Source organism: Cololabis saira, chromosome 6 (assembly GCF_033807715.1).
Source record: "Cololabis saira isolate AMF1-May2022 chromosome 6, fColSai1.1, whole genome shotgun sequence".
Classification (NCBI taxonomy): domain Eukaryota; kingdom Metazoa; phylum Chordata; class Actinopteri; order Beloniformes; family Belonidae; genus Cololabis; species Cololabis saira.
This window is the reverse complement of record NC_084592.1, coordinates 38,364,680-38,434,361: the sequence shown is the minus strand read 5'-3', so window position 1 is coordinate 38,434,361 and position 69,682 is coordinate 38,364,680. Positions and strand designations below refer to the sequence as shown.

Here is a 69,682-nt window from a genome sequence, read left to right as displayed (position 1 = left end):
ACCAAGAAAAAACGACTTAAAGCTCAGATAAAGCCCATTTAGAGTGGCTAAAACAGGGCCAAGAGAAATAAAAAACAAAAAAGAGTAGGCAATTCCGGTCCTCAAGTGCCCCTGTCCTGCATGTCTTAGATGCTACCCTGCTTCAGCACACCGTGATAAAAGTACCTGTGTCATCAACAGAATTGTGCAGCCCTGGATGACAAGCTGATGACGATGATTAATTAGAATCAGGTGTTAAAGCAGGGAAACATCTAAAACATGCAGGACAGTGGCACTCGAGGACCAGGGTTGCCTACCCCATACCAGTAGAGCTGGGGGGCAAAAGATGTACTAGAGCGAGAGAGAAAAAACAAAAAACAAATGTATATCAAGTCTCCTCATCTAGATTATATTCCAACCATAATACCAGCATGTTGCCGACTGTATAACAGTAGTGAACGAAAGATGAACTAAACTGAGAAATACCCGTGTATAAGTGTGCTTAAATTTAAGATGAATAAAATTGTCTTAATGTTACAGAATACTCACTGTCCGTTGCGCATGTCGTTCTTTAGGATATTGATTTGTGTCATCTGACATTTTGAGGCGGTGTTGTGCCAAATTATTTTACCTGGTGTTCTGCCAATTTCTGCTACCTGCCGAGAAATGCTACTTTGTGGTTCTGCGCATGCGCACAGTCGATCTTCAAAGTTTGATTTCCACGCTGTAAAATTGATAATATGGGATGTTGAGTATTTGATAGTTCAAAATACATTACCCATGACATGAATTGCATTACACTTTGTGAACATTATACGATAAAGAGGAAGAAAAAAACACTTCTATCGCTTTATTTTATGTTCATTCTCCTTTATTTAGCCAGGCAGGACACAGATAGGGTCGCCACCTTTCAGAAATAGAAATAAGGGACACCCTGATTTCAGCAGCGCAGGAGCCAAAAAAAAAAGCCCCAAAACTTCAAAACTGAATAAAAATGTGTTTATTTTATATGAAAAAACTAAATGCTTTGATTTAAAGTTTAAAGTGCTTTAATAGCATTGAACTAGCATGACTGTACAGACAGACAACCATACTAGCAGCTGAAATATCCTCCTATGCTATGTATGTCCACATCAGCCCAGATGTATAATATAGCCTACAGGTGAAGAATATGGTGTAAAAGTTAATTGATTTCAATAATTCAACTAGAATATGGTGTAAAAGTTAATTAATTTCAATAATTCAACTAGAATATGGTGTAAAAGTTAACTTATTTCAATAATTCAACTAGAATATGGTGTAAAAGTTAATTTATTTCAATAATTCAACTAGAATATGGTGTAAAAGTTAATTTATTTCAATAATTCAACTACAATATGGTGTAAAAGTTAACTTATTTCAATAATTCAACTAGAATATGGTGTAAAAGTTAATTTATTTCAATAATTCAACTAGAATATGGTGTAAAAGTTAATGAAAATACGGTACAAATCGTGTCCCGTATTAGTTCAATATGAGACGCAACATTTTTTTCTCAAATAAAGGAAAATTCCGTATTTTACGGGACGGGTGGCAACCCTAGACACAGAACACATTCTTATTTACAATGACGGCCTGGCAAGCGACAAGGACCACTTGGGGGGGAAAGGGAAGTGGTTTAGGGAGTAAAACACAGTAAAAGTGTAGCTCTATAAAGGTAGAAAACCATTAGGTAGCATTTTTTGGCAAAGCAGCAAAAAATGGCAGAAGAGGCAGAACCTAACCGTGCATTCACACTGAAAGCGTCACGGGCATCATAGGCAGCCAGTGTTTTGCCAATTTCTGTTACCTGCAGAAAATGCTACTTTCGATTTTCAGTCGATTTTTTTTCCCCAAGCAAGAAGCCATGGCCAAAGCGGGAGAAAGACAATACAAAAGCGCAAAAGAAATGGAGGTGAAACTTGTGATAGCGGTGTCTGCTTTCCCGGAGTTGTATGATGTCTCTATTTTTATGTATAGAGACCTAAAGAAAAAGATGAGGCATGGAGAAAAGTGTCCGAGACGGTTGGCATATCTGGTAAGTGACAGGCTGACGTAAAAAAATAAATAAATAAGTGTAGATAAATGTCGGTCTACAAATCAAATAAATCTCTGTGTAGTTATGCCTGACACATCATTTCATATATATGCAGATGGACAGGTATTGATTTTTCTGTGTGTTGTGTATAGTGGACGACTGAAGAGATGGAAAAATTTGAGGGACACGTATAAGGGAGAGGAAGAAAGAAAAGGAAAGGTGTAGGAGCGGATCTCCACCAGCCATGAAGATACAGTAGAATCATGAGCTTCCTCGACCCCTTCCTGGAGGAGAGAGCTACCAGTGGCAACATGAGTGGTAGCCAGATTGAGGGAGAATGGGCTGCCACCACCAGCCAGGTGACAGAGCCAGGGAATGCATCAGAGCCAGATGGAGAGGTGGGAAATGAGACATTCTACCTCCTCCTGGAGTCTGCACCTCCAGAGCCTGCACCTTCAGAGCCTTCACCTCCAGAGCCTTCACCTCCAGAGCCCGCACCTACAGAGCCCGCACCTCCAGAGCCCGCACCTCCGGAGCCTGCACCTCCAGAGTCTGCACCTACAGAGCCCGCACCTCCGGAGCCCGCACCTCCTGTAGCCTGCACCTCCAGAGCCTTCACCTCCAGAGCCTTCACCTCCAGAGCCTGCACCTCCAGAGCCTTCACCTCCAGAGCCTTCACCTCCTGTAGCCTGCACCTCCAGAGCCTTCACCTCCTGTAGCCTGCACCTCCAGAGCCTTCACCTCCAGAGCCTTCACCTCCTGTAGCCTGCACCTCCAGAGCCTTCACCTCCAGAGCCTTCACCTCCAGAGCCTTCACCTCCAGAGCCTGCACCTCCAGAGCCTTCACCTCCAGAGCCTGCACCTCCAGAGTCTTCACCTCCAGAGCCTTCACCTCCAGAGCCTTCACCTCCAGAGCCCACACCTCCAGAGTCTGCACTTTCAGAGCCCGCACCTCCAGAGTCTTCACCTCCAGAGCCTTCACCTCCAGAGCCCGCACCTCCAGAGCCTGCACCTTCAGAGCCTGCACCTCCAGAGCCTGCACTTCCAGAGCCTGCACCTCCAGAGCCTGCAACCCCATCACCCACAGCATCTGCCTCCAGGGGCAGGTCCAGGGCCCAGAAAAGGCCACACGATGGCCTTTCTCCTTTTGAGAGCCAGCTAGTGGGAGCTGTGGAGAAGGTGGTGAGCAAGCCAGCACCCCCAACCCCGATAAGCTCTTCTTTGAAGGCATCCTTCATGATTTTGAGGCCTTAACAGCGGACAGAAAAAATAAAATAAAATTTGAACTGCACCGCATGATTTATGAGGCAACCTGTCAACAGGCGAAAGAGCAGCAGGGCTGATGTTTTGGTTATAAAAATTGTTCTCCCATGTTTTTGTTTTTTTTAAAGCAAGTTCATAAATGTTAAAATGTTTAAATAAATAGTTCTATGTTCAACACTGAATGCTTCCTTTTTTCATGTATGTGGTAACAGCAAATATAACTTATTTTAGTCAATACAGCAACTGAGTAATGGAAGAGTGAGTAAATTAAATGAGACAATATAAGCATGTAGAAGACAAAATGTTCCCTACATAGCTGTGGTAATAATCTTGTATTCATGTTAATAATAACAACACTAAACTATATTATGGTGTGAACAATATTTCTGAACCAGATAATGAGGAACAAAAACAATTGCCAACACAAAAAGGAAAATATGCTGCTTAATTTAATGTGGTTGGTTCTCAAAAGAACCTTTGGTGGAAGATCATTTCCTCGGTTTTCACGCTACTGCACCCTCAGCTGAAAAGTAGGAAAGGTAGATCTCCCTCACACGGATGGCCTCCCGCGCAGTATTGTTGCTCCCTGCTCTTCTCAAGCCCTGCAGCACTGAGACCTCCCCCTCTGACACTGGTTCCCTCCTGGTCCTGCTGTTTCTCCTGATTAAATTATGATTATTACTTAACACATGCCTCCACATTGGCAGGGCTCACATTAATGACCCGCCGGTACATGCGCCACTAAGAGGACAGAATACCAAAGGTATTCTCCATAATCATCCTTGCTCGAGACAGCCTGTAGTTGAAAATCCTTTTCCAAGGACAGAGGGTGGCTCCTGGAAAAGGCCTCATAAGGTCCCTGTGGAGGGGAAAAGCTTAAACACATGGGGTTGTGGTCCCAAGTGTTCAGCTTCTGAAAGCAGGGCGTATTCAGGGATTTGAAGCGTTCCATCGATCAGTGCCTGACCAAAGGTGGAGTTTGCCAGGGTCCTGCCATCGGGGGCAGGGGAAGGGGAATAGGAGGAAAAAAAAAAAAAAAAAATATATATATATATATATATATATATATATATATATATATATATATATATATATAAAAATACAAATAAAAATGCTTAAATCAAAAAGGGAGGGGGGTTTTCCTTTCACTGCCGTCCTACCTGCCTCTTGCTGGGGCTCCCGGTCGGGCAACTGGAGTCTGGTGGGGGGACAACCTGCTCGCTTCCCTGATGCCCCTGTCCGACCTCACCCCTCATTGCAATACATAGATTACCAATTCTAATTCTAATAATTATTCTTGGCATTATCATGATATATTGTTTCATAGTGTATTATTATATTAAGTTATGAAATCTCATGGGATGTTAAACTATAGTATTATTATATTGTTATATATTATAGTATGGTGATATCATTTTGTTATATGTTATAATATTATAAAAATTATGTTATATTAGGATATTATATTATTATATGCTATTATAGTATTACATATATTTATATTATATCGTGCTATATTACATCACTCTATATGATAATTATTCATTTGTTTATTTATTTTCAAATTAATATTCTTAATCTATTTATCTACTTTCATTATATTATTCACACACACACACACACACCTAGATACATATCATTGTAACTCGGCATTGGGGGGATTTCAGTTCAGTTCCCTGTCAGTCTGGAGGATCTGGCTGGGGGGAGTGAGGAGAGAGAATTTAGCTTCCTGACCGCTTGGTGTGTGAAGCTATTTCTGAGTCTGGCTGTGCGGCAACAGAGGCTGCTGTACCTTCTACCTGAGGGTAGGAGGCTAGACAGACTGTGTGTGGGGTGGCTGGTGTCGCTCGCAATCGAGATAGCTTTCCGGGTGAGGCGGGTGGTGTAGGTGTCTTTAAAGGAAGGGAGTGGGGCACCTATGATCTTACCAGCTGTGTTCACTATGCGTTGCAAAGCTTTCCTGCTGTATTCAGTGCAGCTACCGCCCCACACAGTACGTGCATGTACGTCAAACCGTATTGTGGGGCTTGAGGGACGAAGGGGGGGTGCCCTTTTTGGCATCTAGCGTCACCACATTAACGCTTTTGACTGATAAAAGTAATGCGCATCGTCGCAGGATTGAGACGCACATTTTGATGTATAACCTGGGTGCATGTTACGGTTCAGGCGAAGAAGCGGCCGAAGGAATGGCATAAATTGCGCCAAAATTACACGATTAATTTAAAATGGCCGACTTCCTGTTCGGTTTCGGCCATGGCGCCAAGAGACTTCTCTTTAAGTTGCGACATGATACAGGTGTGTACCGATTTTCGTGCATGTACGTCAAACCGTATTGTGGGGCTTGAGGCACGAAGTTTTCTAGGGGGTGCTGTTGAGCCATTAGGCCACGCCCATTAATGCAAACCATTAAAAATAAAAATATAAAATACTTTTCGCCAGGCCTGGCTTGCGTGCAAAATTTTGTGACTTTTGGTGCCCTTTTAGGGGGCAAAAAGGCCTTCATTTTGTCGGAAAAATAAAAACGAGGAAAAAAAAACAAAATTCCTACAGATATAATAGGGCCGTCGCACTGTAAGTGCTCGGGCCCTAATAAATAAAGATTGTGAGTGAGTCAGAAGAACAGAAGGGTCGAGTTTAGGAGGTTCAGAGCAGTTTTCTGCTGCAGGTTGCTGGTTCAAGTCCATGTTTTAGTTTCCTTGGGTAAAACTTGAACCATACTGTTACAGTTCTTATACTGTAAAATAATTTAAGTGGTCAGCAAGACCAGAAGAAGTTCCCTCTCCAAGTCAGATGTTTACACCCACTATAGTCTGGTGTACTTCTGTGCAGCAGCTACGTATATGTTGTGTCTAGGGGTGAAATGATTAAGGCAAGGCAAGGCAAGGCAAATGTATTTATATAGCACAATTCAACACAAGGTAATTCTAAGTGCTTTACATTGACATTGATTAACAAAAATTGATATAAAAAATGTCAGCAAAAAAGAAAATTTCAACAGCATAAAGCTTGAGCTGAATTCAAGATTCAAGATGCTTTATTTATCCCAAGGGAAATTGCTGTGCTGCAGTTGCAGTACAAGGTGGGTAAAATGGATGACATTAGATCCAGTCTTTTATCTCAACAGATTTTAACTCTTAACACACTTGGATCAGTGCTTTTATCTGAGGAAACACTGGAGAGTTTTGCCTTGGTTGATGCGGGGACACTTTGTAGAGTTTTCTCCAAGGTAAAGACCACAACCTGCCTTTTAGACCCCATTCCCACACCTTTTTTTAAAACACCATGGATTCTTTGAGGAACAGCTCCTGTATTTGATCAACTGCTCTCTTCAGACGGGTGTCTTCCCCACCGCCTTTAAAACGGCGGTGGTGAAGCCCCTTCTGAAGAAGAGTGGGTTGGACCCCAATGTTTTAAATAACTACCGGCCTGTATCCAACTTACCATTTTTAAGTAAAATTTTAGAAAAACTTGTTTTTAATCAAGTGAATGAATTTTTAAACTCAACACACATTTTAGAGGCTCATCAGTCCGGTTTTAGGATGAACCACAGTACAGAGACAGCACTTTTAAAGATTTTAAATGACATCAGGTGCAATTTAGATAACCAAAAACTCACAGTTTTGGTTCTGCTGGATCTAACCGCCGACTGAAGCACCTGGTCGGCCTCTCTGGTACTGTTTTTAACTGGTTCACGTCCTACCTCACCGATCGAAGTTTCTTCGTAAGTATGGATACATGTTCCTCCCTGCATTATTTGTATGAGAAGTGCTATATAAATAAAGTTTGATTTGATTTGATTTGAAATACAGGAAAATAATAAATAAATAAAAATAAGTACACAACAAATAAGTAATAAGGAGACAAAGTGGAAGAGTAGTAAAGTGATAAGTTGCATAAATTAAATTAAATTAAATTAGCAGTACAACTAGTAAAGTGATGAAGTGATGATTGGTTGAGTGAAGACTGGGGGGGGCGTAGTAGACAGTGAAGAGCTAGAAGATCTGCAGAAAGCAAGACTATTGTCCAGCATGACCACCTGCTTAGAAAGCCGGCTCTTGTTTGAGAGTATATCACATCTTGTAAAAAGCAGGTATTTTCATTCACTCTTAACTAGTTGCTGATGTTTTGTAACATTTTGAATATCTTGTTGAATTATCTGAGCAATATTCAATATTTTTTGTCATATAAGATATATATTTAGAGGTCTGCTAAAAAGGTATTTTGCTGTTGAAAATCAGATCCTTTATTTCAGTTTTAGGACTATGCACGTTTAAGTTTATCCACTTGGTTTTGATGTCTGGAAAAAGATAATTTGTTCTTTTGGGAGAAACATGAACAAGGAGTTTATTTAAATGCATTTTAAAAATAAACCTTATGACAGACTTTTGTAGACCTTGATGTTATGATCCATTAATCTGAATCAGGTGAGACGATGCAAGGAAACATCTACAATACGCAGGACAGCGGCCCCCGAGGACCAGAGTCCAACATCCCTCCCTGCATTAGGTCACCTGTGAAGGACCAGTGATATCTGCCAACTACTCCTGGTCCATTATAATAGTGGTACACTGGCAAACCAGCTGTTCCAAAATACATTCACCTGTATGGACTACAGTACTTACTATAGGGGAAAGAATAGTCACCCAGTTTTCACGTGTGGGTGGAGTAAGGAGCAGTTCACTCAAGATGCACCATTATGTAGTCGACTCACTGGTCAGCCATTCCTTGAGGTCAAGCGGATACTCTGCAGATACTAGTGGCCCATTCTCAGGTAAGTGTTACAAGACTGGTTTATCCTTTGCTGTAGGGGCTTTAAAAAGGCAGCTAATTGGGGTCTACACAAGAGTACAAAACCCAAAACACTCAACTGACTGTCAAGTTAGTCATTAGGTGCACTTACTAGATGTGGAAATGATCTTTAGGCTGCATACAGATGCAGCTGGACCAAAACAACCTTTATGCAGCGGAGGCAGGTATTGAGCTGTGAGAAGAAAACTTCTTTAGATTGGATTAGATTCAACTTTATTGTCATTACACATGTACAAGTACGGAGTAACGAAATGCAGTTTGGCATCCAACCAGAAGTGCAACAGAAAGTATTATAGTAAATACAGTATATATAGATTATAAAGTGCTATACAAGAGGGTGGTTTAAGGCCTGACCTGGTACTATTGGTAACAACATAGCCAGGCTGAAGTGGTACAACTGACCCAGTACTGACAGCTCCTGTCTGAATTGGCATAGCAGACCCAGCACCAACGTTTACTGGTGCAGAGACCAGTCTAGGAGCACTGTAGAGTAATGGTGCCGAGTGACCTGGAGATGCTCCCTGGTAATAATAATAATAATAATAATAATAATAATAATAATAATAATAATAATAATAATAATAATAATAATAATAATAATAATACGATACACAATATATATCTCGATATTTTGCCTTAGCTTTGAATTAACACTTTCATGCATACAATCACACCAGTATGATGATTCTATATGTCTACATTAAAACATTCTTGTTCATACTGCATTAATACTAATTTTAAACTTTCATGCAAAAAGGGGGAAATCACAAGTCAAATTTACCAAAACTGTATTTATTAAACAGTTACTAAGCAGTGAGTCGCACAAACATAAAAATTGTCATATCAAAACAGAAAGTGCACATTGCATCTCTCTGACTCCCCGTCTGAAGAACATCTGTTAAGAACATCTTCTGGTCCCGGTTTTACCTGGGATGACGCGTCGGTTCCTGAGGTGGACACATCAGCTTCTGTTCCCGAGGCGGTCCTGGACGTGCCTGTTTCGGTAACTGGGGTGGTCCAATCAATCTCTCCTCCTTGCCTGTGCATTTAAGGAGCGGCTGCACAGGGGGTTCGTAGGAGGAGAGGGACGACACAGAGTTGCCGGAGTTGGAGACGACGGCTGTTGTGCTGGTGCATGTGTGTGTCTGGTGACAAATAAAGTCAACCATTTCTCCGATAAACCTTGTGTCCTCATTCCTGTCGGCTGACCCCGGTAGCACGAGTTGGCTACAGTGATGCTTTTTATCTTCCTGTATGTCATTCTTACAGAAGACAAACTTCAGTCTGCAAGCTGTTTCATTTGGGTATGTTTGATGAATAGTACTCCCATGAAATGGGTTCATAATGACCCAAATCTGGTAGGCCAGAAGAAATGACCTGAACCAGGTTTCATCCCAAACACCCTGACCAGGTCTGCATCCCCCATAAACTCAGGTGGCGTGTTTCTCTCCTGGGTATGGGTTTCTAGAGTCCCCCAGACCTGAAAGCCAGGCCCTAGTCTCTTGGGTGCGGCTGGGCTTAGCCTGCACGAATGACGTAGGTGTGGTCCCACCACCTGGAGAGAAGTTTCACAGTTCAGCAAGGACTTGGACACTGAGAGCTGAGATGGTTCGGACATCTCCGTGAGATGCCACCTTGAGGAGCTGGTTCAGGTATTTTGAGTCAGGTGGAGGAATGCTGGAGTGACCACATCTCTGCTGCTCTGGGAATGCTGGCCTAGGAATGCCTTAGTATTCCCACGATCCCAGATCTCATTCATCTTCAAGTTTTATACTTGAACTTCTAATTTTCTTCAGTCTCATTTTTTTTTTAAATTGTATCTAATTGTTAGAGGATTAACATAAACCAATCATAAGAATTTCTTATAGTATTGGCCCCAAAACAGAGATATTCCACAAGTATGTGCTGACTTGAAGTTTATTTCACAAATACATTTTAAATTGCATCACAATTACATCACAGAGGAAAATAACATCATGACTGACAGATCTGTGCACCAGCCGTCATCTGATTCCAATAATGATCCCCATTTCTGCTGAAAATAAGGCTTTTACCAGTATTTACGTCTATGCGCCACCTCATACAATTTCATTGTATAAACAGAACCCAAATGAAGTTTTTTTTGACTGGGATACCGACCGGGATTATGTTGGAGTTATTTTACAAGGGAAAATCCCACCAGGAGTGGTGCTGGACTGGCCCACTCCTAAAGTCCAGGGATCAGAACCGGTAATGGAAAGGAAAAGAAACTGTGTTGGAGCAACTCTTGGTGAGATACAGCATCAGTACAGATTTACAGAATAATTTCAGTTCTGAGAATCTTTTATCTTTAGAGTTTGAGAGGAAATTACTTTGTATAATTTAGAAACTCAATCATGTCTTAAAGTTACAGTATGTAACAACAAGATCTTACAGTGGGTCCTTCTAGGAAGTCATTGTTGAAGGATAACAGGGTTTTAGTTAGTGAGATGATTGGAGGAACACATTTAAGAGGATCAAACTCGTCAGGTACTGAAGGAACAAGCAGCAGAATCAAACTCATAAAAGAAGCAAAAACATTAAGAGATGAAGCAAGTTGGAGAAAGTAAAAGCCTCAGAACAAGAACAAACCCTGGAGGTCTTTGAAGTGGCGTCAAAGTTGTCTGACAGGTGGACTTTTACTGCTGGATAGCAGGTAGACGTCCCCCACGGTGGATGGCAGATCAACAGACTTGGTGAAGGCTGCCGCGTCCGGTTTGACCACTAGGTGTCAGTAGCTGTTACACGTCGTCAGGTTGAACAAACTGTTGAATAACTCAATAATCCTGATGCTTTATGAAGTATTAAAGCAACACTGCGTAACGTTTTCACCATTAAATAGTCTAAAACTCCTGTAGATGCTTCGTGGACGTGGATGCCCCGTCCCACTAACAGTCCAGCGAGTTGCACTACGTTACTTTTTGCGGTCTGGCCCGGTTATAGCAACGCATCACACACCAACACCTCTATTAAACTGGCTGGCTTAATATTCTCAAGGCGTCCATCGGGCACCATGTCGGAGGATGCGACGTGACATGTTGGTTCCTGTCAACCTGTGCAGGGCCCGGTTCCTAACTGGTATCTACTAACTGGCGGTGCTGGACCACACGGGGCCTGCCGCTGGTTCTCCAGGATCAAATGAACCCAACTCATCTACAGTGTTGCTTTAATATGAACACAGGGGACCAAACCCTGAGGCTGATTGGAGCTTCTAAAGTACAATCAGGTAGAGCAGCCACAGTAAAAAACACAAAGTCCCAAACCAGGTGAGCCAGTCCACACCAATGATGTCATAAACTTCAGTCACCAGCCACCTATCCTCGTCGCCGCTGCCGCCCACTTCCTGCTGCGCCTTGCGAAGGGCGGTTTGCTGGGTGGTGTTTAGTCCGCCGGCCGACTCCACCGCCTCGGTGAAGAACGGGAAGCCTTTTTCTCGGTCGCAGGTTGGCGCCACCTCTCCATCTTTAAACCTGGAGCGACGATGATGACAGCAGGTCAGACAGCACGCGGGCTCGCCGCGAGCCAGGGCAGCTGCGGCCCTCTGGTCACCTGACCACATGGTGGCCGTTACTGATGTGGATGACGTGAAAAATTCACACCGCACACAAGCAAAGCCCTCTGATTATTGAAGTGGAAGCGACAAAGCAAAGATTGAAAGTGATAAATATGTCACTTCATGTGTGAGCTACACTCAGACGTCTGTGCCGTTTCTATATTTAATGGCGTGAAATTTGAATATAATCACATGAAATTAAAGCTTCTCTAACAGCCCGTAACTCAATATGTTTGACAACGAGCACTGATTTACCTTCAAAAACAAGGAAACTTAAAGGAGCTTGAGGCTCCTTTTAAGAAATTAGACTCTCTAGCGCCACCCTTCACCACGACGGCCGTCGGGGGTACTGCAGCCAACAGCGAAGCCGGCACGGGAGAACGGGGAGAAGGCGCATGCAGCGTCATGTGACGTCACATCCGCAGGACAGCGCGGGAAATTCGGGTCCACAATTGCAGCACATTTTGCAGCACACAGCCTGTTCAAGGCAACGGAGAGATACACTAGAGGGCTCATTCTTTTTGGTTTGGAACGCTTCATCTGACATTACTAAAAACTTAAAACGTATACGAATTTTTTTCATAAATCCTGCCTCATGCTCCTTTAATAATCTGCTTCATGCTTTAATCACAGTTGTGTTGGAACTTGATATTTACCATTTAAAAGGTTCAATAAACCCCTTTTTTTACAGCTCTTTATCCTGACCAATCCAAAATGACGCATTTTGGCAACTGGGAAAGACGTGTGATTACTTTGTTACCCGAGTACCGCTTCAATTGAAGAAACTGTCATTTCTTCAATTGAAAGTCAACTCCTTTCATTGTGTGTTTTAATCTGAGGCCTTGAGAGAAAAGTGGAAGTTTCATGCCAGCTGCCTCCTTAGAGGTCTGGAAAACCTCAGGTGCGCTGATCCACCAGCGCAGCAGGTAACCTTCTCAACCACAGGGTTTGGTGCTGGTCAGATCAAGCGGTGCAGCTGTGGGCCTCGAGTCAAACACCTAGTCTAACTTTAACCATAATGGGGGATTAGAGTTCCCTGCGGAACACGTTAAATGTGATAGTGTGATGAAGAAAAGATTCCCAGTCAGGGATCGATGAGGCAGCTTCCCGCGTGCGAGCGAGCGGATCTGCCGACAGCAGGTTTTATGCTCCATTTATGATCCATGTTTATGTTCTCACATGGGGGAGTCGCTGCTCGTCTCCTCTTTCACAATTAAGAGGTTACGAAGGACGGTGAGCTATAATTAGCCAGGGTCCAACACGTGCTATGTCAAGCACATCAACCGAAATTAGCATTTATGACTCTATAACAACCCGAACTGGGTTTAGGGTCAAGTTAACGGAGGAGACGTTTGGAAAAACTGTCGGAATTTTAAATGCAATCAAAATGCTCAGCCTTCTTGTATGGTTCATCAAAAACCTCCCCTCCAGAGCACATGGACCGCACCGTGATTGCTATCATCAGGAGCGCAGTTATCCCGATACTGCAGTCCTCCAGGACCTTCCCTCCGCTGGCTCCCAGCCACTCCAGCCGGTTGGTGGAGAAGCTTGGGACCCAGCAGACGCCCAGTTAGCGCAGGTTAGCTTAGCTTCATCCTCACATTTTCAAGTCAAGACAAAACAAAGACGTAGCTGAAGAGATGACCGCTAACAACTGGCTATGCTAGCTGTCAAACAAAAGACTACCCCCATAATTATGCAAGAATTTGTGTTTTTATACTTTCACCTGATGTGGAACAGTTTCCATAGGTGTGAAATCTCTGGAGCCCCAAACTGCTGACTAAATATGTTTATTTCTGCTGTAAAGTTGGACATTTAAACCTGGAGGTCAGTGGAGATCAGCTCACTTATGGAGCAGACTCCTGGTGGTCAGAAGAGAAACTGCAACCAACTACACACGTCCTGGTTTGGGTCAGACTGGCAAGGCAGCAGGTTCATGAAACTACAGGTGTGGGGCCTGATTTACACTTTAATCCAAGGACACTTGTCTGATTATTTATTTTTGGAATCTAAAAAGAATTTCAACCAATTAAAAAAAAGGTTTTGAGGGGCAGTCTTTGAGGTGACCTGAAGTGTCAGCGGTCATTACAGGCGCAGCGTGAATCGTGTGAGAGCAGATGTGATAAGTGACTTATGCCGCTTTTGCACTAGTATCACCTTAGCTCGGTTCTACCCGTTTTGCGCTTTTGCACTAGGGCTGAGACGGGTAAAGCCGCTCCAAGCCGATACCTTTTTCTGTAACCATTTGAGTGAGGTTCTATAAGCGGGCTGAGCAGGGACTATTTCTGAGGTCACCACCCTCCTCGCCACCGATTGGTCGGGGGGCGGGGCCGTCATCAAACTACAGGCCACCGATTGGTCGGGGGCGGGGCCGTCAAACGTTTGAATCAGGAAGCGGGAGTCAGCGCGAGGGGACCAGCCCCCGGGTCTGGCACTCAGAAGGCGCGCCGATTTTTTCCAGTGGCCAACCGCGGTACTGCAACCAAAAATCCCATGCGGCCCAGAAAGCTTTTTTCCCATAGACCGCAATAGTAAAAGAGAAGCCTCTAAAACTGTTCACAGGACACCTCCAGCTGTAATCCCCGGCCATTACTAATCTTTGTATTCTATATTTTTAAGTCATGGACTTTATATCCGTCAAAAATGTTTTATAACGGCCAGAAAAGTAAAAGAAAAGTCTCTTTCTGGGCGTGACGTCACGGCTGACGTCACAGCCGTGTCCGTGCATTCCACGGATGTTTTATATTAATATATATTATATAATTATATTATATTAATACATTAATAATATATGTAATGCTATACATGTAATAATATACATTAATTAAGATATTATATTAATACATATTATATTAATACTCGCGTCATTGCCCCGGGGCATGATGGGAGGCCCCAGAGCATCATGGGAGGTGACTCAACTGCGCATGCTCTATGGGCCGCTGTATGCGGAAGTAAACCCGGAAGTCAGAGATTTTTTCGGCTTATGCGCTGGCTGAGCAGAATGCATTGAAATGAATGGGCGGCCATTTTTAGTCTCCAATCCAGTTTCTATAATACATCCATGGAGGGGACTCGCGGCTCGCGGCGATTTTATTATACAGCACAAACGTCTGTTTGGTGATCCAACTCTGAGGTGCAGATGTTCATAAACCTGGTGGCTGTCGAGAAAAAATTAAAAAAGCGATGTAGACGGGCTGTTTTTTTCTCAGCCGCTCCCGGCTCCAACTGATTTCCGAGCCGCGCCGAGCCGAGTCGGGCCAAGTAAGTCCTAGTGCAAAAGCGGCTTTAAGGTGAGTTACGCCGTTAGTGATCTCACAAGACTTGTGCATTACCATGGAGCTGGTTGTATGCTACCCACCAGGTGAGCGTGGGCTCTTGGGGTCCCATCACCTCCACCTCTAGCGTCACCGGAGAGCCCTCCATGACTGTAGCTCGAGACAGGGGTCTGGTGAAGCAGGGGGGGGCATGTCTAGAGGCCTTGCCCTGAGGAAGAGACTCTGCCAGGGTAAATGGAGGAGGGATGGGGGGCCCCTGGATCTGAGGCGTAAGCCTGATTTCCTCACGGATGGTCACGGGCAGACAGATGTCAGGATCTTGCTGTGGAGTTAGTAGATGAGGTGGAGAGGGAGAAGGTGGGACATGCGGGTTAGCCTGCTCAGCCAAAACCTTGGTCTGACCGTCGGGTTGAGGGGGAGTGGCGGGCTGGGCGGGGCGGCTGGGACTCATGCTGGAGCCGTGCACACTCTGCTGGTCACAGATGGAGGTCAGGGACCCGTGGAGGGAGGAGGCGGCGGCATGGCTCTCCTCCCTGGTGAAGCTGACATGGTTTGACTGTGGAGGGCCGTGGCCCTCAGCAGGCTCTCCGGTGTCCTGATTGAAGGAGCTGTCGGGCTGCGGTCCGTCCGCCATGCAGGACCGGCGGCACACGGTCTGCTGGGTGACGGTAGTGGCCGTGGTAAAGCTGCTACCTCCGGATCCGTCTGAATCCGTTTTGGGTTCCTCTTGATCCAGAACCTTCCCACAACCAGTCGAAGACTGTAAAAGAGGGATGTGTTGAGAGTCTGTGGGGGTTTGGGAGACAGTTGTGTAAGGTTTGGGAGGATCAGTGTCCTGTGGATAGGTGTTGAGATTGGAAGTCTGAGAAAACCCTTTGGCCCCGGGTACTGGATCCACTTGGGGGTGAGTTTGTTGCACGGAAAGATGACTGACCGAAGAGGACGACAGTAAGTAAATGTTCTGTTGCGTAGTTGGACTGGTGCTGATCCTGGTACGGCCGTCCTCGTCTTGTGTGGTTTGTCTCGTATGTTTAACGGGGTCGGCGACCTGATGGAGGTCCCTCTCTACACCAAGCAGAGATGGAGCCAAGCAGGCGTCACTTTGACGACTGTGACAATCAGGGTTTGGAGCAGTCGAGAGTCGAGGACAACCGGTCTGACTCGGTTCTGCAACTCGTGGAGTGGTGACGTGTTGGCTGGTTTGTGAAGGCGTCCTCTCATGGACACTCTTGCGGGTGAAAGAGTTCGGGACCGTGTTGGACCCACGAGGCAGGCTGTGTTCAGTGCTTTCCAGTGAGAGACCGGCACTCTCAGGGCTCGTCTCCCTCGTCTTCAGGATGGTGCACAGACTGCTGGTGAAGAGTCTCGGAGCAGGAAGTGTCACGACACTCTGGACAAAGGACTCTAATCTGAACCTGTGAGATGCAGCGGTAGATTAATGAGCTACAAGCTAAGAGACCAGAGCGGATTTGTATTTTACATCACCTGATTCATACCAACCTGGTGCTGCTGAGAAGACTAATGGACGGGCTTGGACAACTGTGCGTCCGACTGGAAGCCCTCTGTTGTTGGATGGCACCTGCTGCAGCTTGCTCTGGTTGAGCGTTGCCGTACTGGCTCATGTGGACGCTGTGGGAACTAAAGCAGACGCTCTCCTCGACATCTGATTGGAACATGGCCGACTCGGGCGTATCTGCCAGCGGTGGCAGCGAAATGTCGTCGGGTGACGCGCAGTCGTATTCGTCGTTGGACAGGGAATCCTCTGGCATTGCTTCTTGTTGTTGGAGATCCACTGATGCATCCTGGGAAAACACACAGAGTATTAAGTATCTCTTATGCCTACTTGGCATCTCCAAACCACATTTAGAGATGTTTTAAAACGGTCAAATCAAATCAAATCAAACTTTATTTATATAGCACTTCTCATACAAATAATGCAACACAAAGTGCTTAACATAAAACAAATAAACATAAAACTTATTAATGCCCTGCAGGATAAAAAGCAGGATAAAATACACTAAAAAAGTATAACATAACATAAAATCCTAAAAGTATGTCTAGAAAGCAAGACATTAAAAACTAAAAGAATAAGACAGTAAAATGTATAAAATAGACCATAAATAACGACTAAAATATTTAGATAAAACATGAGATTAAACAAAAATAAAATATGATAAAAAAGGATAAACTAAATATAAAACAGAGCAGTAAGATCCAATAAAAATAAGGGTGAGCATAAGAAATTTAAAAGAGTTAAATGAGTCAGTTAAAAGCCGGTACTGAGTCAGAGCTTCATTTGGGACATGAAGTATTTTCCTGTAAACGTGACCCTGTTGGGGAAATCACCTGTAGTGGCATCATGTTGGATCCACAGGAAGTGGAAGCCGCCTTCTCTCCCATTTCTTCCATCTCCTTATTCTTAAACTCTTGCTGGATGTTAGATAACGCTGGACCAATCACAGGTGGAAGGGGTGTGGCCTGAGGCTGGGCGGTGACAGGCTTTGATTGGCCGTGGAGGATCTGGACCGGTTGGTTCTCCTCTGAAGGTGAGCTAGAGCTGGTGACCATCTCATCCTGTGAAGAACTGAGATTATGAAGAAAACCGTCTTTATTAGCACTTTACTGGCGTTAATCCTTCCATGACTCTGATAAATCCTCAGACAGGAGACATGCTTCGTCCGGTGATGTCGGTACCGACCTGCAGTCTGAGAGGAGCGTCTGTCTGTCTCTGTTCTCACTGGGACTTTTCTGTAGTGGAGACTTCCCATTGATCACAGTCAGTTCAGGGGTGTGGCCTGTCTCTTTCAGCTCACACTGGAAGTACACGTTCATTTTATATTTCAGAAAGTAATTAAAAGGATTATAAATATTCTCCAGAAGCTCTTTGAGTTGTTTTCTGTTATTGTTTTATATTTTGCATTTGTTCGTAGCAGCAAGAGTTTATGTTTCACCATATCGGCGATCTCCAGTGTGCTGCAGTTATCCCTCTGCTCGCTCTCTTCAATGTTCCTCCCTTCTTTCCTCTCCTTCTCTTGTGTCTCATTATCTTTCCTCTGCCCGCTCTCCTCCACCTCGTTCTCCCGCTGCTTCAGACTCTCCAGCTAAACACACCAAAGTGATGTTAAAGTGCAAAACTTGATCTTGGTGTCACATGTCAGCATATATTTTTAGTAGCTCATTGTGCCCATAGGAATGAAAGGTCACATGACTCGAGTGAAGCAAGCAGAAGCAAGGCATTTATCACCTTCAGCTTGGCCTCCAGCTCCATCAGGCCATCGCTGAGTTCCCTGATGGACCGCACCATCTGCGAGTGTTTGCCGACCATCTTCTCGATGTAGCGGCGTCCCTCCTCCGCCCCTAAAAGACAAACATTTCACTGGATTTGCTCAGATTACTTGGAAGAATTACTTGGTAGAAGAAGGACAAGGTTTCCTCCAGGAGAAAAAAACAGGAAAGGAGGCGACAGTAACAGACAATATTCATCTTTTTTCTTATTTAGCACCTTAACACTGTAATAAAGCGTTTTGTAAACCTGATAAGGTTGATGAGCCATGAGCTGTCTTTTCAGAATAAAAGCCCCCCCCCCCGGTGACTCGGCTGTGTATTCACCTACCGTGTATCCTGATGGCCAGCTCTGTGATCTGACTGATCCGCTCCTCCTGCTGAGGAACCGTCGGCCACACGAACTTCTCAAACTGACGGTAGAGAACGCTCACAGCTTCCGTGCTGCGACACTGAGACGAAAACTTCCCGACACGAGCAATGGTCGCGCCCGCCTCCTCACACCAGAACTGATACTGTCAAAGAAGGAACATTTCTGTTTTTCACAGACATTAGGAGTGCCGGCACCATGAGGAGTCTTGGGTGATCTGAACGTGGGCGGTACCTCGTCCATGGCCTGCTGCAGTCTGCAGGTCATGTCCAGTGTTTTTCGGTGCTCGGACATGCTGCGCTCAAACTCTCCCATCTGTCTCTGCAGTTCGTTGGCAGCGTCCTCCACCTGTCGGGCCACGCCTCCGTCCTTTACCTCAGAGCCCAGACGAGACGTCACACCGTGCAGGCGCTTTCTGAGCACCTGCAGGACCGGAGAGATGCAGAGTTATATCTCATGGATGGAAACTATATTCAGAACTGTTGTTTTTTACAGCGGCAGAGTGCAAACAATGCTAGCTGATCCCTACAACCTCTCATCAGTTCAGAAGGTCCACTCTTGTCCTGTGCAGAGCAGACAGGACTCATTGTCGGGGTTGAACAGGCGGTTGACGTACCTGCAGTTGGCAGGTGCATCTATAAATGACTGGATTGGATCTACCAACCAGTGTCATGTATCTCTACCTGGCAGCCAGTTAGTGTCATCCCTTATCCACAGACCTGTAGATTTGCAGGTTCAACCACTTTCTTGTAGTCCTGTAACCAAAGTTGGACACTCGAGAACAGACCTGTAAATTAACCTAATGCTCAAACTGATGCAAAGATTTTTAGCCAAGTTATTGTTTCATTAATGTTTTGCTTATTGTCTTGCTTGGACGCTCTCTTGTTTTAGAGATCTTCCCTTATGACTTTCTTGAGTGTCTTCGTCTCCTTTGCCAGGTCCACTGCAACTCTAGGAGCTAGTTCAGGATCAAGGGCGTAGGTTTGGTCTCAACATTGGTAGGGACGATATAACAGCATAACCTGCATGTACACTTTTTGCTGGGGACGGGACATTAATAAGACCAAACAGATTGGGTGAACGGGGGTCAGGGCTACATTTGTCACGAATATGAACCTAATTAATTAATAGGCTAAATGACCAATGCAAAATAAATCTGAATTGATTTATACTAACTTTCATGTGTATTGGTTTACCTGATACACGGTTCGATTCAAACCTTTGTTTTCAAAAACTACTAAAGAAACATTTTGAAAACCAGAATATTCCAGGATATTATTAGAAATTTAAAAGGCAATATTTGAACATAACTTAAATTATATTAACATACACAATAAATACATGCTCAAGTCATCAGCCAATCAAACGTGTGTTTGAGGGAAAAAAAATGGACCGGCAAATTCAGCAAGTGAAAAGGGGTAAATGTAAGTCTGAACATAATGAAAATAATTCACTTAATAATGGTAGGGTCAATTCTATCCTTACATTTGGGAAGACAATCTAAATTACCTATATATCTGAACTCATTATATAATGCAAATAAGGTTGCTTAAAAGTTGGTGGGGACAATTTGAGCCTCCTGAAAAGTTGGTAGTGTTATGTCCCTACTGTCCCTATGCAAACCTACGCCCTTGTTCAGGATACGCAGTTGTCTCAGGAGACGACTGGGAGCCCTAAGTTACTTTGGGGGGTTTTTGCTAATAAACGGGACGGGGGGGGACCAAGAGAGTTAGACAGTGCACCCTGAAATTCATTAAATATCCCTTTAAAATTAAATTGAAGTTTTAAGAAAAGGAAAAAAAAACAAAAGGTACCTTAGATTTTAAGGTATAAAAGCCCGGCCCAAAATGCAGACGCACCTTAATGTCTGTTAAGCTACGATACCTAAGCTTCGATGTACGCCGTCATTTCTGCTGCTCAAAAGCTCCGCTGAGACGTCTTCCCTTGGCGAGAGCTTGATGGAGTTCCTAATATTTACACATTTTGATGCGTGCTAATTTTAAAAAAGAAACTCCAAAGACTGAAACCCTTTCTCTAGTCGATGGGCTATCCAGGAACAAACTTCAGGTGGATTTTGTTGGTCTTCTCCCGGTCTGCCCTGCATACCTGCAGCTTTTCCTCGTACAGCTCCACCTGCTGCAGCTGGTTCCTGACAGCTTTCATGTTCCTGGTTCTGTCATTTCTCTTCAGGTAGTTAAACTTCGTGTTACTGAAGCGCTTCTTCAGTTCCTTAAAGGAGTCACAGATCTGAAACAACAGAAAATCAGAGTTTCATGTGGACAAAAGTCCAGTTAATCATGTAGTTGATGGTTTGATATATTCTTTTTGATTAAAAAAAACAAACAAACAAACTGATGTTCAGGTTTAATATTTATAAGTTGAATAACAGGTATCCAAAAATTGACCCCTGAGGGACTCCACTTAGCGGTGGAGTCATAATATTTGGTCCTAAAACCTCAGATATTTACTATCCAACTCTGGATGGTGGTCAGTGGTCCAGTACTTTAGCTAGGATTTCACCCTAAATTCACATGTGAATCAGGCCTCTACAGCCATGTTCCCTCCTATGTGTAATGTAACCAAAACTATGAACATTTCCTAAAGTGACACTGAAAATAGTTTCTTTCATTTGATCTGAAATTCTTTCATCCAAAATGCTCCACCATGAGTACTGATGCAGACACTGTTATTTCCTCTCCACTTTGACTTTCTGTATAACCTGGAACAGGATTAATAATCCCTCCCCTCACATAGCTCCGTCCTACCTTAAATATGTAATTGTTCCCAGATGTTCCCAGATGCCAGATTGGACTCTAAAAATTCTGTAAAACTGCATGCGGTTAAACCTCCTTCAACTAAATTAAGACGAGACAGACATTTTTTTGGTAACAGAAAAGGAAGATAAGAGTTTAGACACATTTATTGAGATTACTTCCATTGAAACTATGATTTCTGAAACATCCTGGAGGATTTCTACTGATGAAGAAACTAAGGATGCTGAGCACGATCATCGTGTGGCATGTGAGCTTCCTGGGAGGTGGATGGATGAGCTTGTAGTATTTAACATTGCAACAACATCATTTCACTGTGGGGTCCCTGCTATTTTACAAATCTCTCACTAATATGGGGCCACAAAACAAATGATCATGTTGCAGACTACAAACCCATCGAAGCACTAAGATCTGTAGGAGACACTCAACTGGAAAAACCTCAAGAAAGAAACCAGTGCCATCATCTGGTGGCCCTAAAGCTGTGTCTCGTCCTCCGGTCGCAGGCAGTAAAAGAGGTTTCTCAATCCCATCAGTCACGTTGATAAGGTTTAATAGTGTCGGCGCATCGATATATCTTGGTCAGAACTGCTCTGACCGGGTTCTGCGCGGCTTGTTGATGTAACTGCACGCAGGCGAGCTTGGATGGGATTATTTTTAGCGCAGCGGGACATTTCTGTCTCCGATGAGAGGATCAGTGGTGTCGGATGTCCGATCTGTCAGCTGAGGACAGCTGAGAGAGACGCTGGTCCACACTGGGACCAGACTGGGGCAGAGTCCTCCATCAGCTGAACAGCTGAACACACTGGAGCCCGAGCGGGTCGTGCTGAGGAGGAGGAGGTGTTAGCCGGGGAAAACCCAGGCTGAGTAAGAGGAAGGGGCTAGAAAAATAAAGGTCACATGGACAGTTTAGCAGCTTGTATTGCAATGAAAATACTATGAAGCGACTGACCCAGACGCCCGATTAGACCAGAACCAGATCAGTACCAGAACTGGGCTTGATTGCACTGCATTTAATCTACCTCACATAACTGTGTGTATGGGGGGGGGGGGGGGCTCCACAGGTTTCAACTGACTACTGATGCATGATGGGAAATGCCTACCAGCTGACTCGGCCTGTATTTTTGATGTGCCCATCTACCTCTCCCGTCTTTCCTCCAGCAGCTGCTGCTCAGTGACACAACACACCGGACCAGTAACACCAGAAGAACCAGCAGTAGGACCAGTTCCTGAGTGGAACACTGAGAAGGACCAAATAACGATCGGGGGCTAACTTTGCTCTTTCTTACGAAATTCAATTCAGTGGAAAGTTGAAGTGTGATCCAGTGTGATGATTGATATACTGTTTTAATACCGCTTCATGTCACAGATTCATCAGGAAAATAAAGGTCTGTATTTGTGGTAAAAAAAAATTGTGAACATTAAACAAATTTTACCTTCACACAACATCCATTCAAGTAATAACTCATCTATAAACTTCTTAAAAATAATAAATATGGGCTTCAGGCCGGTAGTTTATGTTTGTGAGTCTCAGGAACTCCCTCTACTGGTCCTCTGCTGAACAACAGCCAGAACCCTGATCCAGAGTACGCTGATGGTGAGAACATGAGGATCTTTCATGTGTTCAAGATGTGATTCCTAAAATACCTGTGAAAAGTTTAAACTGCAAGTTTTTTACAGGTTTTCTCACAGAATTTCAAAAAAAACTCCAATCTCATTTTTATCTTTCCGCCTCATATTTCTGACTGTACACCTGTCAATGTGAACGGAGCGAAGATGGACTGCTTTGTGCCGAGGTCTCACCTGCCTGATGTCATCCTGCAGTAGGCGGGCGAGCTGCTCTCTGCGCAGTCTCTCCTCATGTCGAGCTGCTTCTTTCAGCCAGGATGCACAGAGAGAGTCCAGAGTCTGAAGACGAGCTTCCAGCTCCCCCAGCCGGAAACCTGCCCAACTCTGAGAGGAATGAAGACGGGTTCATCTTACAACTGAGGACCTGTCCTAATTTATGTTCTGTAAAAGTATGTGAACATCCATACGCTGTGAGCAACTGCAGCGCAGATGTTTGTCTTCAGTGCTGAGGTGGTTTTAAGCAGGTTCTGGATCTGTTGCTGTGCTTCTCTGTGGTGGTCCACTTTGGTCTCATTGGACCCACAAAAACCAGTGGGACCAGTAGGAGGACTGGTGGGTTCCGACTGAAGCAGCTTCTCCAGCTGGATACAGAAAATAACAATTAGACAGTGTAAATATCATGACTACAGAAAATATGCCAACCAATTGGTTACTCGTGGAGTCCCACAAGGCTCATGGTTGGCCCCACTGCTTTTACTGTTAGGCTTTTTTTTAATGAATGAGAAACTTGAGGCTTTTAAAACTTTACTGCTGGTTTTGAATGCACATTATTTAGCTATATATTATCAATTTTAATCAGCTTTTTAACAAAGTTTCACCAAATTATCATTTTTCCATTACAGTGGGATTAGCAACATCATGCAAGAACTAGCAAGAAAACAAAATCAAAAAGCTTACTCGCGAGGTGGCACATGAGTAAATAAATAAAACATTAACAACTTAATGGAAACTAAGATGATTCCTGTAAAACTGTGACATTCAGCATCAGTGGCGCATGGTAAAACACGTGCCAGCAACATTCAGTCTTTGCTATGCAGATTTTTATAAATGAAGCCAGCAGCTGCTGAAGTACTTTGACTTTCCAGTCAGTTTACACCTCAGTGTTCATCAGCTGAGTGAAACTCCTAGAGCAGAGCTTGGTAGCTTAAATATTAGACTTCTTTGTTAAATGTATAAGCTTGAGAATAGTTCATAAGACTGTGACAAAAAGGCAGCTCCGTTGCCTCCTTCTAGCACTTAAAATCTGCAAAAAGTGAAAAAACCAACCAGTTAGAGTCTCTAAGAGTTGTCAATCGTGTGGAATCAGAGCCGAAGCACAGCAGAGAGGGAGGGGGAGGAGTCTCCAAGTTGCTCTCAAATTCTCAGGTAAGTCCACAGTCTTGTCAACATTAAGATCAGCTTTGCCTTGAGTGTTTTATACAGGATGTGTGATGCTGAAAATTGTCTCCTGCTCGTCTCACCTGCTTGGCTTTGAGGTGGAAGCTGCCGGTCAGGTCCAGGATGGACTGACTCTGCTCAATCTTGTCCCTCACCATCTTCTGGAGCCTCAGCAGCTCGGACAGATCCTCCTCCATCGCTGCTCCTCCCTCCAGCTGGTCCTGGACTCCTCTCAGACCCTCCCAGGACTTCACCATGTACTCCACCTCAGCGTTTAGCTGCTACAGAAAAGAGAGCAACAACAGAGCAATACGATATTAACGACGAACGTGAAACTGCAACAGCTTGTTCAGAAGTTTGAGTAATCTGCACAGTTTATTCTGGCATCCCACAGAGAGGTAGTTGTCCCAGCTTTCCGATAAGAAACAAAAGCAGTAACAAAGGTGCAAATCCACATGGTCTCAAGTGTCTTTAATTCCTGTTGGTTTTAGCAAGAACTGCAGTCTTCCAGTCCCAGCCGAGACATGAGTCCCATCGCCACTGGATCTGACCAAGCAGGACTGCAGTTTGGCTCTTGAATCCTTAAAGTCAGTTGTCTGAATGTACTTAAGGTTCAAACTGCTTTATCCCCAGCATCTTTCCACTAATACTGATCTGGAAGCAGTCCGAAGGCCCCAGGAAACCATGTCTCACCCAGAATTTCAGTCCCTGCAGGACACTTTTTCTACAGGGACCCCACTGTTTTACATCTACAATCCCCCTTTTCCTCTCACTTCAAGTGATCCATAACCAAGGGGAACTAAAGATAAATCCTCTTTTTGTGGATCATCATCATCATCATCATCCTCAACCATCCCGTCCTCTCAGCGGTTCAGTTACCAGACTTACACTGAAACAAGGGCCGGCCTGCCTGAAGTGCTCCTGCAGCTTGGAGGTCTGCAGGTCTGAACCCAGATCCATCAGAGTGGAGGACTCAAGTAGCTCAGAGACAGAGTTCAGGTCCTGCAGGGTCTGAAAAGACGCAGCCATCATAAACACAGAATGATCTCGTGACCGGACTCTTAGCCTGTGTGTTTCGCACCTTGATCAACCTGTCCTGGTGTTTCCTGCGGAGAATCACGTCCTGCTGCTGCTGGACCTGGGTTTGGTCCCGGGTTCGCAGCTCCTCTGCTTCTTGCCTGGTTTTGTTGAGTCGCTGCATCGTCTGCTGCACCGTCGTCAGGATCGACTCCAGGTCCAGTCCCGACTCAGATACCTGGCACAAGGAAAGGACATCATGCAGACATTTAAGAATTTAGACTACTCAGACGCACGTTAACACAACGCCAAATGGGAAAGACATAAGTAATGATCCTGTAGAGCAAATTATTGCCGCACATCAATCTGGAAAAGGTTATAAAAGCATTTAGGAACAATTTGGAGTTCCACATTCTGGGATAAGAGATTATTCAAGACGATTGTCGATCTTCCCAGGAATCAATGTCCCAGCAAAGAAAGCAAAAACCCACACACTGAAGGCAAGGCAAGTTTATTTGTATAGCACAATTCAACACAAGGTAATTCAAAGTGCTTTACATCAACATTAAAAGCAGCAGGACACAATTAAACAGTAAACAACAAATAAAATGAAATAAAATGATAAGAAAAGAGGTAAAAATAAAACGCACAAGTTGTTAAAAAGTAAGGGCAGTAGAGTACAGCAGGTAAGTATTTAATTTAGGAGTACGCTTCAGTAAACAGTAATGTTTTTAGTCCTGATTTAAAGGAGCTGACAGTTGGAGCAGACCTCAGGTCTACAGGAAGTTTGTTCCACCGGTGAGGAGCAGAATAACTGAACGCTGCCTCACCTTGCTTGGTTCTGGTTCTTGGGACACACAACAAACCAGATCCAGAAGACCTAAGGGGTCTGGGAGCTTCATAGGAACTAACAGATCAACCATATATTTTGGTCCAAGACCATTCAGGTCTTTGTAGACCAGCAGTAAGATTTTAAACTCTATCCTTTGACTCACTGGAAGCCAGTGTAGTGATTTCATGACCGGTGTAATGTGGTCCAGTTTCCTGGTGTTTGTAAGGACTCTGGCGGCTCGTTCTGGATCAGCTGCAGCTGCCTGATAGATTTCTTGTTAAGGCCTGTAAAGATGTCATTGCAATAATCCAACCTACTGAAAATGAATGCATGAATGAGTTTTTCTATGTCTTGTTTAGACAGAATCCTCTTAATTCTAGCAATGTTATTAGGTGGTAATATGCAGATTTAGTGATAAACTTTAGATGGCTGTTGAAGTCAGGTCTGACTCAATAATTACACCGAGATTTCCGGCTTGATTTGTATCTGTCAATGACATGGAGCCAAGGTGAACGCTGATCTTTTCCCTTTTTCTCCCCTTAGGGCCAATTCTCATTTTTTCCAATAAGAAGAATAAAGCAAAAAGACTCCTCAAACAGCTGAGAAGCTGACACAGACAAACAATTGCTGCTGAAAGTGGATCTACAAGAAATCGGATCACGATGGTACTGCTCCGTCAGAACGGACTTGTTGTTCACCTGAAGTTGTACCTGAGGGACCTGCTAAGAGCAGATTTTAGCTCTTAGTGGGACCTGGATTTACTAACTTGTGCATGACTACACCATGTTATTACGTCAAACTTTGGTTACCGTGGTAACAGTGTGGATGCAGCTGTTTCCGAGTTCTTCAATAGCGAGGAGCTTCTGCAGCATCTCCTCCCAGCAGGTCTCCTCTCTAGTTCGACCAGCTTCTTTCCCTGTTTCTGCTCCCACTTCTGGTCCACACCTGTACACCTCCATCAGGCCCTCCATCTGCAGAGCAGGAGAATCACCAACATCAGCACAGAAGTTAGAATGACACTGCTTGGTTTGTCAACACAGCTGATCTAGACACTCTATGGGGACAACAGTGGTATTGCTACATAGACCGCCTTTAATGTTAATCTTAAAGCTTTGAAATAAGAAAATATGTGTGTTGCATAAGTGAGCCAGCTTTGTGAAATGACCATCAAGGCCCAGTCCCAATACTACCACTACCCCTACTTTTCAGCCCTACCCCTAAATTTTGCGCGTTCCCGTGAGGGTAGTGGTGTCCCAATTCCTCTTTTCATCTAGGGGTAGTGGCTTAAATGAGGGCTAGTGAGTATCAATCTAGCCCAGGGGTCGGCAACCCGCGGCTCTAGAGCCGCATGCGGCTCTTTAGCGCCACCCTAGTGGCTCCTGGAGCTTTTTCAAAAATGTTTGACCTTTTTTTCCTTTTTTTCCCCTTTTTCTTCTTTTTTTTCTCTTTTTTCTCTTTTTTTCCTTTTTTTCTTGTTTTTTTTTTCTTTTTTCTTCTTTCTTTCCTTTTTTTTCTTCCTTTTTCCTTTCCTTTTTGATCTCGACATTTCTGCTTTTTTCTCGACATTTCGACTTTTTTCTCAACATTTCGACTTTTTTCTCGAGATTGTACTTCAACATTAATCTCAACATTTTGACTTTTTTCTCTAAATTTTGACTTTTTTCTCCACATTTTGACTTTTTTTTTCGACATTTCTCCTTTCACCATTTGTCTTCATTCTAAGGCTTATACAAGACCTTTCATTTTTTGCGGCTCCAGACTTATTTGTTTTTTGTGTTTTTGGTCCAATATGGCTCTTTCAACATTTTGGGTTGCCGACCCCTGATCTAGCCCTTCACAGCGAGGGTTTTCAGATGCTCACTAGCTGACCCAGGGCCAGAAAAAATTCCCAGAATGCTTTTCGTCGTCATTTGCGGACTGAATCCAAAAAAAAAACATGGCAGACATTTCTCATTTTTTAGTGAATAAAATCAATATTTTGAGTTAGTTTCTGCATAAAAATGCGTTTTGATTACATTTCTAGCGAGAAATATATATTTTACTTTCATAATATTCACTCAGTGAATGTACATAATCACTCGCTTGCCCGTTGTTACGAAGTCTTTTTCAAACCTCGCCAGAATAAAGGCTGATTTATGGTTCCGTGTTACACCAATGCAGAGGCTACGGCGTAGGTTACGCAGCGACGCGCGCCGTACGCCGTACCCTACGCCGGCAGGCAGTTTTGATCCCAAAATTTTCAGAGCAAATTTCTTAACAGGCGTTATTTTGATAAACTGAGCCCAAGTTGGGGATCTTAACGGTTACTTTTATGCCTGAAAAAATATTAAAACTTAATAAAGTGGCATATTAACAGCGTTACAGCTGAAATTAAAACAGCTTTTAGCTCTCGGCTTCCTGATATGGTGTGACGTATGTGCAAACGTAACTACGCAGTCGCTTACGTACCCGAACGTAAACCACGCAGTGACGTAGCACGCAAAATTTAGGGGTGGTGCTGAAAAGTAGGGGTAGTGGGTGTATTGGGACAGGGCCCTGGGAAGATTTCAAGTGCCCTAAAATCTGTGGCTTCTTTTTTAGGGGTAGTGGTAGAAAGTAGGGGGTGTATTGGGATTGGCCCCAAGTCTGGTTCCCCTGGTTCTAACCTCCCCTGCAGTTCTGAGGAAAGGGACGTAGCGCTGCAGCAGCTGCAGGTTGGAGTCCATCTTCCTGCTCAGACTCTGCAGCTCCTTCATCGCCGCATCGACTCGGTCAGCGAGGTCTGGAAGTGGATGTAGCATAGCGTTGGCGGTCCTGGCCTGTGTGCCTGCGCTGCCTCTCTTCAGCTGCTCCGTCAAAGCCTTCAGAGGGGACAGACGCCTGCTGGGTCCAGGCTGGGGGCTGGTCCTGCTGGGTCCAGAGGCAGCCTGGGGGCTGCTGCTGCTGCTGGTCGGACGCTGCAGAGCTCTGAGCTGATCCAGGATCTGCCTCAGGTTCTCTACATCGTCACCTGTAAGCTGCATTTACATAACATTTCAATTACACACACAAAAAACGGCGTGGACAGTAAAACTTCTGACCTGCGAGTGTAACTGTGCTGCTCGCATGTGCACGTCTGTTTGTGAATGTGTGTACATACCTGAGCCTGTGCTTGCAGCTGCAGGTGTGTGTTCAGAGTGTGTTCGGCCTCGGAGAGCTGTCGTCCTGCCTCACAGCTGTTTGATAACGCACCTCTGCTCCGCTGCAGCCAGCTGCAAACCTGCAACGCACATGCAAACATTCCCATCACTTACACTGAGCTGGGAACAGGTTTTAGAGGGTTTTATGGGCACCATCATTTTTTCTCTGTTAAAGTTAGGGTAAAAAATTCTACACAGCTTCTAAACCTAACACTTCTACAATCGGTAAATATCTTCTCTCCATCTGGTAGATACTCATATGCTAAGTACTCTATAAAAGAACAATTCTTTACGTGTTTTGTTGACTTTTTGTTCGAATACCTTTATAAACTGCTTACCCTGGCTTTACGAGTCACTTTAAATCATAGTACTTTCGCTGGCTTTGCCCTTCATCCATCTTTGAATCACTCTTATTTAATGAAAACATGTGAAAAAATTAAGCAGCTTCGAAGAATCATCACCTTTTTCTCGAGGCATTCAAATGTCAATAGCAGCTGCTGCCTCTCATTGGTCAGAAGGATGTTTTGGGTGGGGTCTTCCGCATGTGGGGTGTCGTCTCCCAGTGTGCCTTGCAGAACTGTAACTTGCCCACTACCAAGAAACAAAAACACCGTTAATTTAAAAAAGATCTGTTGCCTCCTCAGTGTCAGATGACGTGAGCTGGTTTTTATGCTGCCAGATCTTCCTGCAGCTGTTGACACATCCAGCTGTTTGGGCTCATCTCAGACGTAGTGAAAACCCTGATTTAAATAGTGGATCACTCTATCTGCAGGGATGCCCCAGGGTTTAGTACGGAGCGACCTCCACTTTGCATTAAACACCACTCTTTGGGTTGAGCATCCTCTCAAATTACAACATCCATCACATATTTTGCATGAAATCACTTTTCCTTTGAATGTGTTATATTTTGCCCTTTGGTTTAGGGCTGTTCGATTTTGCCCAAAAATAAAATCTCGATTTTTTTTCTCTCAAAATCCGATTTTCGGTTACGATTATTTTGTGAATAGACAAAAGGCAAAGAAACGATTTCAAATATGCTGTTTTTTTATTGAACATTTGCCCCATTGGGCTTTAAGTGCAAACTTTGCTCTTATTAAACCAAAAATGAATGAATAAAGTGCAAAACTCTGTAAAATAAGTTGAAAAAAAGTTTTATCTCTGAAAAAAAAAATCAGCAAATCAGCACTTGCAAACATACAGTAAGTTATATTTCCAATTAAATAAAACAAGACATTTTCTAACTAAACTAAACTGGGTCTTTGCATGCTAAATAATAATGCAACCCATGAAGGAGGTAGAGGTGTGTAATGTCACTCATTACATTTGCTGTTCACATTTGCAAGTTTTTTGCAAGGAACACGAGCCGGTCTACCGCATCTGGCTTGAGGGATGCCTGGTGGCATGTTCCAACGCCCCCTCCTACACTAAAGAGCCTCTCCCATGGTGCACTTGTCGCAGGTATTGAGAGGTATTTCCATCAATCATTAATATGGTATCAATCATAAATATGTGTGCAGACAAGGTATAAAAAAAAAATTAAAAAAAAGTGAAAAATCGATTTTACGATTTTCACGTTTTAACATCGTTCTAATTACATAATCGCGATTACGATTTAAAATCGAGTAATCGAACAGCCCTACTTTGGTTAGATGGGAATGATCTTTCTAAGTTTAGAGCAGCACAACTGTTGGTTGTTTGTGCTCGTGAGTGTGTACAGTTTGCTGGTAGTGAGTCTGTCGGAGACATTCAGCTCTACAGATGATCGTTGGTCCAGTTTAATGGTTCACATCATTGAGAAAACTGAATTCATCAATTCTCACAACTTTACTGCTGAAGTAAAATCAAGTGAACGTTTGTGGAACGGGTGAGCTGAGAAAGTTTGGGGGTGAAGAAGAGCCTTCTTACCTGGAGGCAGCAGCAGCAGATGGGTGGCATTCGTCATCCTTTTTGCTGCTCATGTCGTCAGCCTGAGAGACGCCGCAGTGTTTCAAGAACAGAACCGTGAAGCTGTTATTTATCTTCGACAACAGTGATGTAAAGAAATGTAAAGAAAAAAAGTTGAAATGTCGAGCAAAATATTAAAAATGTCGAGCAAAAAATTCAAAATGTCGAGAAAAAAAGTCGAAATGTTGAGAAAAAAAGTGGAAATGTAGAGAAAAAAAGTTGAAATGTTGAGAAAAAAGATGAAATTGAGAAAAAAAGTCGAAACTTTTTTATAGGCGTTTTTAATACACACATAATAACCATCTTTTTCCTTTTTTTTTTTGCAGTGAAACACATTTTCTATGAAATCCTGTGTCAAAAACGTCAATAAAAAAGTGATATTTTGTATCCAATATTGGCTAAAATATTACAATATGATTCATAAAGGCTTTTTTAGTATTGTTGTATCTATTTCCTTAGATATACAATGTTTTAATCTTGACAATTATGCATACAAATTGTACACGTTGACCAAAACTGACCATATGCCTGAATTGAGAACTTGAATATTCTAGCGCCTCTAGTGGTCACCAGCTAAAAAATTCAAGATGACAACACCCCTAAAATTCCTTCTATAGATTTGTTCTAACAAAAAAAATAGGTTGTCAAACTTTACCCAGACATGTGAGCAAAAGTCTTAACGGAGGCTCTTTTATAAAGTTGCCCCTTGACTATAAAGTAGAGGTTCAACAAGGACCATGACTCGGACCTCTGTAGCTTTCAGCTCCACCGAAAACATTGTTGGATCCTGAACTCGTTTATCTTATGGACCCCCCCACCCCCCTCAGGTCAAACATCTGGCTTATCTTCATCACACATTCTGGATTAATTTAACAGAACACGGGTCCGTCTGTTGGAAGACTGAACGTGAACCAGGTCTTACCTCTGAGCTGGATCCTGACTGCTGGCTTCCTGTCTCCTCCGTTCTGGATTGAGGCTTCGTATCAATTCTGGATGTGGGTTTCAGAACTGATCTGAATCCAGACTGAAAGTCTGTAGTATCCACTGGTCTTGATCCCACTTGCTGTTTCCCAGATCCAGGTCTCAAATCCTCGCTCTCCTCTGATCTAGATGCTGACTTTGTATCTGATCCAGATCCTGGCAGAGCTCCTGAACTGCATCTGATCATTGGGTCTGATCTGAAACCAGCATCTAATCTGGGATCTGCCTGCAGGTTTAGACTGGAACTAGGCTGGACACTTCTGGTCTCTGTTGAGGTGGACTCAGACTGCAGGTCTGTGGTCTTCTCTGATATGGATCTAGGAAGTTCTTCTGATTCACATTCCAGGTAAAGATCTTTGGTCTGTCCTGATCCAAGTCTGGTCTCTCCTGACGCAGACCAAAGCTTCAGATCAGATCCAGATCCCAGACCAAATGTCCTGTCCTCCTCTGAAGGGGATTCTATCACCAGGTTTGACCCGGATCCATGTTGGAGGTCCATGGACCCAAATGACTTAAATCCAGACTGCTGGATTTCGGTCTCATCAGATCTGGATTCAGGCTCCAGATTTTTGGATTGATCTGGTCTAGATTTGAGGTTCAGGTTCAACCCAGAGCCTGGTTGCACATCTGGTTTTAATCTAGACTGGAGCTTGACTGCATCTTCTGATCTGGACCCAGTTTCCAGGTCCGGATCTCCAGTCACCTCTGATTGTGACAGACATTTCTGATCTGTCCTGAATTCAGTCTGCAGGTCTGAATGGGGTCCAGACTCAGCTGTTGTGCAACCTTCAGACTTGCCTACAGACCTCATGGCTCCACTTTGGTGTGATCTGGATCCTGAGTGAATGTTTTGGTCCAGAGGACTCCAGTCCTGTCAAACAGAGAGGTGACGGATTAAAGTGAAGAAGTTTCTGCTTCACGTAAATGTTTTTTTCTTTCTGCACTAATTCCAAGTTTGGAAACATGTTCAACAGACTTTAAAGCCATGTTCAGCTTCAAGACGAGATGGAGTTGGTTTTAGGTTTCTCCCAGTGTGGTGCTGGACCCCAAGCCCGACCAACTAGACCAGGGGTCGGCAACCCAAAATGTTGAAAGAGCCATATTGGACCAAAAACACAAAAAACAAATATGTCTGGAGCCGCAAAAAATGAAAAGTCTTGTATAAGCCTTAGAATGAAGGCAACACATGCTGCATGTTTCTATATTAGTGGGGGAAGATTTTTTTTTTTTATTATGCACTTCGAGAAAAAAGTCGAAATGTCGAGAAAAAAGTACAAATGTTGAGAAAAAAGTCAAAATTTCGAGAAAAAAGTCAAAATTTCGAGAAAAAATTCTAAATGTTGAGAAAAAAATCGAAATGTTGAGAAAAAAGTAGAAATGTCAAGATTAATGTTGAAGTACAATCTTGAGAAACAAGTCGAAATGTTGAGAAAAAAGTCAAAAATTTCAAGAAAAAAGTCGAAATATTGAGAAAAAAAGTCGAAATGTCAAGGAAATAGTCAAAATTTCATGAAAAATTCTAAATGTTGAAAAAAACATCGAAATGTTGAGAAAAAAGTCGAAATGTCAAGATTAAAAAGGAAAGGAAAAAGGAAGAAAAAGAGGAAAAAAGAAAAAAAGGAAAAAAAGAAGAAAAAAAAGAAAAAAGGAAAAAAGAGAAAAAAGAAGAAAGGAAAAAAAAAAAGGTCAAACATTTTTGAAAAAGCTCCAGGAGCCACTAGGGAGGCGCTAAAGAGCCGCGGGTTGCCGACCCCTGAACTAGACAGAGCAGGGCTTCTCCTGGAAACTCTTTCAATCAAACGGTACTTGTTCAGTCTTCTAATCCTGCTGTCGTGGACTTTAACATTAAACAAGCTCCCTGAGGCCTGGAGGCTCGAAGATGGAGCTCCTAGAACTTTTTTTTTAATTCGTCTGACACTGAAGTAAAGTTACTGTGACGTCCGCTCCTTGAATGATTTACAGCTGTCTTTTTTAACTTCAAACTCCAGATTATATGTAATGGGGTCCACAACCATTTTGAGGTGAAGCAACCATTGTTTATTTAAGACTACTGCTTATGTCTTTCCACCTTAGCATAGTGTTATTGCACACCTGGATGCTCCAGGCAAACATCTGCACATGCTTGTCAAGCTGAAGTTTAAATGCTGATGAACCGACTTTAAAAGCGGTTGATTTTCTTTCTTATGAACTTTGTCAGAAAAGACAAGCTGAAACCGTTAATCTTATAAAATATAATCTTTTAAGATTAAAACTGAACTTGTTTCTTACATCCCAGTTGGTTCTGTTGGACTCTGTCTCTGTTTTCCGGACTTTGATGCGGTTCTCCATCTGCTGGAGCTGCGATCTGACAGTCTGATCCGCCCTCTGCCTCCGATCCTGCAGCCGCTCCACCATCTCCTCCAGCCTCACCGCCGGCCCCCTGCTGCACTGGGAACCCTGGGAAGAAGGCGGAACAACACAGGAGTGACAGCCGGGGTTTCTATGGACCTGCTATGACTCGGTCTGACCATAGACATATATAAAGGCTAGATGACTCGTCCGCGCTGCTGCCAATGGAGAGCGACGTCGTCACACGGCGGCCATCTTGCCACAGGAGAGCTCGCTCACTTTAACATTGTGTTTAATGGTGCCTGTACTGCTTAAACAACCTTAACTTGCTCAATTCTCAACGGATTTTCAAACAGTTTGGTTTTTTATGAACGTCAGAGATGTAGTTATGACACTGCATACTTGTGAATAATTTTAAACATTGAAAAACGTACTTTTATATGAAAATAACCAGAAACAGATAGCTATGACATATTTATATTAAATCAATATTTCTATAGTATTCTTAGTAACATTTATATTTACATTATAACATATATGCATATATTATTACCATATAACATGTATATATATGTATATATATATATATATATTATATTATAACATGTATTTATATGACATTATAACATGTTTATATATTATTACTGTACATTATGATGTATTTATATCATGACATTATAACATCTGTGTATATGTATATATATATATATATATATATATATATATATATATGTTATATGGTCATGATATATATATATGTATATATATGTTATAATGTAAATATAAATGTTACTAAGAATACTATAGAAATATTGATTTAATATAAATACCATGTCATAGCTATCTGTTTCTGGTTATTTTCATATAAAAGTACGTTTTTCAATGTTTATAGTTATTCACAAGTATGCATACATCTCTGACGTTCATAACAAACCAAAAATCTGTTGAGAATTGAGCAAGTTATGGTTGTTTTGCAGTACAGGCACCATTAAACACAATGTTAAAGTGAGCGAGCTCTCCTGTGGCAAGATGGCCGCCGTGTGACGACGTCGCAGCAGCGCGGACGAGTCATCTAGCCTTTATATATGTCTATGGGTCTGACCACATTTACCTCCTCCCACGCCTCCTCGGCCTGCAGTTCTCCTCCTGTCCTCTGGAGGGCCTCGGCCCTCTGCAGCTGGCCCAGCTTCTGCAGCAGAGACCTGCTGCTGGTCAACACCTGCAGGGATTTCCTCAGAAGATCTGAAAGTAAACCAGGTCAGAACCTCTTCTTCACAGTAGGGGATCGGTTTTATTAAGTTCAACCTCCAAATGTTCTGCAACGACGTTCTAGGAAGTAAAACATTAATAAAGTCCTGATGCCGTGAACTCCACTAACAGATGGAAACAAGGCCCCAACGCCGGTTTAATCCCTGACATCAAATCACCAAGAAGAAAACATGATGAAGTAAAAAGGAATGAAATGGACATAAAAGAAGTTGAAGAAAAATAGAAGAACGTGAGGAGAAGGAGGGAAGAAAAGATTAAGAAAAAGGAAGATGGGAAGGCGGAAGGAGAGACAAAAAAGCAGAAAAGGAGAAAAATAAGACGGAAGCTAAAGCAGGAGAGGAAGAAGAAGAGGTGAAAGACGTAGTAGAAGAAGAAGAACAGGAGGTGGAGAAAGAAAAAGATGAAGGAGGATGACAAGAAAGAACAAGCAGAAGAGGAAGAAGAAAAGACAGGAGTAAATAGTGAAGAGGAAGAATTAAAACATGTAGCAGAAGAAGACAAGAGAAGAAGAGGAAAAAATTATGAAAAAAAGAAGAGGATGAGAAGGAGGAGAAGGAAAAGAAGAACAGGTAGACAAAGATTAGGAGGAGAAGGAGGAGAAGAAAAAGAAAGCAGGAAAGAGAAGCTTAAGAAGGAAGGAAAAGAAAAGGAGAAGGAAGGAGAAGTGGAAGGCGGAGAAAGAGCAGAAAAGAAGTAGAATGAGAGAATGACAGAAAGGAGGTAAGCTGAAGAAAAAGGAGGGGGAGGGGCTCTAAAAGTAGGAGGAGTTTAAACCGGTCAGCAAACCTGCAGGTTCTGACATTTGTTCTTAGTTTCTATGTTTCTGAATCAATAGATCCTGCTGCAGGATATTTGGAGAGTTAGTTAAGAGAACATTAAAATCTATATCTGTCACTGGAGACTGCAGCTGCGTTGGAGTATAAATATCCCAGCTGACGCCCAAAGTAACACAAACACTGATCACCTCTCCTCATGGAGCCATACGAGAGCTGGACTTCAGTCAGTCTGTCTTCCTCTAGGTTCATCTGCAGATCCTCAAATCTGTTGATACTGGCCGCAAACTGGAGACACAGAGAGGAGACGTCTCGTTATTGAGGAGGCCTGAAAGGGGCCTGACTCTGAGCCCAGTGGGACGCCAGATTAAACCTGGAGAGACCATCATGAACAACTTGTAACATGTTTTGTTTATGCTGCTGATCTTCCATTAAAGAAAAAAAAAACACAAGGGTCACTGAAATAACCCAAAACTGACCAAAGTAAATAATAATTTTCTGAAAATTGATGAATGAATCAGACTTTAATAGAAGGTAGTGATGCACCGAAATGAACATTTGTGGCCGAAACCGAAACCGAAAATAATAATAAACACTTGGCCGAATACCGAACAATACCGAACAAGGTCCTTCGCAGTTTTTCATTTATTTTGCCAATTTTTTCACCATTGCATAAATCAAATAAATTTGATTTAGGCATGCTTTTAAAATTACAAGGTAGAAAACATTTGTTGAACATAAAAAACTGAAATTTTTTTAATTTCCCAGCATTTCTTAAATATTCCAGCAGACATTATACCAGCAAAGACCAATAACTTAAAATAAAAAAATTAGCAAAATAAATCTTTTGGCCATCTTTGAGCTTACGTTAGGCTTAACTGACTGAACATTGTAACATAGGCCTTAAAACAATAAAAATGCATTAAAGCGCTCAGGGTTTTTTATCATTTCAAATGATAAATCAAACTTGTAGCTGAAAGACTTTGCAGATGTGCCCCCTCTAGATATTTGAGCAGAACATTCATTGCAAACAGCCATTCTTGTATTATTCTTTGCCACTCTAAAATACTTCCACACTGCTGACATGTTTGCACCACTTCACTCCACGCTCTTCGCTGTTTGATTTCGTCATCTAAACGCACCTGTAATAGATTGATTTATGTTGTTTTGGTTCCACCTGCTGGTGAATGTTAGTTAAATTCTTATGTGGTTAGTTTTTGGTTGGCCAACGATTTATGTGTTGCGCAACCATTACGGGAGCGTTATGTGGTTAGTTTTTGGTTGGCCAACTATTTATATGGTGCGCAACAGTTACGGAGCGGCCAGTGTATTTCCTTATATTACAACGCCGTTATTAATTGTTCGGTTTTTTTCCCACTTATTCCACCGAACACCGAAAGTGTTTTTTTGCCATTTTCGGCCGAACAATTTCGGTTACCGAACAATCGGTGCATCACTAATAGAAGGGTAGTAAAAAAAAAGTGTGTACTTGTATCTAAACTGGTGAGGTTGATGAATGAAATGAAAGTGTATTCATACTAGAAGCTTCCAGAGATTTCTTTTTTCCGTACGTGAACTTTAAATACATCTGCAGATCGGTCCTCTAAGTTCAACCCACTCCACGTGTGGTCAGACCCCTGAGTGTCTCGTCTTCTGCGGGAGAAAACAACGCTGGCCGACACGAGGCGAGCAGAGGTTTTCTGGGACGTTAGGAGCACCGTTGAACTTCCTAAAAAATGAGGGAACAATGTTCGCTCATTCTTGGTACCTCGGCTGTTTGGCAGTAGAAGTCAGACGTCAGGGTCAGGACTTCCAGGCGTCTCCGGAGCAGGTGAAGGAGCAGCGACCATCCCTCGCTCAGAGACGCCTCCATGGCGTCGCTCAGGTCCTCCTCTTCCTCCTGTCCTCTCTTCTCCTTCACCGCACCCAGAACCTCCGGCTCGTGTTTCTGCAACAACGTGACATTAAAAGGGTCAGAAATAACCGCCGGCGCTGTCTCTTCATGCAGCTCCATAAACGTGGTTTTGCTCCCGGATTTCTGTCGTTACAGTTTTCTGAGAACGTGAATCAACGCGACCGCTGCGGCGAGATGTCTCAGAGCATCGTTGTTCACCTCGAGCTTCTCCAACAGCTGCAGCTCCTCCTGGACCAGCGTCTGGTTTTCCTCCTGGTTCCATCCGATCTCACATAGCCCTGGTTGGACCTGGACCAGCTGGAGGTGGACAACAGACCCGCTCTGGACAAAGACAGGGACGGGAGATAAACAGATCAATAATCAAACCTTCACAGACAACTAAAATGTTAGCGGAGGTCTGGTTTTCTGGAATGCGTCTTCAAAGATTGGGCGGTGAAACTGTGTTTGGGTTTCTGCCCTTTGCACGGGACTTTTATGGGGGTGAAGGGTCAGCAGAGGTCAGAAGTTGGAGGTGAAGAGTCACAAAAACAGGTTTCTGTTTCAGACGTTTTAATTGAATGAAGACTCGTTGGACCAGAACTGAATAACCAAGAAATATGGGACGATTATAAAAGACACAGCACAGAAGCCCCGAGAGCTGCACCTCAGATCCGTCAGTGTTAAATGTTAAAACCCACGACAGCAGAAACACAGCAGAAGAGTGACGGTTCTGGACCTGGACCACAGTCCGTGAGTGGACCACGATCTGCTCACAGTGTGAGGTCAGCTGACCGGCTGCCAAATCATCATTGAAACTAGGCCATGTAACCTATCAATGATCTCGATCACAGCATCAAATGTACATCAGAATGGCTAAAAACAGTAATGATCAAAGTTCTGGAAGGCTTCATCTGTCACCATGGGAACTGGAATCAATAATTAGTTCATTGAACTAAATCGATCTGCCTTCACGGACCAAACAACCTCTTTTTTTTGCCATTTCTGGTGGAGTTTGTGACGTTTATCGGGGTCCAAAGCGCGGTCCTAACGAAGCAGCCCCACACTCTGAAAATTAGAACAGCAATAATAATGTTCAAAGCAAGAAATAATACACTGCCTGAAAACATTCAAAAAATGTTTCAAGCTAAAGAAGGACAATATAATCTAAGAGGAAAATTACATTTTAAACAACCATGTGTACACACTACTCTTAAAACCATGTGCATATCAGTCTGTGGGGTAACTTTGTGGAATGGTCTAGATGATGAAATCAAACATAGCACTAACTCTATACAGTTTAAAAACACATACAAGAAAGCAATTCTTGACAACTATAAAAATGGGGACCTCTAAAGAAAGTAATTTACTTTACGTATGTATTTCTTTGATTATTATTTTGTTCATTGTGGATGGATTATATACCATACAAATATAACTGCCAGCATTCAAGGCTGTTCGTGGATCATTGTAGAGGTGACTGGGGGATTGGACTCTTGAATTTAGGATATTGTAGGAGACCGGTTCAATTATGATTATAATTACTGATATTGCTTATTGGTTGTTTGTGTTGTATTTATTTATTTTTTGTTATTTTGTCTTTTTCCTTTCTTTTCTTTTCTTTTCTTCTCTTTCTTTTTCTTTTAATTTTATTTAATTGTTATAGGTTATATATGATATGATATTGTGAGGAAGGGACAGGACTAAATAAGCGTTCTGCATCCTCCTGTTCCCTCTCGAACACATTGTTTTGCTGTGTGTTTTATTTTTGAATGAGACTGTTAAATTGTTTTGCTTTTTTTTAATATTTTGATGCTTTTAATTTGATTGGGTTTTGTTGTGTTCGAGACAAAGCCAATAAAAAAATAAAAAATAAAAAAAAAACATTACCCAGGTCCTGGTCTACACAGAGCTACACAGAGTCAAGCTTTACGCAATAAATGGAAGTCACTGCTGTGTCCTAGTAAGGATAGTTGAACAAGTGTGTGTGTTGTGTGTGTGTGTGTGTGTGTGTGTGTGTGTGTGTAATCTCTGGCATGTTGACCAAAAAAAGACACAAGGTGATCCATGATAACACAACACACTCTCCAGCGCCCCACCCCCACCTCCTTGACCTCCCTGTCCTGCCGCCTCAGTAAATAGCCGTCGCTATAACAGGAAGCAGCACGTGAACACGCGAGCGGCGGCACTGAATGACCTCTGCAGGCTGTTTGAAACCGCTCCATCACAGTGAACAGATTTAGGATCGGGAGATCGGAGCGGAAACAATCTCTTAAAGCTGTAAAACGACTCCCCAGTGAGCCCTTTGGTTTTCTGCATTCATTTACCACAAACGTGGCCAGATCTTCATTTACGCAGAGGTGGACAGAGTACTCGACCCCAGTACTTGAGTAAGAGTACAAATACTACTGGTCAAAATTTACTCCGTTACAAGTAAAAGTAGCTCAGTCAAGATATTACTCGAGTAAGAGTAGAAAAGTACTTGCTTTTAAAGGTACTTAAGTATCCAAAAGTAAATGCTTTTAAATTTACTTTAAGTAAAAGTAAGAATAAGAGTAAATTTCTTATTTTCCACATCAGTAAATTACTATATTTTTTCTAAATTAATTTAAGGATCTTTTAACTCTTGTTTCTGAGAATTCGATGTTGAGTTGTTGAAAGCAGAGAGGTAGTTCTGCTTCGGCAGACACAATAAACATTTGAAAATAAATGTCTGTGGTTTGTCTGTGCCCTCGTTTTTTACTTGGTCGAACTCAAACATTGAGTTAAGATACGGCCAAGGATTTTGTGAAAGTCCCTGCTCCGAGTCCGGCTCATTATCAGACTCAGACGACTCAGCGGATTGTCTTTCTTCTCCTGACGCAGGCGTAGCCATTGTTGCGGCTCTGTCTTGACTTGTTGCGGCTCTGTCTTGACAAACACAGACTACTTTGGCAGTATCGTTTTGAGGAGGCTTGACGTATTTCCGCTTTACGTACATCCCAGTGGAGAGCGTGCACTGTGATAGGTCTCCTCCTTTGACAAAAACAGCTTGTGTCCAATAGGATTTTAGGGAAGAAGAAAAAAGAGCAGACCTGAAAGTAACGAGTACTTTTCAGCCTTCCTAGAAATTTACTCGAGTAAAAGTAAAAATATTTGTCTTGGAAATGTATTCAAGTAAGAGTAATAAGTACCAAAGAAATCTAATACTCAAGTAAAGTACAAATCCTCTGGATATGTACTTAAGTACAGTACTCAAGTAAATTTACTCCGTTACTGTCCACCACTGCATTTACGTATCAATAATAAACAAAGACTACGTCCATGAGTTGATGATAGATAATCTTTTGTAATTCCTCATGTCTTTATTGCTTTTAACATTCACAAACCTGAAGATAAGAGAAAGTTAACCCGTTAAGTTAAGGCCCCTGATGCAGCAGAGCCAAACCAGATCACGACGCTCCCTCCGCCAGGCGTCAGGTGACGTTGCTAAGCTGTGTCCTGTCTGATGTCTCCAGTCCCAGATGTTTTGAGCCTGAAGCTGTTCCTCGTGGGATCTTGAAGATACTGTTCATGTTTTTGGAGTCATCTTGGCTGGGCGTCTACTTCTGGGAGGAGCATCTGACCAAACCGTCTCCAGTTCTGGACAGTTTTAACGTGGACTGATGGACGTCTGAACCCTCTGAGGGGACATGTATATTCCTGTCCACTTTTTTGCAGATTTTGCAGTTAACACTGAGGAATCATCTTCAACATTTTAGATAAATTACCAATAAACTTAAATACCTAAAAGTAAATAGAAAATAGCTGAAACAGTTTAGCCTCACCCACCCCGGCGCCGCTTCTCCTACCTGGAGGACGGAGACCACGACCTGAGACTTTCCAGCCTGGACGGCGATAGTGCTCAGGGTGGTGAAAGAGCGACGTAGCTCCGTGTTTCCTCCCGTGTTGTTGCTGCTGAGCGCTTCAGTTTGATGTCCACGCGTTTCCTCTGTATCTTCGGTCGTCATGACAACAGGTTGAGTCAAAGACCTCCGTCTCCGCTTTGATCCCCGTGAGTTTGGGTTCCTTTCAGTTTTTAAAAGGATCTGCTTTGGCTGCAAGAGTTCTCTGATTGTTCCGCTTTCAAGCAAGGGACTCAAACCGAGCCGGTTTCCCAGCGTGGACCCTCCGGATCGAGAGCTCTGGTCCAGTTACAACTTCTGAATCTGAAGCTGAATCTGCTGCAGAACAAAGACAACACAAATTAAGACCAAATGCTTTTCTTCCAACACATCATTTACCAAACAAATAAATACATTCTGTTGCAGTCTAACATGAAAATGAAACATAAAACATGAAAACCAGGCTAACTTTTGCTTATCTGGTTCATATTCTGCTTTTATGTGTTTTATGATTTATCTACAGACTTTTTATAATGTATAAAAATGTATAAAAAACTTTTTATAATAAAGTGTCATATGTGAACTTTTTAAAGAGGTTTAAAACGCAAGGTAAACATATGTTTCTGGATGCTGAAAACACTTCCTCCTGGAGAGTTTTTTCTAACATTGGCTCTCGATGACATCACAGATTTCCTTGTGCGGTCTCATCCACTCAGAGCCCATCCAACAGTAAGATCTTCAGCTGTCTTTTTAAGGGCGCAGCAATGATCGAGTATGTTTTATTTCCTGGAGGATCAGATTATTTCAACAGGTCTGGAAGGACATTTGTTTGTGAGGGAATGTTAGCTGACCGTGGATGCGGTTTGTTTTTTATGCTAGCAGCAGAGCAGATGCATTTGTTTTTTCACTACACATCACAAAGGACCGTTTTACAAACAACGCCCAGTACGCTGCTGGATTTGTGGAAAAACTAATGCTGAAAGTCAATGTTGTCCCAACGATAGCAGCTCACGAGCCAGAACCACAAGCGGTGAGGTGGAAAGTGGCGTTCACGCGTATGTCGTCGGTACAGCAACGATCACTTCCTCACACTAGCAAGGACACAAAACTACTTCACTTCAATGCACTGCAAGCTAAAGGGAAATTTCCACTAGTTGTGAAATTAGAATTAAAAACAGAAGACATGTAATGATGTTTTCAGGTTTGCTTGAGGTGGTTGTATCTGGTGGTTTAAAAAGGAATATTTTGCAGAACCTGCAGTGAAAACACCTTTTTTGCATCTACAGTCACATGATGTACCAAAAAGAGACACATTTGCTTTTCTCTATGGACTGGCTTTCTTGTTATTTAAGACATCAAAAGCACTTTTGTGGCAGATTTATCAACGTTTTTTAAATTTTCTGTGTGCAGATGTCAGCATTACACAAACAAAAAATAGAAGACATCTGTCATCTAACACAATAGCAGGTAATAAGGGTAATATTTGGCACATTATAGTATTCGAATCCTATTCTGGCTCCATGTATAAAGGGAAGCTCCGCCTCTCCGCAACCCTCCAGGAATTCAACCAATCAGAAGAAAGCAGCGTTTTCAGGAAGAGACACTTTTTTGGTTTTTTAAACTTTGTCTTTCTGGGGTTGTGAGAAGCTTTTGTAGTCGCCTTGGTGGCAAATCTACCTCCAAAATGGTACCGGAGATTAAAATTACACGACTGTTGCGCCACCTTAAACTCCAACGCTCACATCTGGTTCTCCGGCTGACTGAGCCTCCTCTGGAGGAGGTGAGGTTTCTAGACTCTGTTACCATGGTGACACACCTTCAGCTGACCCACTGATCCCGATTCATCCCATAAACAGACCTAAACCAGACGGTCACCGCTTTGATCCTTTTACAAAAACTTAAAAACCCATGAAATAATGCAGATTAACAGATAAAAGTTTAACTGTCAAAAAGAGAATCTGGTTATTTTCTGTTGAAAGTCTGAGACTTAAAAGTACTGCATGAAAACCATGTAAGTCTGAGTTTGATCTGAAACTGAGCTACTTTTTATACATACATATATATATATATATATATATATATATATATATATATATATACACACACACACACAAAACCCCCACATCTCAACTTCCAATAAAAAATTGAGTCAGTCAAAGTCCATACACACCAACACATATTTCATAGTGCTATAATCATGCCAAATATTCTAACCAAAAATTTTACTCATTGCACTAATTGAAAATACCAGATAGTACTACCATATCAATGACTCTGAAATAATAATTAAATAGTTAAATAGTCTTCCTACCATACTTCATGATGAAGGGGACTTCAAAGAAAAGTAGGAAACACTTCATGTCATCACCTATCCTAAATTGGGGCTGGTCCGTTAAAGAACCAAAATGATATCCAAACATACCCTCAAAACAAAACGGAAACAAAACCTAACAAAACAAACAGACATAACCGGTGGGAAAAGCCCACTTAAAACAAACAAGACAACAAAACAACACAAACCATTGCACTCAGATTATCATTGTCACTATGCCTTACATTGACCTACGAGATTCTTAAAGTCAAATTCAAATTCTCAGTCAAAAACGGAGCTACTTTTAAAAGATGTACGCGAAAGTTCCCTTTAAATAACTCCAGCGGCTTTAAACTCCGTCACAACGCGCGTCCACGTGCTGGTTTACTCCGACTAAACTCTCCATCCCGTCACCTACCTGAAATCAGAACAGCGGTCCGGAGCTGACGGTACCTGAGCAGAGCTGCCGAACCCCCGAGAGCCTGGCGGGAGTGCAGGGCTGGAGCTGCTGGAGCTGCTGGAGCTGCGGGGCGAGGGGGCTCGGGGCTGGGGGGGTAAAAATAAAAATAGTCGGGGGGGATTATCACCCCGCTGAGTGACAGGGAGACATCTGCCTCCCATAAACACACACCGCTGCTCCCAGCGGGGCCGGAGATGGTGAAAACACGGGCTGCGTCCCAAATTACATACTTACACCCTAATGAGTTGCAAAATACGGTAAGTATGTGAGATTTTTTTAGTGCGTCCGAAACATTAGTACGTATGCAATAGTATGCTCTATCCCAGGGGTCGGCAACCCAAAATGTTGAACGAGCCATATTGGACCAAAAACACAAAAAACAAATATGTCTGGAGCCGCAAAAAATGAAAAGTCTTGTATAAGTCTTAGAATGAAGACAACACATGCTGCATGTTTATATATTAGTTATAACTGGGCGAAGATTGTCTTTTTCATTATGCACTTCGAGAAAAAAGTTTAAATGTCGAGAAAAAAGTCGAAATGTCAAGATTAATGTTGAAGTACAATCTTGAGAAAAAAGTCGAAATGTTGAGAAAAAAGTAAAAATGTCGAGAAAAAAGTAGAAATGTCGAGAAAAAAGTAGAAATGTCTAGATTAAAAAAGAAGGGGGAAAAAAGAGAAAAAAAAGGAGAAAAAAAAGAAAAAAGGGAAAAAAAGGAGAAAAAAGAAAAAAAAGAGAAAAAAGGAAAAAAACAGAAGAAAAAAAGAAAAAAAAAAAGGTCAAACATTTTTGAAAAAGCTCCAGGAGCCAGTAGGCCGGCACTAAAGCCCGGGTTGCCGACCCCCGCTCTATCCATACTCATTCCGGGGGAAATGTATTAGTGTGGATTGATGGATACTAGCTAAGCAGATACGGTGTTTGGTTGCCAAGTGCTGCACAAATATGTATATGTCATAAGTATAATATTAAGTATAATAATATTAGTATATAATATTATATAATGTCATCTTGTTTGGGCCAGGATAAACAGGAAAGAGCAGAGCGGTGCTGCTACGACACGAGTTGTTACCATGGTAACTACTCCCCCTCCCAACGGCTGGAAGTGCCATGTGGCTCTGAGTAGTACGTCTCAATTAATGCATACTACTGATATTTACTCAAAGTGTGCTGAACTTAAGTATACTTTTTGAGTATATACTGTTTAGTATGGTATTTCGGATGCACTGACGGGTTGTCTCTGCAGGGAACAGAGGGCTCCTCGGAACCGCGGGACCGACAGCTGACGGTTCCGCTGAGGCTCCGTGGACCTCGCTGTGGTCCCCGGAGGACTTCTGAGACAATTATCCACCCCCGGATTTAGACGTCCAGACAGCCAGAGGCCGTGATATTAACACGTCTCCGTGGGTAAACACTGCGGTCTGTCACAGCCAGGCTTATACACAGGACACAGATGCAGGGTATCAGTCTTTAATATTAAGTCCAAGGCAGAGAAAAAGACAGGCTATGAAATATTATCTATAACGTGCTTCTTCACAAAGAAGCAGGGTTAATCAATACCAAAAATCAAAATCACTCCCCACGGAGGAAACAAAAGGCTATGCAAACATTAACTAGAATATAAAACTTACAACCAATAATCTCTCACTTGGAGGAAACCGATAAGGGCCCGGTTTCCCAGATCAGTTAAGTAGTTCTTAACAGCTAAAGACTTCTTTCAAACCATCTTAAGGAGCCTGTGAAAGAACTACTTAACTGTTAAGAACTACTTAACTGATCTGGGAAACCGGGCCAAGAACTGTGGCAATGACTGTGATCCAAAACTGTGAAGACGGCTGGGGTGAAGCACATGAACCAAGACACACACTGGCACAAGACCAGGGGCCTGTACTACGAAGCAAGTTCAACATACCCAGGATATCTTTTCCTTATCCAGATTCACTAACCCAGACAATTGCAATCACGCTAAGCGGTCACACGACGGTGGTTATCAACTCGGTATATCAACCCAGGTTTCTCCAATCTGGATATGAGCGCGTGCACATAAAAGGGGCGGTGTTTTCAGCGCATGACCAATCGCAAGCATGGAGAAGTCCGCTGTCAGAGCCGCTTATTTCAGTAGCGAAGAGCAAAGGATAAATTACACTGTGATTTAACTTAATATTTAGACTTGAAATTAAAAGTTCATGTCGTGTTCAAATTAAACGAGGTCTGACATTTCATCCTCTCTCAAATGACTCATACCTTGTTTCTACAGTATATTTACAGTTTGTACATAAAGGTTTATTTGCAAAAGTAGTTTTCTTAGAAAGACGGCGTGAGGGTATCTACAGCAAAGACAAACGTACTCGCATACCTTGTTTGTGTTGAATAAATGGAGAGGAGACATGGAGCGTGTCTATCACTTCAGCAGTATATTTAATTAACGTTCAACAACGGTTAACGTTCGAGACATCAGCTGTTTTAACAGTCGGGGCAAAACGTTACCATGACAACACCGGAGGGGGCGGGGACTCCCACTATGACAGAATCCCATAACATACCTCTCTGTCAGGAGAAAAGAAATGATAAAGTGTTGATACTTGGGTATGAAAGGAATTGCTTAGTTTCTTGACTAATTCAATTTTTGTTGAAAGTCAGCCCACTCTTTTTTTTTTTCCTCTCACGATCCGCGCACCGAGCTCCACTGGATTCTCTTCGAAAGGGCATGCCATTTTCCAAGAGAGCTGATTGGTCAGTGGGCGGTGCTTTTATACCCGGCGATCTGTATCTCGAACATAACCTGCTCCGGAGCAGGTTAGCTGTTCAGCATAAGTTACCATGGCGATGTACCCCGGTAAGAAGAGAACCACCGTCGTAGTCCTGAAAACCCAGGGTTAAACCTGAAGTTACCTCGCTAACCCCAAATCCCGCTTCGTAGTACAGGCCCCAGGGGACACGCAGACTATTTGAACACATAAGAGTAATGAGGAGCAGCTGAACACAATCAGGAATCAGGGAAGGCCATCAGACACATGAGGAAGGGCAAGTGACCTGAAACGAGAGGAGAGTTACTTCTTTCAAAATAAAACAGGAAATTACAAGACAAAAAAAGACCCATGACAAGACAACCCCACCACGGTGTGACACGGTCCTGTGAGATCCAGAGGGGGTTTAAAGACTCACCACTACACCCGTCAGAGCTCCACAACCTCCTGGAGTTTTCAGAAATACAAGTGTCCACAAACACTCTAAATGTTTGATTCTTCAGACCACAGAACATATATCTTCAGAACATTTTAAACAAGCTTCTGTCTAGAGGAGACAGCGGCGTTCCCCAGATGTCCTGTCAGAGACTCCTGCTTTTCTGAGTCTTTTTTTCACGGTAGATGGTGGGATATTCAAAGTCTTCACAGTGAGGAACATTTTTTGAAATTGTTCCACAGTTCTTTGATGCAGTTTGTCTCAGACTGCTGAACTGACCCGAGTCCTCACCAAGACCAAAAGATCTGAGTCCCTAAGTGGACCATATAACTCCAGGTCTTAGATCTTTACACTGGCTTCTTGTCTGTACCAGGACAGATGTTTAATCCAGCTGCTGGTTTATAAATCTCTGATTGGTCTTGGAGCAAAACACATCTCTGATCTCCTGGTCCATGATGAACCAACCAGAACCCTCAGGTCCTCAGGGTCACGCCTACTTTCTGTAGAGTTAGAACCAAACATGGTGAGGCAAAATTCAGCTTTTATGCTCCTCACTGGTGCAACAAACTCCCAGAAAGCATCAGGACTACATAAACTCTCAATTACTTTAAGTCAACGTTGAAAACCCTTTTAATTTACTGCTGCATTTCAGTAATATCCCACAATGCACTGCAACCTTTATTTCTTGCGTCTTGTTTTATTCTTTCTCAACTTATGTCTGTTGTTTTATGTAAAGCACTTTGCTCCTCATTGTGCACATTCACTGTTTTATTAAAGTAAAGTTGCACAAGCAAAAATCAAACACATACAAGAAACAATTGGTTCTAGAAACTTTCCCTTTATTGAACTTGTAACAGAGCTGATGCCTGGCCTCAGCATGGAGGATTGTGGGAAAAGTAGTGCAGTGTGTTCGGAAGTAAAAATACAATAACATAATAATAATATTATTATTATAATGAAAAACAAACACAAAAGAATAAATAATGAGTAAACGTTCCTTGGATCCTAAACATGAATCTGACAGAACTGATCAATAACAGCTCTGTGCAGTAACTGATCCAACAGAAGTAAACATGTAAACAGTTCCTGAGGCAGATGCTGCTCCACATCTGTAGACCTGGATTTGACCTAGATTCAGTTCCTGGTTCAGTTCCTGAGGCTTCTTTGGATCCAGCTGGTCGTCTCTGATGTGGACGGTGACTGACAGATCTGGCTGCAGCAGGTTAACTTCATGCTTCTGAATAAAATCCTCTGTTTGTGAGAGCTGAGTTCACCTCCTTTTGTCACGTTTTCATTGGTGAACATCACCGGTGTTGAATCAGCGGAGACTCAAACCACCTGGTCTGAGAGCAGGAACCTGCAGAAACACTGTAACTGGTCTGAGCGGCCCCTGAGGTGCCACGTCTCTGGCTCATGTCTGAACTATTGAATCAGTGAACAATTACCGTATTTTCTGGAATATAAGCCGCACCTGTATATAAGCCGCATCCGCTCTATTTAAAAAAAAAAAGATATGCAAGCCGCAGATATTTATGTTGTTAGATTAGATACTTACTACATGTAGATAATGATTTTGAACTGTAAATGATGTACATGTTTGTACCTAAATAGATCCTTTCCTAACAGTGTCTTTTATGTCTTTTATTATACTTTGCTGATTAAAATGGGACAGAACCAAGAGAAAACCGGTATTTATTTATCTATTTATCTGTTTGAAATCTGCTTCTACCTACTTCTATCTGCTAAAGAAGAAGTAGCATATTCTTCTTTGCATTTATTTTGTCTTAGTTTTGATTCTAATTCTGGTTAGAGCGCCCGAGCGGTGGAAGAAAAATCCACAGAATAGCTGCACCTTTGTATAAGCCGCACGGTTGAAAACCTATGAAAAAAGTAGCGGCTTATAGTCCAGAAAATACGGTATATTGATTCCAGTGAGTGTTGTATCTTGAATTTACGTCCTGTTGACATTCACGTGTCCCACTTTGGTTTGATTTTCCCTTCAAACTTTGTTCCGTCTGCTTTTATCTGCCTTTGTTTGGTTAAAGGTCCAGTTCCTGTCATCTGACTGGATGGAGGACCACCGGTTTGGTCTCAGAGTCACAGCAACTGGTCTCCAGGCTTAACATGAGGAATGGGGAGCCGCTCAACATGTGACAGAATAGGTTTCCATGACAACAGCAGGCTGGCTCTGAGGCAATTCAGGTTTAAATATTTTGGTCGAAGCTTTATTTCTCATCTGGGAGCAGCTACTAATGGCTGAGGGACAACCTAAGCTCCTCCTCCCTCAGGCTGCGGTCCAGTCGCTGCGTCTCAGACTCCAGGACGGACGGGACTGGGCGGCGGGTGACGGCGGCCAACGAATCGTTGAGGTCGTGTCTCAGGGAGAGCAGCCACTGAGAGTTTCTGGACGACTTCTGGATAAACTCCGCCTTCTGCTGCTGCTCCACGGCCAATGAGTGACGGAGCTGACTCACCTGGAGGGAGGAGACACGGTGACATCGTCAGGGACCTGATCAACAGCTCAAAACATCTGAAGCTCTTCTTCTGTACCGCTCTCACCTGATCCTCCAGCTCACTCACTCTTCTCCGCAGCTGTTCTTCGTCTGTGGTGACCGGTGACTCCTGAACACACACACAATAATGTTTCCATCGAATGATCACTGTTATTTTTGAAGAACATAAACCTCCAACGCACAACAGGTGTCACAGACGCACCTGTACGTGTCTCCCCTGAGATCCCCGACTGTCGGCAGGTTTTTCTCTGAGACTTGAACGTTCCTCCTCCACCTGAGACGCACAAGTTCATCAAAAATAACATTCTACAAACACAGAACATGACATCAAAACATGTGTGCGTGTGTGTGTGTGTGTGTGTGGCCCAAGTAGCGATATGTTCAGTTCCTTGAATGACTCCTAGAGGTGAGTGAGTCTCCATAGATCTCCATACTGCTTCAGAGAGCAGGTTTTGGTCTCTATGGATCTATTTCATATCCATAAACAACTATAGTTGGGATTCACCAGCGTGTCACACGTATCATGAGCTTCTCAGAGACTCCTAAACAGTTGAATGATATTCATATATTCAAACGGCTTCTAAAAGCAGACGATGAGACCTTCCCCGGGGTGTACGGTTTGATACATTAGATCAGGGGTGTCGGACTCCAATCCTCGAGGGCTGCAGTCCTGCATGTTTTAGATGTTTCCCTGGATCAACACACCTGATTCAAATTAACGGTCGTCACCAGCTTGTCATCAAAGTCTGTACATCTCTGTTGATGACACAGGTACTTGTATCACGGTGTGCTGAAGCAGGGAAACATCTAAAACATGCAGGACAGGGGGGGCTCGAGGACTGGAGTCCGACACATGTGCAAAGTTAGATATTACAGTAAACTCACACTGAACACGTAGCTTTGAGCTTTGTGTAGTGAGGAGAAGTGAAGGAGAACACACACAAACTCCCACCAGAGGACATGAGAGATCATCAGAATTTATAAAGCATCAACTACCTCAAAAACTGCCAAAAATATGTTTTTTAAAACATATTAATTGTTCAGCTGTTACGTTGATTGCTGTCATGAAACGAACCACAAGAATAGCATTATTCCTTTAAAAGTTTGTGTCAGATCAGGTGTTCTAAGGCACGTACCCGTCTCAGATTACAGGTCTACGGTATGTACCCGTCTCAGATTACAGGTTTAAGGCACGTACCCGTCTCAGTGTGTCTCTCAGAGCGTCTCTGTCTCTCTTCAGCTTGTCTTTCTGGTTTTCCAGATGGGTGTTCTTCTTGGTCAGTCGTTTCTGGTCCACCTCCAGTTCAGCCACCAGACGCTGTAGGACCAGCAGCCTGTCTCCCACAGCCTGTGGAGACACACACACTTATCAATCTTTCTTTTTTTAAGTCTTTGGTCAGGCAGGTGCCCCAGACGTACAGTGGGGCAAACAAGTATTTAGTCAGCCACCAAGTGTGCAAGTTCTCCCACTTAAAAAGATGAGATATACAGTACCTGTAATTTCCATCATAGGTACACTTCAACTATGAGAGACAGAATGGGGGGAAATAATCCAGGAAATCACATTGTAGGATTTTTACTGAATTAATTGGTAAATTCCTCTGTAAAATAAGTATTTGGTCACCTATAAATAAGCTAGATTTCTGGCTTTCACAGACCTGTAACTTCTTCTTTAAGAGGCTCCTCTGTCCTCCACTCGTTACCTGTATTAATGGCACCTGTTTTAACTGGTTATCAGTATAAAAGACACCTGTCCACAACCTCAAACAGTCACACTCCAAACTCCACTATGGCCAAGACCAAAGAGCTGTCAAAGGATGTGAGAAACTAAATTGTAGAGCTGCACCAGGCTGGGAAGACTGAATCTGCAATAGGTAAGCAGCTTGGTGTGAAGAAATCAACTATGGGGGCAATTATTAGATAACGGAAGACATACAAGACACTGATAATCTCCCTCCATCTGGGGCTCCATGAAAGATCTCACCCCGTGGGGTAAAAATGATCACAAGAACGGTGAGTTAAAATCCCGGATCCACACATGGGACCAAGTGAATGACCTGCAGAGAGCTGGGACCAGAGTAACAAAGGAACCAAAGGTACATGTGTCCCTCCTTCAGCCAGTGTCCAGGCCAGTGTGAAGTTTGCTAGAGAGCATTTGGATGATGCAGAAGAGGATTGGGAGAATGTTATACGGTCAAATGAAACCAAAATATATCACTTTTTGGTAGAAACACAACTTGTGGTGTTTGGAGGAGAAAGAAAGCTGAGTTACATCCAAAGAACACCAAACCTACTGTGAAGCATGGGGGTGGAAAGATCATGCTTTGGGGATGGTTTTCTGCCAAGGGACCAGGACGGCTGATCCGTGTAGGGAAAGAATGAATGGGGCCATGTATCGTGAGATTTTGAGTGAAAACCTCCTTCCATCAGCAAGGGCATTGAAGATGAAACATGTCTGGGTCTTTCAGCAATGACAATAATCCCAAACACATCGCCCAGGCAACGAAGGAGTGGCTTTTTAAGAAACATTTCAAGGTCCTGGAGTGGCCTAGCCAGTCTCCAGATCTCAACCCCATAGAAAATCTTTGGAGGGAGTTGAAAGTCTGTGTTGCCCAACGACAGCCCCAAATCATCACTGCTCTAGAGGAGATCTGCATGGAGGAATGGACCAAAATACCAGCAACAGTGAGGGAAAACGAGCGGAGGGGGCAAAGGCTGTGGCGGCTAGAGAGCCAGAGGACAGCGACTAATCAAAATCTGCATTGACACACGCACCTCCATTGCAAAGTGGATTGCATGCAAAAAGAGACTTGGACATAAAAATAACTGTACAGTGGACACAGTAGTAAATCACAGGAACGGTGATCAGGATGAGTGGACTGGACACGTGTACAAACATACATGCTATCTGGACTGTGAAGAATGAAATTAGACAAATTGCTATGTGGTAAACTATGTATCTTACTGAATTCTGTTGTTGATGTGATCATGAATCTTACATAGAACGGGGCGGGACTTTGATAAGCGTCAGCTTCTCCCGTACCCTTTTCGTCATGTGCTGAGTATGCAATGTATAATGTTCTGGAGATGAAATGTGTCTATATAAACATGCCGAAATAAACGAAATAATAATAATAATAAAAAAACCTTGTGAAGACTTACAGAAAACGTTTGAACTCTGTCATCGACAACAAAAGGTATATAACAAAGTATTGAGATGAACCTTTGTTATTGACCAAATACAGTACTTATTTTCCACTATAATTTGCAAATACATTCTTTAAAAATCAGACAACGTGATTTTCTGGATTATTTTTTTTTTCATTTTGTCTCATAGTTGAGATATACCTGTGATGAAAATTACAGGCCTCTCTTATCTTTTTAAGTGGGAGAACTTGCACAACTGGTGTCCGACTAAATGCCTTTTTTGCCCCATTGCATGTGTGTAAAAATCAAACCACAATCAACATCCTGCTGTTATGTTTTTGACTTCTGACTGAAAGAAGATTTCAAACCGATTAAGAATTTGACACACTGACCTGGTCTGGATTAGACCCTGTCCCTGGGCTCAGTTCCTGTTGAGCTCGCTCTCTTCGGCCAATCATAACTGCCTCCGTTTGCTCCAGAGCCAATCGGATTCGATCCCTGTCTCTCTCCAGTTCCTCAGTCCTCTGAGTCAGACTGTATACCTGCAGAGCAGCATCACAAGCAACAACTATCATGAAATACAACCATCGTGACCAACAACCATCATAACCATCAACCATCATAAACAGCAATGATCACAATCAACAACCCTAACTACATTCAACAACCATCATAACAATCATCACAATCAACCACCATCGTAAACAACATTCATCATAATCAACAACCATCACATTCAATAAGGATCAAAAATGTCTTAGCAGATAAAGACAAAATAAAAAAAGATCATCCAGCAGATCTGTGTTGTGACTAGGGATGGGCGGTATGGACTAAAAAATGTATCACGATCATTTCTGGCATTTATCCCGATAACGATAAAAATGACGATAAAAAAACCTAGACTAACAAAACTACACCAATTAAATTGAATTAATAAAAAACAATTAAATTAGTACACCTGTACTGCAAAACTTCTTTCTTTCTTGCTCATTTCTTTCTTTCTTTCTTTCTTTCTTTCTTTCTTTCTTTCTGGCTCATTTCTTTCTTTCTTTCTGGCTCATTTCTTTCTTTCTTTCTTTCTTTCTTTCTTTCTTTCTTTCAGGCTCATTTCTTTCTTTCTTTCTTTCTTTCTTTCTTTCTTTCTTTCTTTCTTTCTTTCTTTCAGGCTCATTTCTTTCTTTCTTTCTTTCTTTCTTTCTTTCTTTCTTTCTTTCAGGCTCATTTCTTTCTTTCTTTCTTTCTTTCTTTCTTTCTTTCTTTCTTTCTTTCTTTCTTTCTTTCTTTCTTTCTTTCTTTCTTTCTTTCTTTCTTTCTTTCTTTCTTTCTTTCTTTCTTTCAGGCTCATTTCTTTCTTTCTTTCTTTCAGGCTCATTTCTTTCTTTCTTTCTTTCAGGCTCATTTCTTTCTTTCTTTCTTTCTTTCTTTCTTTCTTTCTTTCTTTCTTTCTTTCTTTCAGGCTCATTTCTTTCTTTCTTTCTTTCTTTCTTTCTTTCAGGCTCATTTCTTTCTTTCTTTCTTTCTTTCTTTCTTTCAGGCTCATTTCTTTCTTTCTTTCTTTCTTTCTTTCTTTCTTTCAGGCTCATTTCTTTCTTTCTTTCTTTCTTTCTTTCTTTCTTTCTTTCTTTCAGGCTCATTTCTTTCTTTCTTTCTTTCTTTCTTTCTTTCTTTCTTTCAGGCTCATTTCTTTCTTTCTTTCTTTCAGGCTCATTTCTTTCTTTCTTTCTTTCTTTCTTTCTTTCAGGCTCATTTCTTTCTTTCTTTCTTTCTTTCAGGCTCATTTCTTTCTTTCTTTCTTTCTTTCAGGCTCATTTCTTTCTTTCTTTCTTTCTTTCAGGCTCATTTCTTTCTTTCTTTCTTTCTTTCAGGCTCATTTCTTTCTTTCTTTCTTTCTTTCAGGCTCATTTCTTTCTTTCTTTCTTTCTTTCAGGCTCATTTCTTTCTTTCAGGCTCATTTCTTTCTTTCAGGCTCATTTCTTCCTTCCTTCCTTCCTTCCTTCCTTCCTTCCTTCCTTCCTTCCTTCCTTCCTTCCTTCCTTCCTTCCTTCCTTCCTTCCTTCCTTCCTTCCTTCCTTCCTTCCTTCCTTCCTTCCTTCCTTCCTTCCTTCCTTCCTTCCTTCCTTCCTTCCTTCCTTCCTTCCTTCCTTCCTTCCTTCCATAAATCCGGCTTAACACAAAAACGTCATCAACGGGAATTTATCGTTTTTATCGCGAGATGACAAATTCTTACCGTGGGGAATTTTTTTGACGGTATATCATGAACGGTAAAATATCGCCCATCCCTAGTTGTGACTTTACATTTAAACACAAGAAGAAAAGTTTTACAGTGGGAGGAGGTCCGATGAAGAGAAGTGAAATATTCAGTTACCTCAGCCTCCCTCTGTTGAAGCATCTTCCTGAGCTCCTCCTGCTCCTGCACCAGAGAGGAAACCTGCTCCTTGTTCTCACCTTTTTCCTCCTGCTGCTGCACAGGAAACATAATTTCAATATTCCTTAAAAACCAGTTGGTTCAGGAGTGTTTTCACTTTAGGACTCACCTCTCCTCTTCCTCTCTGGTCTTTTCTCATTCGCCCATCCGTCTCCTCCTCAGTCACTGAGGGGATCTGTGTTTTTTGATCCTCCAACAAGGATCTGACCCTGCTCAGCTCGGTTCTGCTCTCCTCCACCTCCATCTTTGCCTTCTCCCGCTCCTTCTCCAGCTCTTCCTGTTTCATTTTGAGCATATGGATTTCTGAGGTGAGAGCATTCTGTTTCACCTCCTCGTCCTTCTCCACTTCTTCCACCCTGCTCCTCCACATCTCCTCAGCCTCCCTCCTCCTCTCCTCTCCCTTCTCCAGCTGATCCATCATCTCCTTCCTTCTCCTCTCCAGAGCCTTGATTCTAGCTCTCAGCTCCTCCGCTTCACTCAATGAGGAGATCTGTGTTTTTTGATCCTCCAACAAGGATCTGACGCTGCTCAGCTCGGTTCTGCTCTCCTTCAGCTCCTTCTTTGCCTCCTCCACCTCCATCTTTGCCTCCTTCTTCTCCTTCTCCAGCTCTTCCTGTCTCCTTTTGAGAGTCTGGATTTCTGAGGTGAGAGCATTCTGTTTCACCTCCTCGTCCTTCTCCACTTCTTCCACCCTGCTCCTCCACATCTCCTCAGACTCCTTCCTCCTCTCCTCTCCCTTCTCCAGCTGATCCATCATCTCCTTCCTTCTCCTCTCCAGAGCCTTGATTCTAGCTCTCAGCTCCTCCGCTTCAGTCACAGAGGAGATCTGTGCTTTTTGCTCCTCCAACGAGAACCTGAGTCTGCTCAGCTCGGTTCTGCTCTCCTCCACCTCCCTCTCCCTCTCCTCCCTCACCTTCTCCAGCTCACTCTGTCTCCTTTTGAGCATCTGGATTTCTGTAGTAAGAGCATTCTGTTTCATCTCCTCCTCCTTCTCCACTTCTTCCACTCGACTCCTCCACCACTCCTCAGCCTCTTTTCTCTTCTCCTCTGTGTTCTCCAGCTGCTCCATCATCTCCCTCCTCCTCCTCTCCAGAGCCTTGACTCTGGCTCTCAGCTCCTCCAGCTCTCCTCCCTTCTCCTCCAGCTCCTCTCTGAAAGCGTGCAGGTTCTCCTCTCGGATCTTGTCCACCTCCTCCTTCTTCTGCACCAACATGCTCTTCAGTCGTTCTCCCTCTGCGTGACTTTCCTAGTAAATACAGAACTGAGTTTAATTCAGATTCAACTAAAAACAATCTGCTCAAAGCTGTGTTAATTTTGGTCATCTTTCTATAATACTCTCTCAAAAGCCCTTAATAAACCGGTGGTTTCTAGCCCTTTAATTTCTATTTTTGGTGTACCTGAAGATTTTAATAGTTTTACTAAGAAGGAGATTAATATAATTGCTTTTTCCTATCCTGTAGCTCGTAGACGTATTCTACTTCAATGGAAGGACCAAAAACCTCCATTTCCCAATTCTTGGTTGAAAGACCTGATGTCCTTTTTATATTTAGAGAACATTAAATACGGTATTAGGGGTTGCTCTGATAAGTTTTCTTATATTTGGGAACCTATTTTTTTTTTTTTGTTATATCTTTGGCATCCTTGGAAGATTAATTTAATTTGTTTTAATTTAATTATAGGGAAGTATGATATTGCTAACCATGTCTATTTTTTTAGGGTTCCTCTTATGTCTGTTTATTTTAATTTTTATTTATTTATCTTATTTCATTTTATTTATTTATTTTTTTTATTTATTCATATTTTTTTGTTGTTGTTTTGTGTGTCCTGTATTTTATTTTATTACTTTATTTTTCCTATTATTATTGTCTTCAGTCAGAGTTTGATTGGTAATTGGTACTTACTTTGGGACCTGTTTATAATTACGTATTTTGCAGTGTGTGTGTGTTTTGGGGTGTTTGTTATGTTAAGTTTTGTGTCCTTATTTATTTTACTTGTTTTTTTTTTGTTTTTTTTGTGTGTGTGGTAAAATATAAAACGGGGTATACTGTCGAATCCTTTAAAAAAATGTTTATTGTGTAATATGCATTACATGGACGACCCAATAAAGAAACATGTTAAAAAAAAACTATCTGCTCATTAATCCCCTGAGCTTGATGGACCTGGTACCGGGAAATGTTAAAAATGTTAACGGATATATACTTTTTTTATTCTGACGATCATATAAATTATTTTAATTAAAAGAAGGAGGATGATGATCAAAGATTATGAGTCAGAAAACTGAGACGTGCTCTGCTGAACTAGCAAGACCCTGTAAAGTTACGTTTACTCGCTCTATTTCCCCTCATTTATATGAATAATTAACCATCAGACTGACGTCACACTGCACCACCGATAATAATAACAATTATCGCAGAAATAATCAGTCATCATATGCATGTTTGATGACATCAGTGTTTTAACAAACATTAGGCATTTTAGTATAATCAAAAGTTGAACTGATATATATTTACACAATTCATTCAGTGGATGAACTACTGCATAGTTTATAGTTACTACGGTGACATCGTTGGTGTTTCAGTATCCACCGCTTGTTTTTCAAACTTCAAAATGTTCAAGTGGACACAGTCTAGGAAACTAATGAACGGGGAGAAGAAACCTCTTCTGACATCATCAGTGACTACGTTTACATGCAGTCAAAATTCGGGTTATTGCTAATATTCCGGTTACTGAAACATTCGGAATATTCCGTTTACATCTGTGAGCAAACAGGGTTATCCCTGTTTACATGGTAATTCAGGATATCTGGATCAAACCAGCGATGTGCGGAGAACGTCATGACGCAATTCCCGTCATTTCCGCTTCTTCTTCCTGTATCCAAATTCCAAACAAATGTTGCTTTGCGCAACTTTTCGCTCACCTTCTTGTAAATCTCACTATCCCCGTACTTTCTACCGTCTACAAATGCAGAAATGTTCATATCCTTCATTACATTTATAAAATGATTAGTCTCCTCCTCACTCAAAAAGTGTGGTGTGGTCTTGCGTTTCTCCGTGTTTATAAGAACTTCCTGGACTCAAAAGACGTGGATTCCTTGCGAACAGAGCATGCGCAGAAAAGATATTCATGTTCCGTTTGATCGGGATATTCCGTTTGGCGTTTACATGACCGAATATTCGGGTTTTAAAAGGAGTAACCATGGGGTCATATTCAGGTTTTTAAAAACTGGAATATGAGCAAATTCAGGTTATTCAAAGGGGTTATTGGTGTTTACATGGCCGTGCAAATTCGGGTTATTGCTAATATTCGGGTTTTAAAAGGGTTATTGAGTGCATGTAAACGCAGTCAGTGACAGCAGATGTCTGACAGCGTCTGCTAAAGAAACAGTGCAGGTTGTGTGACATGCTGGCGTCCAGCAGGAGGCGCTGTACCTGCAGGAGGCCCTTCAGCTTGGTCATCTCCTCCAGCGCCACCCTCAGACCCTCCTTCATCTGCTGCTGCTGCTCCTCCTTCTCCTTCACCTCGTGTCTTGCTCTCTCTCTGCTGCTTCTCAGATCAGACACCTGAAAGACAAACCTTCATCTCATGTCATGATTCCTAATCATCAACTGTGCAGCCTCAGCTCTTTCCACAAGGAACGAAGAGGATGAGGTGAGACACGAGGAAATTAGAGTCAAGAAAACACCCACAGTTAAATCTGTGGTGTCCCAAATAAGCATCTTATTGTGTAGCTGCAGCATCCCGCTGTTTTGGTTTACTACAGTCAGATGAACACAAGATGTTTGTAACAATTTCAGAGCGTAAACCTAATTTAGTCGTCATGGACACTGAAAGTACTTCCACAAAGGGAAACACTGGTTTCCTTTGGCTCCTGGAGCTTTTACTGGTTTCTGCTCACATGCCAGACTTTGAAGGAGAGAGGAGGCCCAAACCTCACCGGTAGACAGAGGTGGACAGAGTACTCGACCCCAGTACTTGAGTAAGAGTACAAATACTACTGGTCAAAATTTACTCCGTTACAAGTAAAAGTAGCTCGGTCAAAATATTACTCGAGTAAGAGTAGAAAAGTACTTGCTTTTAAAGGTACTTAAGTATCCAAAAGTAAATGCTTTTAAATTTACTTTAAGTAAAAGTAAGAGTAAGAGTAAATTTCTTATTTTCCACATCAGTAAATGACTATATTTTTTCTAAATTAATTTAAGGATCTTTTAACTCTTGTTTCTGAGAATTAACTCTTTGAAACCAGCTGCACTGATGTGCTGCTTTTAGAACCACAATGTTATATAAAACCTGCAGAAACACCAAAAACAAATCAAATGAATGGGATCATAAGAGGACAGCAGATGATGCAGAGTTTATTAACAATCATGAACTGAAACCAAATGAACCTGCACCATCCAACTAAGTCTGGATCCCCCTCAGAGACCACTGCTTTACAAAAAACTACATCTCTGCTTTCAATAACTCAATGTTGTAGCCATTGTTGCGGCTCTGTCTTGACAAACGCAGGCTACTTTGGCGGTATCGTTTTGAGGAGGCTTGACGTATTTCCGCTTTACGTACATCCCAGTGGAGAGCGTGCACTGTGATAGGTCTCCTCCTTTGACAAAAACAGCTTTTGTCCAATAGGATTTTAGGGAAGAAGAAAAAAGAGCAGACCTGAAAGTAACGAGTACTTTTCAGCCTTCCTATAAATTTACTCGAGTAAAAGTAAAAATATTTGTCTTGGAAATGTATTCAAGTAAGAGTAATAAGTACCAAAGAAATCTAATACTCAAGTAAAGTACAAATCCTCTGGATATGTACTTAAGTACAGTACTCAAGTAAATTTACTCCATTACTGTCCACCACTGCCGGTAGAGCTGTGAGTTAAAGCTCTGATGAATTCTGGGAACCGTTTGAGTCGGTGAAAAGTTCAGCTTCTATTACTGACGCGGTGCAAACACACTTAACGCCCTGCCATGTGAAAGGTTACTGAGGTTTGTGGGCTGCAGCCACATTGGGATTGTGGAGCTGTCCAGGTCGACCACATCAGACCTGAACTAGTCTGAAAGCCCCCAGCGATGCTCGCTGTTAGCTAGGATGTCGGTCCCGTACGTATTCGCTCCGTGTGAATCTAATCACGGTTACAACGCTTGGATCCTAACAGACGGATTTAAGTTAAGTTGTTTCTGCCAGCAGGGGCAGCACTTGTGGGTTTTGTTACCTGACTCTGCAGGGAGCTCAGGTTCTCCCCCATCACCTCCATGCTGCGCGTCACTCCCCCCAGCTCCTCCTGCACCTCCTCCGTCCTCCTGCGCTCCTTCTGCAGCTCCTCTTCAAGGACGGTCACATGTCCTCTCCTCTTCTTCAGCTCCTCCTGCGACTCTTTTCTCTCCCTCTGCTCTTTCTGTACTTCCCCTTTAAGAAGCGCCACCTCCATCCCGCTCCTCCTCGCCACCTCCTGCATTTCCTCTCTGAGAGTCGCTACCTCCCGCTCGGCCTCTGTTAACTTTTCTTTCGTCTCCTCCTTCTCCTTCAGTTCCCTCTCTGCCTCCTCTGTGATGTCTGACAACTCAGTTCTGGTCCTCCTCAGCTTCTCCTCCACCTCCTCCCTGCTCTTCGTCAGCCCCTCCTGGACCTCTTTAGTCTCTCCTCGTTCTTTATCAAGCTCCTCCCTCAATTCGGACACCTCCCTGTTGCTCCTCCTGAGCTCCTCCTGGACCTCCTCAGCCCTGTTGCTGCTCAGCAGCTCCTTCAAACTCCACTCCTCTTGCCTCCTCTTATGCTCCAGCTGAACCTCCACCTTGAAGGTTGCCATCCCTTCTTGTGTGTCCTCCTTCTCCCTCTGCTTTCGACTCACCTCCTCTCTGAGAGCCGTCACCTCCCTCTCAGACCTCCTCAGCTTCTCCTCCCCTGCTTGCATCTCCCTCTGTTCCTTGAGGAGCTCCTCTCTGAGCGCAGCCAGCTCTTTTGTGCTCCCCCTCAGCTCCTCTTGTGCCCTGCTCCTTTCTCTCTGCACCTCCTCTCTGAGAGCCGTCACCTCCCTCTCCTTCCTCCTCAGTTCTACTGAGAGTCCCGTCTTCTCCTCCTCCAGCTCCCTGACTCTCAACCTCCTACTCTCCTCCACCTTGAACAGCATCCCTCCCTCCTCTTTCACCTCCCTCACTTCATCCTCCAGCCTCCTTTTTTCCTCCTCTTGACCCCTAAGCGCCTCCCTCTGTTCCTCCAGTTCCTTCTCCTTCATTACAAGTTTGTCTTCCAGCCTCCTCTTTTCCTCCCTCGTCCTCCTCAGCTCATCCCTTTCTCCTCGGACCCCCTCCTGGGTCTCCTTCAGTTTGTTCTCCAGCTTCCTCTCGTCTTCCATCGTCCTCCTCAGTTCCTCTCTCTGGTCCTTCACCTCCTTCTCTACTTCTCCCAGTCTGTCTTGTAATCTCCTCCTCTCCCCCCTGTCTCTCTCCAGTTCCTCCTCCACATCCCTCACTTTCTCCTCCAGCCTGCTCTTCTCCTCCTCCACCTCATCCAGCTTCTTGTCCAGCCTTTTCCTCCTCTCCCTCTCGCTTCTCCCCAGTGCCTCCCTTTCCCTCCTCTCCTCCTCCCTCTCCTCCAGCATGCTCCTCAGCAGATGGACCTCTTCATCCTGCACCTTTAGGCCACATTTGAGTTTTGCCACCTCTTTCACGCTGTGATCTTCCTTCTCCTGCCAGTCCTTCACCTCCTCCTGAAGCCTGTCATGGGCCTCCTCCCACTCCTTGGCCTTCCGCCTCGCTTCCTCCCTCTCTAACCGCACCTCCTTCAACTCCTCGGTCTGGAAGGAAATCCTGTCGTCTTGTTCCCCTCTCTCTGTCGCCTCTCGCTCCAGGAGCCCTCGCGTTTCCCTCAGCAGCGACTCCAGCTGCTCCTCCCTCAACTCCTTCTGTTTCAGACGGGTCTGAATCTCCCGGCGCTCCCTCTCTCCCTCCTCCGCCCGCTCCGCGGCCAGCCTCAGATGCTCCTTCAGCTTCTCCACCTCCTCCTCCCGCTCTCTTACCGCATTCATCTGTCGCTCCAGGCTGCGCTCCCTCCGCTCCACCTCCTCCTTCATCTCCTCCCGTTCCTCCTGGGCTACGTTGAGCCTCACTCTCAGCAGCTCCCCCTCGCCCACCTTTTTGTTGAGTCTCCCCACCACCTCCTCCATCTCCTCTTTCAGCCTCTTCCTCTGTCTCATTTCAGCCTCTCTGTCCTCCTCTAATACATAGATTTCTCTTCTCAGTGTCTTAATCTCCTCCTCCCGTGTCCTCCATCTCTCCTCTTCCTCCACCGCTTCTCTCCTCAGCTGCTGCACCTCCATCTCTCTTTCCTCCTTTTCTTGTTCTAATTTCTCTATCCGGTCACAAAGTGCTTCAGTCTCTCCGTCCTTCTGCATCTCTTCCTCCTTCCTCTTCACCTCCTCCTCTTTCAGTCTCATCTCCATCCTCTTTGCCTCCTCCTCCAGTTTCTCCCTCTCCCCCTCCACTCCCTGTATTTTTTCCATCAGGAGGCTGATATGAGTCTCTTTCTGAGTCACCTCCTTCCTCAGTGCCTCCACCTCCCTTTGCCTCTCCTCCGTCTCCTCCGTCAGTCCTCCGACGCGTCTCCTCAGTGCCTCCAGCTCTCCGTCTTTCATCCCCAGCTCCTCACTCAGAGCCTCTCTTTCTCGCTGCCAGGCCTCCCTCTCCTCCCTCCTCTCTTCTTCCTGCTTTGACCTCCTCCTCTGCAGGTCCTCCACCTCCTTCATCAGCACCTCCCTCTCCTCCCTCCTCTCTTCTTCCTGCTTTGACCTCCTCCTCTGCAGGTCCTCCACCTCCTTCATCAGCACCTCCCTCTGCTCCTCGCTCCTCTTGCTCGTCTCCCTCTCATCTTCTCTCCTGGAGGTCTCTCGCTGTAGTTCTCCTCTCAGACACTCGATCTCTCCTGCAGACACAAACGTGTTCGTGTTACTCCGGCGGCTCTACGAGCAAAGCTCCTCACACTGGAGACGTGGAGGGTGAGAGGGTGAGAGGGTGAGAGGGTGAGAGGGTGAGGGTTCACTGATACAAATATTGTGCTTGATCTACTTAAAATAATTAAGGCAACTTTTTGCATGAGATTATTATGTAGATCAAGAAAGACTAGTCTTTGTATAAACTACTTAATTTTTTGTATATAAATAATACACTTTGCAAGTACAGTCAACTTAATTGTGTTAAGTTTACTTTATTTATCAAAATTAAGTTCACTTTAAAAATTAAAAAAAAAGAAAAAAAAAGAAAAAAGAATTTAAAATAAAAACAAAAAAGGAAAAAAAAGAAAAAAAGGAAAAAAACTAAAAAAATAAACAAAAAAAGGAAAAAAGAGAAAGAAAAAGGGAAAAAATGAATTTTGTACATACTAAAAATTTTGTAGTTTATACAAAGACTAGTCTTTCTTGATCTACATTAAAATGAAAAAGTTGCCTTAATTTTTAAAGGTAGATCAAGCAAGATATTTTTTACTGTGGTGTTCTACTTAAACAAATAAAGCATGTTTCATCTAAACGTTGGTCAATCTGCCCAATAGATTAAAATTGTTAAAGGAAAAGGTAACTACAACAAGATCTTTGCTTGTTGTTTGTGTGTAAATCAAAAGATTGCCTGGGATTCACATAAATACTGCTTGTTTAAGGAGCTTGAGGCTCCTTTTAAGAAATTAGACTCTCTAGCACCACCCTTCACCACGACGGCCGTCGGGGGTACTGCAGCCAACAGTGACGCCGGCACGGGAGAACGGGGAGAACGTGCATGCAGCGTCATGTGACGTCACATCCGCAGCCCAGCGCGGGAAATTTGGGCCCGAATTGCATCAAATTTTGCAGCACACAGCCTGTTCAAGGCAAAGGAGAGATACACTAGAGCAGTGTTTCTCAATCCTGGTCCTCGAGTACCACTGTCCTGCATGTTTTAGATGTTTCCCTGCACCAACACACCTGATTCTAATTAAAGGTCCTAATTAGCTTGTCACCAAGGTCTGCACAGTTCTGTTGATGACACAGGTACTTGTATCACGTGTGCTGAAGCAGGGTAGCATCTAAAACATGCAGGACAGTGGTACTCGAGGACCAGGATTGAGAAACACTGCACTAGAGGGCTCATTCTTTTTGGTTTGGAACGCTTCATCTGACATTATAACTAGAAAACTTAAAATGTATACGAATTTTTTTCATAAATCCTGCCTCAATCCAGCCTCAAGCTCGGAAAAAATGCACAATGTCTTGTTTTTTGAACAAATGCAGTTTAAGTTCAAAACTAGATGTATTCATGTAAAGCAACAAACTTCCTTTTTAATTGTTAATATCACAGATTTAAAAATATGTTATATTTACATGCGCTTAGATTTATTTTTTTCAGTGTTACCATGTAATGTTTCTTTGGCCTGTTGCAGCGTGTGGATGTGTGTGGTCAGCTGGCATCGCTCCACCTCCGACTCTGACAGCTGCTTCTGCTGCTGACTGAGCTGCTGGTGGAGAGACACTGACAGAGACCTGCAGGGAGAGAGAGAGAGAGACAGTCAGGTAGAAACACACCTGGGTTATATGGGTTATTTCATAAAAAGGGCTCCTTCAAACAGATTCGGTGTGGGTCCACGGAGCTAGAACTCCCCACGTTTGGTACCTGAGCTCCTGCAGCTCGTCCTCCAGCTGCTCCCGACACCTCTGCAGGCTCTCCTGCTCCCCCTGCAGCCTCCTGTTCTCCCTCTCCTGGTCCTCCTGCTGTCTGTCCCTCCTCTTCACGGCCTCCTCTAGCTGACATGCTCTCTCTTGCGCCTCCTTCAGCTCCTGATGCACTGAGGCATGCTGGGAGGACAGCTGAGTAGCAAGCAAACTCTTCAGACATGATGCATCGTGACGCTTCACATGAAATGGTCACATGACGGCCACCTCCTCTTTACCTCCTCCAGCTGATGCCCATCAGTGTGTCTCTCCTCCTGCAAGGAGAGCAGTTGTCTCTCCCTCTCCTCCAAGGTTCTCTCCATCTCAGACTGTTGGGCCTCTCAGCTGACGGATGACATCAGCCTCCGTCTCCCTCTGTGCTCTGAGCAACAGCAGAGAAGATCTTCAGTCACGCACTGAGTCTGGATTAAGAGGTTTACTTGGGTCGCAGGCGTGTGAACTCACCTGAGGAGGTTGCAGTCGGTGTTCAGGGTTCTGACGTCTCTCTGCAGGGAGCTGACCTCTGACCTCAGAGTCTGCAGGTGTGATTGGCTGTCTGCCAGCTCACCTTCCAGCTGGAAACAAACAGGAGCAGGCCGATGTGATGGAGACACGGTGAGAAGCTCAGGTGTCTTCCCAGATGTCTTACCTGCAGAAGCTGCTGGTTCAACCCTCTCTTGTCTGAAACCAGAGCAGAGTTCAGGGCAGACATCTTCTCCAGAGCATCGCGTCCCTCCTCCACCTCCCGCCTCAACACACCCTCCGAGGACGCCAGCAGCAACTCCTTCTCCCTGGACTGGATGGAGACAGGTGGAGCTGTCAGGAGAGCAGGGTTTGGTTGCAGGTGAAAGACTTCTGCTCAGAAACATCTCAACCTTCTGGAGGGCGTCTCTGACATCGGCAGCTTCTTCTTCTGCCTTTTGCCTGTCCAGCTGTTCCCTTTCCAGCGCCCCCTGCAGGAGCACGGTAGCGAAGAAAAACATGAAACAACCAAACAGTAAAGCGGCTTTCACATAGAACGCGGTTTGCGCCACGGAAACCGCCGGGGTGGGCGCAGACTCGGCCGCGAGTGGGCGCAGACTCGGCGCAGAGCAGCGCGCGCATCGCGTACATATTTGTTGCAAGTTGCTTGGCGACCGAAAAAAGTTTTTCCGGTCTGGTGCCGTTTTCCCATTCGTTTGGATGTACAGTAGCTACAGCTCGGTTTGCAAAATGTATTTGTCCCTGCTTCAAAGAAAAGCCCTGGCTTTAGTTCTTCTGAGGAGGAGGAGACGAGCAGCAGCAGCAGCAAGGAGGGTCCATGAAATCCTCACGAGAAGACAGGATTTGGGGGAATACAGGCTTGTTCGGGAGCTACAGCTCCATGATGACCAGGTCTTCAGGCTGAACAGGGAGCAGTTTGACAGCCTGTTGGGGACAGTTGGATAGGGCTGCAACGATTCGTCGACGTTGTCGACAAAAATCGATAATCAAAATTGTCGACAATGAATTCCATTGTCGACAATTGTCGCCAGACGTGTTTTTCCAATGGAGTGAGGCGTCTCACTTCAATACAATCTCTGCGGAGTCTGCGTCTCGGTGCAGCTGCGGGTAATAAAACTTCAAAAGTTTGGGAGCATTTTAGCCTCGATACGGTGAATAAAAAGATGACTTGCAAGGTTTGCAAAGCCGACGTTGCTTTTCACGGGAGCACGTCTGTAATGCGTTTGAAGAGAAAGCACGTCGGAGTGTTGAACGAAACGGACTCGCCTTGGTAAGATATTAAGCGTATTTTGGCTTTAAAAGAAAGCTTTAACGTTATGCCTGACAAAGTATTAAATTAAGTCAGATATTTGGAGAAACTGCGTTTAGTGTCTGTGGCGCATTTTGGAAGAGCGACGCACGGGACCGCAGTCGGTCAGCAGCTTTCTTTCCCTCCACAGCAATGTAATAGCCAAGCGATTCATTTGTTAAATTATTTCGTTTCATTCTAAACTTTGTTTATTTTATGTTATTTATTAGTACTATTTGAGCCACTCACAGCCTACTCTCGTTATAACCTCAATCACATAATTGATGCAGCGCGAAAGGCGAAAAAAGGCTTGTGCGCTGATGACAATTGATGGATTTGCGTCTAACTTTCAGTCAGGTGCCTATGAACTGTCAATTATTCATGAAGCTCCACAATGATCATGTTAACATTAAATCAGATAGATTTGTCTGGACTTTTCTCTTGTGGGACGGGAGAAGACACTAAAACAATGCATCTTTATTGTGCGCCGTGCGGGCATGAATTCATGAGTTTTGCGGGAGGGGCGGAGTGTAACACATACGTTGCGGGCGGTAATGGTCAGAAATTCAGCCGGAGCAGGATGAAGAAAACAGTCCCGCTATAGCAGGGCTCTAGTGCCATCTTTCTTGTGTTTATTATCATTTGCCACATAATTAATGCAACCTCATAGTAAATTTAATTTTTTTTTGCTAATTATCCGATTAGTCGACTAATCGTTTCAATAGTCGGGGACTAGTCGACTATTAAAATAGTCGTTAGTTGCAGCCCTACAGTTGGAGCCTCAGCAGGATCAACCAACTTCAGGCTTCATCACTGCAGCTGAACGCCTGGCCTCCCTTCCTCTCCTTTATATATCTGTCCCTCAAGTTTTTCCATTTTTTCTTCAAGTCATCCACTTAGTTAAAAATAGTTAAATAGTTAAAAACATATTTTTATTAAAAAACCTTTATGAACTATGTTGTTGTTTTTTAGCTCATGTCAGTCATCTAGATTTTATACTGAGTGGACATGTAGTGCTTCAGTTTACAAAAGTACATAGTCTTTTCATAACCATATATTGATAAATGATTCAATTGATCCTGATATGAGGCATGGAAATGCTATATTTTATTTTAAATTAAAATTGTATTGTTAAAGGAGCAAAAGAATATCACATTTCTACCACTTTTAAACACACCAGGTGTGTCCAAATTCTGTGAGATTTCGCTCCACTTTTGTCCCTTTTTATTGATGTCCCGATAGGCCTGCAGTCTCATCCCACAGCTCCTCACAGACTCACAGCCAAGATCATTCTTTCTTCCATGTTGATCGTCTCTGATCTATTTTTTCTCCCTCCACCACCTTCTCTCCTATTGGACACCGCCGAGATGTCGTCACAGGGCGCACGGTGAAATTAAAAAATGTTCAATTCACAGCGGCAGCCTGCGCCCTGTTGCGCGCCACCGAGCTCGGCGGCAGACCCCTGCGCCCTTGCGCGGCGGCAGCACATACACAATGAATGGGGAAACCGGCGGCAGCTGCCGCTGTGCGCCCTCTATGTGAAAGCCGCTTAAGGAGACCACAGGCATCCCTCAGCAGAGCTGCGTCAGAGCTGCAGGTGTGTTGGACTTTCTGGGTCGGCATGGTTTCAGGTTGCCAGGATTCTACCTTCAGACTGTGGATCTCCATTCGGTGCAGAGTTTCTCTCTCCGTCAGCTGAACGTTCTCCAGCAGCTCCGTCTCAACTCTGAAACAGAGAGCAGCTGTCAGAAGGACTCTACGGTTTACAGCAGTTCCTC

General features: G+C 43.3%; 2 protein-coding genes across 2 annotated transcripts in view; both read right to left on the bottom strand.

Moving 5' to 3' along the window:
- Window positions 1-10,014: 10,014 nt before the first annotated feature.
- ccdc141 (coiled-coil domain containing 141) lies at window positions 10,015-45,228 on the bottom strand. Its single transcript, XM_061724089.1, has 28 exons — window positions 45,165-45,228; window positions 42,403-42,774; window positions 38,795-38,917; window positions 38,450-38,629; window positions 36,873-36,969; window positions 35,751-35,881; window positions 34,580-34,747; window positions 32,253-33,182; window positions 31,292-31,353; window positions 29,848-29,977; window positions 29,347-29,466; window positions 28,874-29,224; window positions 27,038-27,199; window positions 25,461-25,634; window positions 25,268-25,390; window positions 24,463-24,660; window positions 23,410-23,583; window positions 23,177-23,326; window positions 20,712-20,852; window positions 18,840-19,028; window positions 18,567-18,750; window positions 18,198-18,310; window positions 17,905-18,054; window positions 17,652-17,767; window positions 17,300-17,537; window positions 16,454-16,755; window positions 15,037-16,368; window positions 10,015-11,595 (listed from the first exon to the last, which is right to left on the bottom strand). The coding sequence occupies exons 2-28, from the start codon at window positions 42,559-42,561 to the stop codon at window positions 11,337-11,339; spliced, it is 6,456 nt and encodes a 2,151-aa protein (XP_061580073.1). The 5' UTR covers window positions 42,562-42,774; window positions 45,165-45,228; the 3' UTR covers window positions 10,015-11,336.
- A 3,988-nt stretch (window positions 45,229-49,216) lies between these two features.
- Window positions 49,217-69,682, bottom strand: part of LOC133446173 (trichohyalin-like) — a 35,233-nt gene continuing 14,767 nt past the window's right edge. The window contains 18 exon segments of the mRNA XM_061724088.1: window positions 49,217-50,861; window positions 50,947-51,009; window positions 51,103-51,174; window positions 52,099-52,248; window positions 54,440-54,589; window positions 56,413-56,508; window positions 56,582-57,718; window positions 59,901-60,032; window positions 61,676-64,210; window positions 64,286-64,380; window positions 65,838-65,965; window positions 66,096-66,289; window positions 66,373-66,471; window positions 66,473-66,515; window positions 66,599-66,708; window positions 66,783-66,929; window positions 67,009-67,086; window positions 69,552-69,630. Of these exon segments, the coding sequence (XP_061580072.1) occupies window positions 50,637-50,861; window positions 50,947-51,009; window positions 51,103-51,174; window positions 52,099-52,248; window positions 54,440-54,589; window positions 56,413-56,508; window positions 56,582-57,718; window positions 59,901-60,032; window positions 61,676-64,210; window positions 64,286-64,380; window positions 65,838-65,965; window positions 66,096-66,289; window positions 66,373-66,471; window positions 66,473-66,515; window positions 66,599-66,708; window positions 66,783-66,929; window positions 67,009-67,086; window positions 69,552-69,630 (5,533 nt within the window). The 3' untranslated portion in view covers window positions 49,217-50,636.

Excerpts from the sequence above, each read along its gene's own strand:
- ccdc141 (XM_061724089.1), bottom strand. The coding sequence starts at position 42,561 with ATGACGACCGAAGATACAGAGGAAACGCGTGGACATCAAACTGAAGCG. Across the intron at positions 23,584-24,462 it reads TCCACCTCAAAGCCAAGCAG|CTGGAGAAGCTGCTTCAGTC; the intron begins GTGAGACGAGCA and ends TTCTGTATCCAG. Across the intron at positions 19,029-20,711 it reads TGTACGAGGAAAAGCTGCAG|GTGCTCAGAAAGCGCCTGCA; the intron begins GTATGCAGGGCA and ends CCGGTCCTGCAG.